The sequence below is a fragment of the Pseudochaenichthys georgianus genome, chromosome 16 (genome assembly GCF_902827115.2).
Source record: "Pseudochaenichthys georgianus chromosome 16, fPseGeo1.2, whole genome shotgun sequence".
Classification (NCBI taxonomy): Eukaryota; Metazoa; Chordata; class Actinopteri; order Perciformes; family Channichthyidae; genus Pseudochaenichthys; species Pseudochaenichthys georgianus.
This window is the reverse complement of record NC_047518.2, coordinates 10,613,154-10,682,005: the sequence shown is the minus strand read 5'-3', so window position 1 is coordinate 10,682,005 and position 68,852 is coordinate 10,613,154. Positions and strand designations below refer to the sequence as shown.

General features: G+C 43.1%; 1 protein-coding gene across 1 annotated transcript; it reads right to left on the bottom strand.

The window, feature by feature from the left end:
* Positions 1 to 8,342: 8,342 nt before the first annotated feature.
* gask1a (golgi associated kinase 1A) lies at positions 8,343 to 42,007 on the bottom strand. Its single transcript, XM_071206126.1, has 6 exons — positions 41,931 to 42,007; positions 24,927 to 25,889; positions 22,370 to 22,783; positions 14,824 to 14,946; positions 12,398 to 12,501; positions 8,343 to 11,167 (listed from the first exon to the last, which is right to left on the bottom strand). The coding sequence occupies exons 1-6, from the start codon at positions 41,931 to 41,933 to the stop codon at positions 10,963 to 10,965; spliced, it is 1,812 nt and encodes a 603-aa protein (XP_071062227.1). The 5' UTR covers positions 41,934 to 42,007; the 3' UTR covers positions 8,343 to 10,962.
* Positions 42,008 to 68,852: the final 26,845 nt, after the last annotated feature.

Genomic DNA, 68,852 nt, shown 5'->3' with positions numbered 1-68,852 from the left:
ATGTTTCATAAATGAGTTCAAGTCCTTTTTTCTGTCCCTTAGGAAAATACAATCTTGTAACATGTCTATAAAGATTTGCAATAACATTTCCAAATGGTTATTATTTTAAGTAAGCTTAATGCCTCTCAAATGTTTTTGTGCCTTTATGCTTTTTTCTCTCCCCCTGGCTCTTATTGGATGTATTATTTGGGTCTTATTGTGAATGAATGTCTTGCACTTATGTTGATAAGTTGATGATATCCTCACCGAGCTTTTGTATGTTTTAAAAATGTTCAATAAAACATTTATAAAAAATAAATAAAATAAAAAAGTTGTTGACAGGATGTAGATACAATGCCTTGATTGACAGCAAAAGAGCGGCACCTAGAGGATGCCCAGAATATGCCAGGGTGACTTGAACTGCCAGTCATCCTACCGCGATTCCCGGAAGTTGACTGAAGAAGGAGAGGCTGCAAATGAGCAGCGAGGCCCAGGTGAAGCTGAATTCAACGTTGGGTAATGTGGTGCCACATTCAAAATGGATGGGATTGTCCACTCTCCGAGAAATCTTATTTGCAAGAAAAACACCAATATTAGCACAAATGTGTAGGTAAATAGAACTGGATACAGTGTCGGAGGCGGGGCTCTTAAGAACAAAAATGGCCGGCAGTCTGGGAAATAATAGTAATTGTGAGATCATTCCGGGCATCAGTCTAATGTTTTTCAAGAGGGGCTGGAAAGCGCCTGATGTTTGCCTCTGAAAGAAACAGAAACAAACCAAAAACAAACTTTGCTTACTTGCTTGAATTAGCGCATTATATAGTTTGAGAACAAAATATTAGAATAGACAAACGTGCAGTTTTTCTCCTTCCTCCCACACCTCCCTCTTCTTCTGAGCAGCTCATCAGTACAAGTGAAGCCTAAACCTTTTTTGGTAGCAATGACCTACAGTATATACGTTTCAGGTGGGTTACTTCAGTGAGCTTTGTATTCAGCGTCACCCCTTCAGAAGAGAGCTTGGTCTGTCTCGTAGGTTTCTGGATGTTCACAGAAACACCGTGCTGCTGTGAGGAAGGCTGTGAGGTGTGTGTGTTTGAAGTCAGGGACTGCCTCATTGACTCTCTGCCTCTTCGTCTCATCAATCCCCTCGCCTCTCTCTGTCTCTGTTGCTTACACACGTACATCAGTGCTTTGAAAAGACTTGAGTCTCCCTGTAGTTTTTCTTTGCCCCTCTTTGATCCATGTTAAAAGGTTAAGTTGGCTGTGGGGGATCGGGGTGTGTAAAGTTCATGTTAGAGCTTCTGCCTCACACAGATAAAACCCTCATGATGAAACACCAATAGGACTCACATTACAGGCGATCACTTCACACAGAAACAAGGTCATAATAAGAACCATTTTCAAATGTAATTACTACTTTTATTACTTATATTTGTGGACAGAAAGATGAACCCCAAACAATAAAATGCAACCTATCAGTAGGGACAGGGGTTAAAGTTTCCCTATTATAGGTTTATTAAAGTAATTCCCTATACTGCTTCAATATGTTTACATCATTTTTTTTAAATACCTTTATTATTTATTATATTAGCATACAGTATAGCACATTACAACAGACATAATGATGTGCAACCAGGGTTGGGAGAAATGACTTTAAAAATGTATTCTGCTACAATAGTTACTTGTAATAACATGTATTCAGTAACCTAATCTGAGCATCAAAATATAAAAGTTATGCAACCTGATTACTTCCTGTTACTTTTGGATGGCCTCAATATCAAATGCAATGCAAATAAATACAAGAAAAAAATATATATCGATAAGATTACGGAACAATGTGACCTTATTAAAGGTAGGTAAGAATGGAGAAACCAGCTCGAGTGCGCTAGAATTTGAAAGTACGCAGTCGGAAAAAATCTGCCCCTTCCTTCAGACTTCCTACATAGCCCCTCCTCCAACACACATGGACGCGCACATGACCAATGAGGGCACGAGATAAGATTATGCACAGATGGAAGGCTGACAGGCAGGTAGGCCATCCAGTTATTTTAGCTGGGCCAGCTCAGATGATTGGTCGTACTTTTTACAGTACTACGGCTTCCACAGATTACATTTTTTTATGTATTTATTGTCAAAGCACTTCAGATATTCATTGCTATCGGGATGTTAAGAGCATTCCATGGAATATAACAAAAACTGTTTCTGAAGTGAATTACATACCCAAGATATAAAACTTAACCGGAAGCAGCGTGCCGCACAGAGCTACCACCTAATGTCACATAGAAAAATTATTAATATACATTTTTAAATCTGATGGATATAATTGTTTTAATATTTGAAGCCAGGTATAGACAGATGGAGACAGTTTGTCCTTATTTCCCCAGCAACCATTTACACAGCTCGATAGAAGTGACAGAAAACACAGACGCCCCTGCTCATCACTGCTGTGAGAGGGATCACTGTTATAGGAAAGCTACTACCTCCCTGCCAATGAATCTGCTCCTCTCTGTTTTGTTCCTCTTTTTTCGTTCTCATGGTTTCCCCTGACGTCATTTAGCCACTTGTGTATTTATTTTCTTGATTTCTTTCTTTTTCCCATACATCCATTAAACAATATAAAAAATGATCAATTCATCATATAAAATAATTACTTTGTTTGCAAAAATACTGCACCTTCAAAACATACATATTAATGATACATCTGTTGGTATTTAACTTAATCACCTTCCAATATGTTGTACATAACCTGACAAATCACAAATTAGACCCCGCCTACTTGAAAACCTCACATAAGTATTACTGAGGAGGCGTGTTCCCCCTTTAACAAAAGATGGCTTCCAGGACTAAAACAAAGATTGTTGTGCATACTGGTACATTCATGCAGCTTCTGCCTCGGCATGAATGTGTGATCACAGTCACTCACACACACACACACACACACACACACACACACACACACACACACACACACACACACACACACACACACACACACACACACACACACACACACACACACACACACACACACACACACACACACACACACACACACACACACACACACACGCACGCACGCGCACACACACACACACACACCATTGACATTGCCACACTCTCCCATCAGAAGGAACTCCTTAGGGACAATGTTCACATTTGTCTTGATGTAGGGGGGCACAAGAATCCCAGTCACACCGTTCAGAAGTATGTGAATGAATTGAGCTGGGTGGGGTTATCTATAAACACACTCTGGTATGGGTATATGTATTTTATTCAACCGCAAACTGATTTATAAGGAGGTATACTCATTTACAAGTGTGAAGAGATGTACAACTATGCATATGTTGCACCCCCGATCACGCATGTCGAGGCACAAAAAAGTAATATGAACCTGAAAATTAGCACAATAAGGCCCCTTGCTAAAAATAAGGAAATAACAAATACTAAAACAAGACTGGTACAAGTAATGAGTACAAATGTTTAAGACAACTAGCAGTATCAATATTTAAATGAATACACGCTTTACAACAGCGTACTAATCCAGCTGTCAGGCAGGTATTAATATTTCTCCTTTTTGAAAGCACCTCTGGAGGAGTAAAGCCTGTTTTGCTTTAATCATTTACTACCCAAATGTTAAAATTGCCCAGATGTAACAGTCTGATTTCTTAATTAGAGTGAATACTATCTCAAACCTCATGATGTGCAGGTTTGAAATCACCCTGAGAGGAAATAAAAAGTGATTAAGTGGCGTGTTCTCCCCCCCCCCCATCACACAACACACCACAGAGGAGCTGTCATATTCTAAATTACACTTTAGTGCTCCAATGGTAGAGCTCAAGATGGCTGAAAAGGCAATAAGAGAGGAGGAGAGCTACATAAATCAACGTGTAAAATATAAAAGATAACAGCTCAACATAGCTGTACAGGGTGGAAAGATGCTGCTCTCACCTTTATTTATAACTTGATGTCGCCTGCTGTGAAAGCAACATATAATCACTACAGCTGGAAGTAGGAGGCATGATGGAAGCATAATGAGGCAACTTCTTCCTTTACACTTTTGAAGGTGTAGTGATCATAACATACTGTGAACATACAGTGTAAAAGAACCAATACATTTTTAGATTTTAACCCCTTCAATTACTAAAGTCAAAGTTGCACTTCATTTTCACAATCAGATGGAACCTGGGGATTGTTCCTAAAATGAATTGAGAGTTATCAAAATAAGGAATGAGTCCTATAACCCTGACATTTTACCACCTTGTCTCAAAGTCAACTGATTTGTAAACGTGTTGTGGTTAGGAGCCTGAAATAAAATAAATGTGGTTAACACAAGCTTAACCTGTTAAGCCCCGAGCCTGTTTTTCAGGTCTCAGGCTCGAAAATGACATTCCCAGAACAAATGACCATATCTTCCCTTCTAAAAGGGATACATTAATAATCTTTTTTCCCAAAGCAAGGTTATACCTGTGAGTTGGATGTAGAAGTGTCAGAATCAATATGGATGTTTTTATTTAAAAGTAAATACAGATTGAACACAGTAAAAACATTTAAATGATTGTGTCCGTCCAAAAAAAAAAAAATTACTTATAGTGAAAACCACTCTTGAATGATGCGATGGTAGACTAAAAGCTTTAGAAATCCAAACTACAACATATAATAAGTACCCTGTATCAAGATTGATGCAAAACAAGTGAAATTTGACCTTTTTAGAGAGATTTAGCCAAAGAAAAAAACACTTCTGGGGTCATTTGGGTGGATTAGACCTATCTCTGGCCCCCCTTGCTCGATTTTGCTGATTGACATCTCTTTCTAACCGTCAGAGCCAATGGAATCGAGGGGAACTCCCACATACTCATTATTTGGTAATGTGTGTGTGTGAGACTGACGCATAGCCAAAACCGGAAGCTGCGATAACTCTGGTGGCTACCATTTTTACTCTCCGATTTTTACATAAAAATGGAACTATGGATTATAAATTAAAACAAATTATTCCACAGAAACATTATCAACCTATGGATTAACCGATTCAGCCGCGTTTTTTCTCGTTTTAATGCCATTGAACAAGTCTTTTGATCAGATTGACAGCTACGGTGAGACGATCTCCCGTAAAAGCTACGTAAAGGTACATGTTGTGATGTCTGTGTTTGCTTCCCCTGTTGCGGGTTCGGATCACTCAGTGATGATATATATACTTAAATAATCTGTGGAACCTCAGCTTTAATCGGATATATTGTATGTGCAGCTACGATAAGTAATAAGGGTATCTTTTATCTTGAGTTCTGTGCCAAAGTGCGTTAGCATTTTTCGCTCAGGGGTCATTTAGATGCTTCTTATGAGACTTGTGTTTTGTTTTGGTAAAAATTGTTTGTATCGTCAGTTAGCTGAGATTATTCCCGTTAATCTGGTATAACACATTATTAGGTTCTTAAATATTAAGATCCCCTGAGACACAGTGTCGTGAAAAAAACGGGTCCTTGGGGCTTAACAGGACAATGAAAGTGGTGAATGATATTGCTAATATCTTAGACAAAAAGCAGAGTTGTGCAGCTCTATTTGTTGACTTGTCCAAAGCGTTTGATACCATTGATCATCGCATCTTAAAACAGAGGCTACTCAGTATTGGCATATCCAGCCATGCAGTGGGGTGGTTTGTGAACTACCTCTCTGAAAGGTCCCAATGTGTTCACTTTGATGGGCTGTCTTCTGAGTGGTTAAACATTTCTAATGGTGTACCACAAGGTTCTGTTTTAGGTCCGCTATTATTCTCCATCTATATTAATTGTTTTGGTGAAAATGTGGATGAAGCTACTTTACATTTCTATGCGGACGATACCGTGATGTACTGTGCAGGTCCCTCCATTAAGTGTTTTTGAATTGCAGGCTGTTTTTAAACATTATTCAGACTCAGCTCTCTGAGCTTAAGCTTCTTTTAAATGTTGATAAAACCAAGGTAATGCTCTTTTCAAAAGCTAAAAAGACACCAGAGCCTGTTTTAGATATTGTAACTACGCAAGGAATAAAACTTGAAGTTGTTGCCTGTTACAAATACCTTGGTATCTGGTTTGATGATTGTCTCTCTTTTAAACTTCATGTCAATAACCTGCTTAAAAAACTGAGGGTTAGGCTAGGGTTCTTTTTCAGAAACAAGTCCTGTTTCTCGCTTGAGGCCAGGAAAAGGCTAGTCACTGTGACCTTTTTACCTGTGCTGGACTATGGTGATTTGATTAAATACATTTAATACAGCTCACACTGTCCGGTCCTCGAGCCCCACAGGGCGGAGCAGCGAGCCGCGCAACGTCCCGCCAACACGGCACCCAGACCCCACGCAGCATTCTTATCTGTTTGTCCTTACTGGTATCATTTTCTGGTTGCTAACAAATGCCATTGTAACACATAATCACTGATGTTCCACTGTAACGGTGGTGGACTCATCAGAACAGAGTGGGCGAGCTGACCAATCAGAACTCAGTGGGCTCATAGGGAGGGGGGGGGGGGGGGCAGGAGCTCCAACAAGCCGTTTAGGACAGCAAATCATTTGCTTTTACACGTGCATAAAATGAACCTGGCGTGCAGATTAAACCCCCTCGCTCGCGGGAGTTTCAGCCTCACTCGCTCGCGGAGTCTGTCTGTGCGCGCGTGAAAAGTTTCTGACACTTTGGGGCGGAGCCACTGGACTTTGATTGACAGCTGCTAGTAGCTACAATGAAGGTGTTTCCTACCTATTGTAGGTGCTTACAACAGAGAGTAGCTAGCCATTTTCGACAGATACAGCCCACTCAAAAAAACATTTTTTATTAATTGATATTAGCTGTACACTTTACGAATATAATAGTTTTCAACTTCACCAATAAATCTCGTCCAACTAATCTTGCTGCTGTCACTCCTCGGCTATTGGTAGTTCAGGCAATGATCAAATCTGGCAACTCGGGGCTTCCTGGCAGCTCAAAGTCCAGTGGCTCCGCCCCAAAGTGTCAGAAACTTTTCACGTATTATGGTTATAGAGTGATATTAATACAATAATACATTCACCTTTATTTAAAAAATAAATAAGTAATAGATCTGAACATTGCTGTTTATTTGGTCACTAAAAAACTAGTTTGGTTTTTGTTGAATCTTTCCAGATCTTCAAATACTTTGTAGTCAATGTACTGGGGAAAGTACCTCATTGACTCCAGTCGGCATGGGCTGTAGGGTCATCTTGACTAGTTTTATGGATGTGGTCTCCACTTGACCTGCTCATAGAAACATTCCTGTGGCAATTCTCATTTTTCATGGCTCCACTTAAAATTAAAACAACAATAAGACATACGTGCTACTCTTGGCCCACAGGGGGCCATGTTTTTCCAGCTCGTCCCTATCTGTCTCTATGTATGTATCTGTGCGCTCATGGAGCATCCTGCATCTTTCCCCCCCTTCTTCTTGACCCTCTTCTATCCCAGGTGGGAAATCCTCATCTCTCTCATCATCTGAGAGCTCAACATCTGAATCTCCCTTAACTATCTAGTACAGAAAATGTCTGCTTCAGTTCCGTCTCCTGCAACGATATTGAGTCATAAAGTCCATGAAGATAGTCCTGACGTCCACTAGGATGGACATTTATAAAAGAGCTGTTATTTGAAAACTTGAATTATTTAATTGCTTTCAGAACTAATTATATAGTTCCTCACATGTTAATAAACAAGAACATATATGATTTTCATGGTAAACATTACAATTATTCAACAATATTTGACTTCTCCTCCTGCTTCTATAACATTTTGTTTTTGGTAAGCCAGCCATTTTGGATGAAAAGAAAGAGGAACTTCCCAGCCTGCAATTTTAACCAATGATATATCACTGGAAAGCCCAGGATGTCCTCTGTACAGCACATTAGAGATTGATAGAGTAGCTCGAAAGAGTAAAAGGAGATGCATGTTAACAAAATGTCCACTACAGTGGACATTTTCAATGGGCTGGGTCCCAGGAGGATAAAAGACATTTTTAACAATCGTAAATACTTAATAGGTTTGTTTTGGACAAAGGAGTTTTCTTTTCTCTAACGCTTGGCCAATGCTCTGAAATGTCCTGAGTCTTACATCGTGTCTGAGGATCAAGGGTTAGTCTGTGTGTGACTTTTATGTGAATGTTTTCGTTTTTGAGGTTCAGCTTTATGTGTCATGTTAGCCGATCCATCTGTCTTTGTTATTTAGTATTGTCTCATCTTTTTCACAAACCTTTTTTCCCATTTTGTTGCATTCGTCTCTGAAGCACTTTTAGTGGTTTACCACATATACAAAGGGCATTTAATGTGAGACATATGGGGTGGAATAAAGACAGGAGCTCACATTTGAACCATTTATTCTCTGATCAAAGAGGGAGCCATGCAGTTTAACTGGAATTTTAATTCAGAGCGGGTAAAGCTTCAAGTGACATATTTTTAGAAGACTCAAATACCCCAAAAATATTAAGCTTAAGAAATGTGTCATTCAGACGGTAAACATCAGCTTTATTCAACTCCTTTATCTTTTGCTTCACTGCTGTGCTATTCAGCAATTTGCATGGACAGGTACTTACAATTAAAATATATGTTTACATACTTCAGTCCATTTACATCAAAAAGCTTCCTGAATCCAGTCCGGAAACTATTGGCTGGCAGATATTTGTAATCCCTCTAATAAAAACAGAAACACTTATCTCACAAAAACAGACACAACAAATCAATCACTTCTGCAGCAGGACGGTTGCTTTGTCATTTCACTCAAACTTTTTTTTAAAACTCCTCCAATGGAACAAAGAGATGTGTTCAACTTAATAAACTTTATCAGTTATTATAAAAACCCCTTTGACTATACTGTAATAATGACTGCGGATGATTGCAAGCTGTAGTGAAAATTGTTTTCCTTGATAATGACGTAGCTTATAGAAAATATGAATCTGATAAACATCTACATTATTCATGACTTAACTGTTAATGTGAGCAGCCAGATATCTTTTTCATAACCCAATATTACCAGCATAAGAAATAGAAAAACATAAACTCTACCCAAAATATGTCTTCTGTCTGTGCTTTAACCGGTCGTAAACTCACTGTCGACTGAGAATTCTTTGCAAATATTCAAAGAATTAATGTAATTTTAAACATATTTGCATAAACAGTAATTACCATAAGGGTCAAGGTGACATTAGCCTGACCAAAAAATAAAAGCCCAACAAATCCAACAATGTGGGAGCTGTAGCTTACAGCTAACTGGTAACGGCTAAAAGCTAACTGGTAACAGATTACAGTTTACAGGTAACAGCTAACTGGTAACGGCTAAAAGCTAACTGGTAACAGATTACAGTTTACAGGTAACAGCTAACTGGTAACGGCTAAAAGCTAATTGGTAACAGATTACAGTTTACAGACCACAGCTAACTGGTAACGGCTAAAAGCTAACTGGTAACAGATTACAGTTTACAGACCACAGCTAACTGGTAACGGCTAAAAGCTAACTGGTAACAGATTACAGTTTACAGACCACAGCTAACTGGTAACGGCTAAAAGCTAACTGGTAACAGATTACAGTTTACAGGTAACAGCTAACTGGTAACTTTAAACGGCTAACAGCTAACCCATAAGGGCAAACAGCTAACTCTTACATTGTGTCTTGGTGCCCCTGCTAGCTTTGCTGTCAATACATGTACACTGAATATCGTAGCTTTTTAGCAAATATTTAAATACCTCTGAAGGTCACATTTGACTGTTAACCGGATGACTCGTGATTTAAGTAGACTTTGATAGATTGGTCCATGCACCCTGAGGTTGTCATTGCGTTACATTTGCCCCTTTCACACCAGCGCCTTTTCAGCTCCGGCTCGGAGCTAGAGCCTGAAAAGCGCCGGGTTTTCCTGTTCACACCGCAGCGGCGCCGGCTCTTAGCTCCGGAATCCGCTTCATTTCCAGCTCCAAAAAATTGTCGGTCCAGAGGCAAGAGCTTTGGAGCTAAGAGGCGACGTCGCTTACGTCTCTCTTACGTCGAGGCGTGCAGGAAACTAAACCCACCTCCCCTGAACATGGGTCGACTGTCATGCCTGCCTACAAGCAGTGTGCTTATAAACACACTTTATAAAGTCAGGCAACACTAACCAGGCTTCGTGTGATTCTGTTTATTTGTGCCTTACTTTGACCATCCGTTCGCTGTTATCGATCATTGTGGAGAGAGGCAGACGTGTTGTTTTGTATTATTGCAGCTATCGGATGCAAGTAGTCAGTTTAGCTTCGGTTGCTATGCCAACATCACCCGTTTTATACCAGAGAAACTTTCATAACAGCGTTGTGATACCAAACAGTGTCAATTCAGACTGACACACATTCACTTAGGCTAAGGAGAACTGGGGATATGCATCAGCTGCTTGTGTGAGTCGGACAGTGAATACTTTAGAGCGGCCGCTGCAGTGTGAGCTAACCGGGAGCTAACGGGAGAATAAACTCCCGTGGAAGAGCAGCACTGCAGCGGTCGGTAAATGCTGCAGAAACACATTAATAAACAATGAACCACGGCACTCTGGAGAAAAGTATAAGGTTGGAGAAGTCGTTATTCAATTTATTCTGGCTTCGTGTGATTAAAAGCAACACGATCATCGACCCGACGCAGTTGTTGTTGTTGTGAGCGCCGTAATGGCTGCCGTTGGGGAGCAAATCAGCGATGTAAACGGTGACGTCATGACGCAGCAAGGGCAGCTCTGGGGCGCCAGTGGGCGGTGTGCACAGAGCGGGAGCTGAAAAGGGAAACCGGAGCTGAACCAGAAAAGCTCCCGCTCGGAGCTAGAAACTGAAAAGCGCTGGTGTGAAAGCCGCAATTGAGTGTCTGCTGAGCTCTTTGATTGGCTGACCCATTACCATTTTTTAGGCTTCTGTCACTCAAAACCTATTTTGCTGCAGTATGATCTTTATTTGATTAAAATGTCATCTTTAAAATCAGCTTATCAACCAGCATGGTGTGTTTCAGTTGTTGGCTCAGCCGGTCACAGATCTCTGTTGACGTGTAGCTTCTTGTCTCTGATGTGCTGGAGGAGGATCTTCCCTCTCTGCTCCACAGTGTGGATGAGAGTCCTGAGGCCGCTGGCACCACCCTGGCTGTCCCAGAACTCCCTGTCTGTGTACAGGGAGCGCAGCAGAAGACTCTCCAGACAGCCTGACTGCAACACCGACACGGCATTCTCTGGAAACCTGACAACAAACACAGCATTATGTTTGATGAGTTATAGATTCGAATCCTCGAGTCTAGAGGCTGTAAAATGGTATTGGAGCACATTTTTAGAAATTCCAGATACATCTTAAAACTAGCATTGGTTTGCTCACACACATTTCGGTGAATTTCATTGCCTCTCCAGGAACCGTGCCTGGATTGTGGGGGAAACTTCTGTGTAGCCGAAAGAGACACGGGAAGAGCAGGAGCTTCGATGTCAAACACTGAGGGTTTATTTGGAGTTTCGGCCGGAGGATTCACATCACAAGTCACAGCAGCCACGATCGGACTGCACGGTAGAGTTGCCACGTCAATTCTGGAGCGCCTCTCTCTCGTCAGCCCATTTAACTGGTTTCGCAGAGAGTAATCAACATATTTGAGAAGATAGCCCAAACAGTTGGGAACACTGAGTTACTTGCGTCTGACACTTATGGCCTCGAAGATTTCACACCTTGGAGTCCACAAACACCGAGAAGGAAGTGTCAGTGTACCCACAACAATAAACCATCTGTGACCTAGGGTTGCCCGGACATAGAATGGGAACAACAACATTATGGCTGAAGCAGCCTCTCTCCTTAAAGGAGAAACAGACGTCAGGATTGGTCATGCACGTCATATCTAGGAGTCTAGGACAATTATTTCCCTAACATGGATGACTGCCGCTTCAACTGTGTTTTAAGGAAGACCATGTGTCCAGTATAATATCATTAAAGTAAATTAATATTCACTGAATCATGGATCATGAATCAACGAATACCAAAGCCCTATGAACCCAATTTGAACAGATTTGTCTGTGATTTAAATGTAATAAACAGATTGAGAGGATAACAAAATAACTACATCATGATGGGGATATGCGAAAGGTCTACATTTCGTGCTTTGTCAGGAACCAACGTAAGGACGTCAGTGATGACAGGAGCCATTCCAACTCAAGCAGCGTCACACTCATTTCTCGCTCAAGTTGAAAAACGTCAACTCTCGCTGATACACAAATAAGTTACATAATTCGAGTCTTTGCAAGGACTTTAAATCTAATTACGGCGCAATCGTGAAACATTTCCTTACATCAGTGTTTCTCTGTGCCTGCGGTGAGCCCAGAAGAGTTTCTGACGTCTGTGTGGTGTAGCGTATTGAGCCTGCATGATTGAATTAAGCAATAAATGTCTCCCCCCCCCCTATTTTAAACATGATAGCCTATCATTTGTACTCACTCATCAATGCCCTCGACCAGCCTGAAGTTCAGGTTGTTGGCGGACTGCTGCGGTCTGCCTGCGTTGTCTATGAACACCAGTCTGGAGGGATCAGCCCTCCTCACCTGAACACACACGCACGGGCACACACCACACACACACACACACACACACACACACACACACACACACACACACACACACACACACACACACACACACACACACACACACACAGCACACCACACACACAGAGGAAACATAAGCGCTCCTCAAAAATGTGGATTAGGCTATGTTTTTGCAATTTTTGTAATAATTATTCATCTTTTATGTACTTGTTCTATCTTTATTACATCATGGGAGTTTAGTCATTTAATCGTTGCATCCCTAGTTTAGATGAATGAGGCCATTCATGCCTTTTCTAAGGAAGACCTTTTTACATAACATTTAACACTGAATAACATACAATAAAAATATGTATGTTGGCTGAATTCCATTTCGCTGCTTCAGTGTCAGGGTCAGGGCAAGGTCGGTACTGTTCTGTAGGCTGATACTCTAACGGTACGTCCACACAGCAGCTTCAGAAGAATCTTCCAACGCTTCCAACGCTTCTCTGCCCATTGACTTTGAATGGGGATGACGTCACTTTGCCTCGCTTTTCGCCGAACTGCATTGTGGGGGAGCGAAGTGAAGATTTCCAGGATGTCCAGGATTTCCAGGATTCAAAAGTTGAGCAATGTTCAACTTTTGAAGCTGAGCTGGAAGCGTCAGCCAATCAAACACGTTTATGCAAATCTGACAGTAGAAGCGCTAGCCAATCAAACCGCGTGTATGCAGGGAGAACCAGACCGCAGTTCATTTCCTCATATTCCAAACGAGAAATTACGGTAGCAAATCACCCGGTTCTTTACGACCAGACTATTAACGGGATACAAACCGGAGGAACCAGGCATGGAGCGAGGTGGCAGAGACAGTGGGGGAAACTGGTAGGTTTTCGCCTGTTTGGGGAGTTTATTTAAGCAATAGCTCACGACAGGCCGTGGTATCTGCTCATTATATCACAGCTAAGGGGCGTGGTTCGCGAAGCGGAGGGTCGACAAGCAAACTGCCTGCAGTTTGCTTTTCAGCCCAACGGTATACTGTTTTTCTCAGACGCGGAGGGATACTGACTTGTTGTGAAAAGTAACTTACAATTCTACCCGTGGTAAGAACCAATCAGATTGCTTGATTTGACTTGTCCGTTTTATAAATATATATATTGCTCGCAAAAAATCCCCAAGCTGTCAGACACGCCCAGCTCCAAGATTTTCAAGATTTTTGAAAAGCTGCTGTGTGGACGTACCGTAAGTGTGAATCTATACGCCTACTGCCTGAATCTGCTTTATGGTTTTCACTTTCTTTGCTTCATTTGTTCTGTTTTTGATTCAGTAGGTGAACCTATATGTTCATAAAATAGTGTGCTTAAAGGTAGGGTAGGTAATTCACTTCAGAAACACTTGTTGTTATATTCCATGGAATGCTCTTAACATCCCAATAGCAATGAATACATTAAATGTTTTGACAATAAATATATACAAATATTTCATCTGTGGAAGCCGTAGTACTGTAAAAACCCGGCCCGGCTAAAGTAACTGGATGGCCTACCTGCCTGTCAGCCTTCCATCTCGTGCACAAACGTATCTCGTGCCCTCATTGGTCATGTGTGCGTTCGTGTGTGTTGGAGGAGGGGCTCTGTAAGGAAGTCTGAAGGAAGGGGCAGATTTTTTTTTTAATTCTAGCGCACTCGAGCTGGTTTCTGCATTCTTACCTACCCCACCTTTAACTGTGTGTATTAAACTAAAACGGAGCATTTTCTGTCAGCTCAGATTTCATTTCTGATTCTTTAAACTGTGGTGTGTTTCATTGTTGGTGTATGTTTGGTCGTGCAGTGAAACTGTTCCTCCGATGGTTCCTCTCTCAGGTGTGGAACTTCTCAACCTGCTGCCACATTTCCACCCCACACTGGAATACTAAATACTCATTCTGACTCTGGCCTAGCCTTTTGGAAACTGAGCCAATATTGACTTACACCTGCATGCCTCATGCAGGACTTCTGCCTGAAATGAAAAAACACTGAGCAGAAAACTAATTTGATCCTAAATATCTTGGTTTCTTCTTTTCTATGGTCACATTGTTCTGTTGTCTTAGATAACACACATCGTATTTATATTTATTTTCTCTTGTATTTATTTGCATTGTATTTGATATTGAGGTATACTAAAAGAAATGGAAAGTAACCAGTTGACATTACTCTTATATTGTGACTTTTATAGTATGATTAAGTTACTGATTACATTTGTACAGGTAATTTGTAATTGGAACATAATACATTTGAACAGTTAGTGACACCAGTTCTCTCTCTCTTAATGTGGAGTTGAAATATGATCAGTATTGTGTGTAAGACATACCAGGATGTGAACCAGCAGCAGTTCCTTGGTGTTGCCACACTTGGTGTAGAGCAGGTTCTCCACACAGAGGTCTGTTGGGTCGGGTTTAAAGCCACAGCAGTACCTGTCCAGCCGGTCATTTACCTGCAGCAACACACAGAGCTCAGGGGTTAGCCGGGAGAGACTGAGGAACTGCTCGGGTTGCATTGCACTGTTTGTCTCTGGAAGGAGTCAGCGGCGCTGGGATTGTTCTCGGCTTGTTAGTGTGTCAGGGACAGATTGCGTCACCGTAATCTGTGCAAGATGCAGTCACAAGACTCAACACATACAGTATCTAGATGCTAGGCTCGGAAAAACTAAATGATCTTAATGTTGTTTGTTTTGGCCACCACTTTATATGGTGGTTGGGCATTATCTTCAAGATAGATAGATAGATATATATATATATATACTTTATTAATCCCAAATTGGGACATCTAAAGTGACTTTGACTGGTTAAACCATGATCACACTTTAAACTGATTTCAAACTGTAAACTGAGACATTTCAAACATGTTGACTGCTCTGAGCGTCCAGAAGAATCTGCCTGTTAGCAGTCTGCAGGAGTGTACATTTCAACTTCCACTCCAATCGTCACCTTATCCAGAGTGTGCCTATCCTCCCTAGGGTGTCCTCCCCTGCTCTGGTGTTTGTGAATGATTCCTTCACGCTGCTCCTCTGCCTTTGGTGTTCAGTGTCCTGCTGTCACAGCCCAGGGAGGTGTTAACAGAGCAGATAGGAACAAGTGTTTCGAGGCACTCATCGACTCAGCAGATCAATAGGAAGCTATTAGAGCTTGGCCCGGTAACAGGGAGCGACCTCTGGCAGCGAGGGGAAGAGAGCTGCCTCGTGGGTTATCATATTCAACCCCACACACATTGCAGAGGCGGTTTGGATACACATGCTGTCTTAGTGTGCAGGCGCATCTAAATAGGACAACATGACCAGGTGGACAAATCTGATTACAACAGACTCTCTTTTATTTGTTCATTATAAAATAAGTGTTGTTTTAATACGTGTAAGATTTGTGTCAGTGTTAAAGAGGTTGGAAGCTGATTAATTACACTTTCCGATGTATTTTCAGCATCTGGTCCCTAACAACAGGTATCTGGTCCCTAACAACAGGTTCAGAGCTCATCGTGTTGACACTTTCCCATTATATACTTGATATATGATTTATGAATTAAATATTTCTCTAGATAGTAAGGAAAGGAACTTCAATGCCTCTTTAAAATGTCTCTAAGCATAGGATACACTTGACCACCTTATATAAAAGGAAAAGAGATAAGGCCTGTTCCACAATCAATCCCTGCTGCAACATTTAAAGTGATGCACCATTCGGACATTTACGAAAACAAACAAGACTGACAAATGCAGATCATGTTTCAGTGTTTATTAAGCATTTTCAATCCTATGCTGTAACCTTAGGAAGTTAAGTCATAATGCTTTGATCTTCGAGCAATAGAGTTTGAGTGCCTAAAACTAAAATTATAAAAGTAGGGTAGACATGTGGATATTATCCGGCTGAACAAAACGTGATCTGTCTCTTCAATGTGTCTCAACCACAGACCTTATTTCCAGCTATTCTTCAAAATCCTATGGAGAAATTGATTGCTTTTTGTCGAAGGAACCGGAAGTGGTAAAATGCTAACTTACTTCCGGGTTTTAGGACGCGTCACTGCGGCACTCTATACGTTAACCCCATAGGAGAACGCTCATTACTGTAAATAATCACATCATAATAATGTTGCCCGACATGTCGGTAAGGCCAGTTAGATCCTCTTAACACTGCGGGCGTCCTGATGAGTTCTTCTTCACATCATGATATTTCACTGTTAAGGAAAAGTGGCTGAAAAAGACATACTGTACGGTAGTTCCCAATCTTTAGGGAAATTCAACCGCAACCCTGGTTTTGTTCTATAAATACTTCCCTCTGTTTTTGGGTTGGCGCTGATAGGGACTTCATCATTAGCTGCACAGCTGTTGAGTGTCATGATGTACAGTCTCAGTTTTGTGAACGTTTTTGCAATTTTGTAAAGTTACAGGTTTTTTAAGACACGACTGGCCGAGCTCAAGAAAGGGATCATGGTGTCTGAACTGTTTAAGGGGGCCGATGCAAACACACTGTTTTTGACATAAGATAAGAATATTGTTTGACATGAAATGAATAACCTTAGCTATGCATAGAAAATACAAATACCAATAAAATATCATCAATCAATAAATCATTACATCACATTGCATTTAGCTTTTATCCAAAGCGACTTACAATAAGTGCGTTCGACCAACAAAATACAAACTTGAAGAAAACAGAATCATATAAGTACATCAGGCTTCATAGAGCAAAAACATGTCAAGTGCTACTCAACTGGCTTTAGGTAAGCCAGTCCTTTATTAGTATATAAGTGCTTTGTTAGTAGTTCTATCCTCGAGGTGGAGTCGAAAGAGATGAGTTTTCAGTCTGGAAGGTGTGTAAGCTATCTGCTGTCCTGATGTCAATGGGGAGCTCATTCCACCATTTTGGAGCCAGGATAGCAAACCCACGTGTTTTTGCTGATGGGAACTTGGGTCCCCCTCGCAGCGAGGGTGCAGCGAGTCGTTTGGCTGATGCAGAGCGAAGTGCACGTGCTGGAGTGTACAGTTTAACCATGTCCTGGATGTAGGAAGGGCCAGATCCATTCGCAGCATGGTACGCTAGTGCCAGTGGATTCTAGCAGTTACTGGAAGCCAGTGAAGGGAGCGGAGGAGCGGCGTGGGAATATTTTGGAAGGTTGAAGACCAGACGAGCCGCTGCATTCTGGATGAGCTGCAGAGGTCGGATGGCACATCAATGTCACTGCTACGTACCATAGTGGGTGCTGGTGTGTGTGTCTCTCTCTCTCTCCCTCTGATTGTCTCCAGGTGCAGCCTCTCCCCCCAACACGTTCTCACTCCCAACCCGTTACATGTTGACGGTCGGTCAGGGCCCCTCCCCGTCACTCTATTACGGACAGGGTACCCCTTGAGAGTCAGTTTTCAACGGGCAGGGCGTCCCATTGACTTGCATAGAGCTCCCTGAACGTTGGTAATAGACGAGTTGGGATCGCGGCAAAATGCTCTCCGCAGATCCATTCACACAGCGTTTATCAACCTTTTTCTTACTCAATATCAATCCACACTTATTGTTTTTACTTCTTTATTTTAATTGAATAATGTAGGACTTTTGTTGCCGTCCCCAGAACTACCAGGCTATTGTGTGTTTCGCAACATGTTCTCTATGGCACGTCTCTACTTTGAATTGTAGTTTTAAAAGACGTTTTCGTATTTCCCATAATAAGAAGTTGCCAGTATTAAACTGTGTACATCCCTGGAGGTTTAGGGGATAGGAAACACTCACATTTAAAACATATAATTAATAAATGGGTGAAAATTGCTTGTGCCCATAATGGGCAGCATTAATATATATACCCACATGCCAGCTAAGGTCAGAAGAGCTTTATTTACCAGCTGGTCTTATGTGTGTGACCCCTCCTGTTGTTCATTGATGAGCCTGAAACATGCACTTGTCAAGGTTCAGAGGCACATTTTGCAAATATGGCAGTAGCCATCGATCAGCTTAAGATAAGATATACTTTATTGATCCCAAGTTGGAAACATTTGCGTTACATCAGCATGTGTAACAGTTAAATATGCAGTGATGTTTATTTGTAAATCATTTAGTATAATCACACAAATTCTGTGTTTTATATTCAACAATTCTGTGTTCTTTATTTATTGATTGTTCAATACCTTGGGTCGCAGGTTCCTCAACAGTGCATTACAAGACATCTATCAATATGTGTACCTCCACCATTAAACTGTCGTATTCTGCACATTTCTTATACTATCTACATACATCTTATAAGAGTATAATACATATGTATAATATCAGGTAAAATAAGTGCTTAAACATACAGTAGTTAACATGGCAGGAAAGCAATATATTAGTACTTTGTCAGGCTTAACCCTTTGGAGTCCAGGGCTAATTTGGCCGTTTTCGCATACTTTTGATTTGTCTTACTAAACCCCATTAAGAAATGTTTGGCATGTCAATGTTTGGTATCTTTTTTTTAAGGACAACCTCACCTATATAACCTGATAGTTATTTCTGTCATTTTGAGATACTATATGGACATTTTGGACCCAAAATCACAAAAAAACGTAAAAACAGATTTTGAAAATGATATTATTTTTCATATAGGTAACACAAACATACACAACGAAACCATTTGAAAGCTGAAAATATATACATGGGATGTCACTATGATAATGTGAACGTTTGATTTAGGTAGCATGAACCTATATACAAATTTTATGAACAAATAACAGGTGTATCCATAGGCTTTTTTTCCTCATTTCTCAAGTTCTGTCAACAGTGACACAGTAGGCACTGTCAACAAAACATTTAAAAGCTTAAATAATGTACATATGATTTCATTCTGATAAGGCAAAAGTGTTATTATAAATATAATACAAATATATATATATACACATTATGTAAAAAATCTGTTTTTTCTGTCTTTATCTGTGCCACGCTTCAAAGCAGTTTCTGTCAACTACGACACAGAGGGCAACATCACAGGCTCCTCCTCCTCCATGTCAAAAAACAAGCTTAAAGCTTGACTCACGTTCAGAGTTCTCTTCATCATAGTTGAGTCTTCAAAACTCTAAATCTATCTAACTATATCTAAATTCTCAATGTTTGTCTGTCACTTTACTTCAATCGCAATCTCCCGCCGTCTCTCTTCTCTCTCTTCGTCTCCCGCCGCCTGTCTTCGTATATCTTCGTCTCTCTCCATTTCCCGCCGTCTCTCTTCGGTTCCCGCCGTCCCTCTTCGTCTCGTTTCGTATCACTCTGTTTACCTGGTTACCTCACCCCCTCCCTGGTAAATGCATCCTGTTGAGCAGAATCTACAGTTTCCAGTATTTTCCGTTTCGTAAAATGATCAAATACGGCGAAGATATTAAAATATGTGCTTCCATTATTCATACTTTTGAAATAGTAGTATTAACTTTATATCATCGTATGTCCGTGTTTATTGGGTCTTTTTGCATGAAACAAAGACTGGCATATAGTTTCAAGCCAGTACTTTCGACAGAAATACATATATACATCCTGTTGAGCAGGATCTACAGTTTCCAGTATTTTCCGTTTCGTAAAATGATCAAATATGGCGAAGATATTCAAATATGTGCTTCCATTTTTCATAGTTTTGAAATGTATTAACTTTATATCATCGTATCTCCGTGTTTACTGGGTCTTTTTGCATGAATCAAAGACTGGGATATAGTTTCAAGCCAGTACTTTCGACAGAAACACACGGCAATGTTGTCCGGACTGTTGTTTTTATGCGGCACCGGCTTGAACAGGTCATGTGATCTGATCACCCCGGCGTGACGGTCGACTCCAAAGGGTTAATATGTATACCCCCAAACCTTTTTTCTTATTCAAAATAAGACCTTAACCTAAAGTATTATTTAATGTTTAAATAAAGCCTTATTAGTTTGTCTGTCTGTGTCTCCTATTAATATCTAAATAAAAATAATACATTTCAATAACGTGCTTTAACCACCAGGTGTCCCTTTCTATCAGCTTTGCACCGTTATGGTGTAAATATACCAATATACCAATCATTGGATCAAATATAAAAGTCAGCCGAATTAGTATTGATACTGCAAGGAGACTTATATTGTGAAGAGAAATTGAAGATGTTGTTTAATTGCTGATATATTTATGATCCACGTCACATATTCAGTTTCGGCGGCAGTTCTTCCAGTTTGTCGAGAAGTCTTCTCATCAGGGCTCTATAAATAGCAACCTACGGCAGATATGTTATGTTATGACCTCCAAAGAGAAAAGCAAGCAAACTCGGAATAAAGTATTATTTTATTTTGATTTTTTTTTTCCGGATTTCACATCAACAGGAAGTCCGGTTAACTAAAATGTCCGTGCGGAACAATACCCCAACCCATGTGGTGAATATTGTCAATCACCACATTACACACATCCCTTCACATTTACATTTACATTAAAGTATTTCGTGAGGCCTTCTAAAATGTTTTTAAATATAATTAGGGTTGTAGTTGAAGAGTTTGTAAATTATTGCGTTGCCTAGCAACGCATTCATTTACAACGGCACATCCATTAATTCCACAACCACACACATGGATTAACATCGATTTGATACATTAATGTAGCCTTTGTTTTTGCTAAAAGAGGTGTCGACCAGCTGGGGCAACAAGAAAATCGCCGAAATCGAGTGTGACTATTAAAAAATAAATAATTATTATATTAATATTTACAATAACAATCGACCGTCGGGGAGCGTTCTCATGGCGTCTATTATCAACGCTATGGGAGGTCTATGAAGGTCTATGGGACGCCCTGCCAGTTGAAAACTGACTCTCAAGGGGTACCCTGTCCATAATAGAGGGAGGGGCCCTGACCGACCGTCAACATGTGATGGGTTGAGAGTGAGAACGTGTTGCTCCCCCAGGTGCTCCCAATCCCCAATCAGGGCCTCCATAAAGGACCTGAGGAAGGCTGCAGTTGCTCTATCCTTCTCCTCTGGCTGCATGTGTGCAGCATGGTGTCTATGTCTCTGTGTTCTGTTAATTATTAGGAGATGTGCTTCAGTGTATATTTTTGTTCTTTATTTTAGTTTGCTTTGCAAGTTGGCTCGTGAGCCCTTTTTCTTTTGTCCATTAAAAGACTATCTTGTGGCTTCAGAGATCCGTTTCCTCTCCTTTTTCTCCCGCCCGGTCATTTTATATTTCGTTACTTCCCTTTGGTTCCCCTAGCCCAGTAGGGAACGTAACAATCAACATCAATGGATTTCCATTACATATCTCACTTGCTTTGGTAGCATACTGTAAACCTGAAATACCTGATGTTTTAGGCATATGATTCATTTTGTTTAACCTGTTTTAACATTTGAGTGTTTTTGGGGTATATCTTCTTTAAAACGTTTTACAGGCTGGCAGGAGTGGCTATCACAGCTGTAGCCAACTTGGTGATCAAGCCTGTGTCCTTATAAACCAGCATTTTCCTGAAGCACCAGCCATGCCAAAGCAAGACAAAGGAGTTTCGACAGCATTTTAACTAGAACTAAAAATGACCCATTATGCAGACATCCAGTTGAACTCTTCTGCTCCACTTCAATGTGCTAGGTGACGCCAGCATTAGCTGCTTACAGAAACCTAGCTACTTCAGCTTACTTTGAATCGACTGATTTGCTGGACTAAACTTCAGTCAAACATGCGTTTCTGTATAATCCAATTAAATTACAATACATTTACTTACCCAGTTCCAGCATGTCTGCCCTCCTCCATAGCTCTTGGTGATCTACTGTATGTAGACTCTGTCCTCTTTTCTCACTACCCCAAATCCCTTTAATTTGAACATGCCACTGTTCTGTGTAGTACTGCTGTCACTGTACGAGTCATGTTGTGTGTGTGGTCTTCTGTGCACACATGTGGGTACTGAGCGTAAGCGTGGTACAGAGCTTACCTGTAATAAGAAGTCGAAGAGAGCCAGTCTCCCCCACTCTGGGTGGTCTACTCCCACACAGGGCGCTGTCTTCAGGTTTGCTTCACTCCCACAGTGGGCCTGCAGCAGCTTCTGGTACCTGGCCCAGCTGAGCGGTACTGAGTTCTGGTCATTGTCTTTATCAGCCAGGTGTTTAATGTCTGGATCCCACCACACTACAGGTCTGGGTGTGCCGCTGATATATCGGTACGGTAAAATGTCACTGTGGAAAGTCCTCAGCACAGCAGGGAGACTCCTGTTGAGTCCCAGCACCCGGTCCAGATGGAAGGAGAACACTTCAAACCAGTCGTCAGTGCGTTTGACCAGGGAGCAAAGCCCCTGCTGGCAGCGCTCACTGTGGGTCTCTGCATGGCTTTGGGAAGGTGGATCACTCTTCTGTGAGGGACAAATACACTTTTACAACTCTTATTTATAAAACACCTTTTTGTTTTAGACACCTAGCAATACCTGGTGCCTCAGGTAAAAGCTACGAATATTTTCGTTGGAATGGCCTCACTTTGTAGATACAATTTGTATATGTAAGTAAAACAATCAAAAAAACCTTTTAGCCAGCAGTTAAAGGGAAATACTGTGTGCGTTATATTGACAATGATAGCTGATGATTCCAGGCAGTGAAGCTCCTCGCCCTCAACTGTAATACTCTGTCACGGTCCACAGACCCAATTCCAAACCGGAATTATATACCCAGGTCTAGTCTAGAAAACTGTAAAAGTGTTGATTTAATTGTTAAGTTTTGTATGTTTACAGGAACTGGTGCAAAAACCAGGCAGCTTCCAAACATCAGATTTTCAGATTCTTCAATCAGATGTGAGTGTGTCACAGTTCACTCCGTCACAAAGTGGAATTGGCCCTTAGTTTCCCCTTTTCCCTGCGTGTGCCGTGGGTTTGGCTTTCCTTGCAGGCAGCAGGCTGATTGCGGGCCCCTTTCAGACATGCTCAGCTGTCTATCATCATCATCATCATCGTCGTCGTCGTCGTCGTCGTCATCATCCTATCAACACAGCATATCTACAACAGTCCTCCAGCAACTGGAGCTTCCTTGCGTATTGAGTATTTTCCTGTGTTTTGATGCTAATATTTGTCCTTGTGCCACCAGTGGATCATCAGCTCACCTGCCAACGGACCCTCCCGACAGCCTGCTTGCTTCTCCCTTTGCCACACCATTAGGCTTCAAGCCTCACCTGCCTGCCTCCCCTTCCATACCTCCACTATCCTGCCATATCTAGCCCTTCCCTCATCTCTTGACTGAGTACAACCACTGTAAATCTGTAACACTTCATTCCCTCTCGAGTCTGTGTTCTGCGACTGGGTCCAGTTTTTAGAGTAACCTTAACACAGCTGCGGTGAAAACTGCACAGCGCATCACTAGCACATAGCTGCCAAAAAGAGCTACATATATAAAAACTAGGGCTGTCAAACGATTACAAATTTTAATCAATTAATCACAGCTTAAAAATTAATTAATCATGATTAATCACCATTCGAACTATGTCCAAAATATGCCATTTATTTATGTATATTGTTGTGGGAATGGAAAGATAAATGAAAGCAGGCGGATATATCCATTTAACATACAGTATCTATGTTTATTATAACATTTGTATGCGTGTCAAAATGAAAGACAACCCACACACCTATCAATCATCAACCGTGGGGTCTTAATTCATTACGTGTTGATTTCTATCAACGGGGGAGTACTTCAGGAAAGTCGACAGAGGGGGGGGGGGCTAGTGGAGTACTTTGTGACCACAGTGTGAACGTTGTGATCAGCTGTTTTAGCGCAGTTCTCCAGTGAAGGGGGGGGGGGGGGGGGGGGGAGTCTCCCTCCGCAGCCGGTTGGCGTAGTAGTTTTGGCACAATTCCGTTGTACAGACCGACGTTAACAGCAGCCCTGTCTGTGCACACGGAGACCGACTCTGTCGTCCGGGGATCGAACCGCCTTCTGGAAAAGCTTCACAAGTACGTCGGTATGCAAATGCACTTTGTGACACAAGTGACGGTGCGCATTTCAGATTACGCACATACCCTGCGTACCAGTTATGTGCACCCCTGTACTACAGCAAAAGTATTCTCCGTCGGGACTTCCGGCAACAACACCACGCCGTTATCTTGATTCTGATTGGCCAGAAGACTTTATCAAAGATGTTCTATTGAGAAGACGATCACTACGTGACAAAAGTTTTCAAAACCGTGGCTACTGAAATCAATCTTACTAACTGCTGTCTGTGCACTTTACTCCGTGCGAGTTGGCAGACTTTATTTTGCTTACTTTAACATCATTTCTCATGGTGGGGCTAAGCCATTTCTTGGTATGGCTGTAGCCTACCCCAGCCATACCCTGGCGCTGCCACTGGTGGCACGTATGGGGTGGGCCATTCTGCACATGCGTTAAATGCGTTAAATATTTTAACGCAATTAATTAAAAAAAAAATTACCGCCGTTAACGCGATAATTTTGACAGCACTAATAAAAACATATCATCTACAAACAGTTCATTCCAAACAGTGTATCTGTGTACCTGTTGGGGTGCAGGAGGATCCAGTGCCACTTGGAGCACCTGTCCATGTGCTGGCACCCTGGCCTTACTGACCACCTGGCCCCCTGCCAGGAGCTCCATCTTCTGGATGTCCTCCTTGCTGAGCCAGGGCTGGAGCTCTGGGCTGACCCTGATCCTCCTCCGGTCACTGCCTGGGAAGTCCTGCTCTCTGAAGCTCCGACACCAGGCGCCCTCCTTTTTCTTTTGGTTGAACAAAGCCGAGCCAGGATTCTTTTCCTTCTCTTCCGAGGGATTGTGTTGTTTTTTCAGATCCCGAGAGGACTTTTTCACAGCCCGCCAATCCTTAGCGACTTTGCCAGATTTCCCAGTTGCTGGTCTGTTGTTTTCCTTGTGATGTTGACCTAGCTTTGCACTTTGTATTGGTGTGTCTGCTTTCCTGTGCCATCTGGCTGCCTGTCTGTGTGCAGCCTGACTGCCATTTACCCGTGCAGAGTGCTTCACCACAGCACTGTGGTCGCTTGGCTTAATTCTATGTTTTGGCCCTGTGTTGTTAACTGTAAACCGAGAGAGATTGGTGCCTGCCAATTCTTTTCGTTTTGAAGCAATGCCATTGTTTTTATGCTTATTTCTGACAAAGTCTGGGTGACCTCTGTCTTTTATGTTGTTTTTGTCCTCACGAGCAACAGGTTTAGCTGGCACTGAATGTTTAAATGAGTCTTTTAGAGAGGGTTTCCAGGTCCTGCTCTGGATGTGAGTGAGTTGCTGCTGGTTAGAAGAAACAGGGGGTGAATTCATGTCTCTGGGCCTGGGTCTCAGCTCCCCGGTGGAGCTCAGGGCTCGGGACGACCTCCAGTCCATGTCAGAGCCCGGCAAAGGACGGGGCAGGGTCATAGCCATCACAAAGATTGCGAGGAAGAGGAAGAGGGGAAAGAGGAAGAGCAGCCTCTTTTGACCACAGCAAAGTTTTGACCACATGCGCCAGGCCTGTGAGACAAAAATAGACAAAAAGAACCATGATTATAACGGGGTGGTAGCATACATCTCAAAGATAGCTTTTGCACTAGACAGAATGTAGCGCTCAGATTCCAGAGGGGTTAACCAAAGGCTGCACTGAGAGCAACTGAGTCACACTGAACATGGGAAGGGAGCAAAACACGCTGTGCAGAGGAGTGAAAGCACAACAGACATGTGTAACCTTTGAGAATCTGCTGACAGAGGGAGCATAGCTTAAACATCTACACAATTCTGAATATACAAGTATCAGAATATAAAGCTTGTTGAGGCCTGCTCTGTGTTTCTTGTAATGTCCAGCTGAATAGGACTTATCCAGGTGAGACCAATATAATTGTGCTGTTCATACATGCAATGCACAACAACAAGAAAAAGCCTGCCCCTGACTGCTCCCCCTCACTTCCCCTATTTCTGTGGATGCAGAGTGAAGGAATGTTTCACACCATTGAGCTGTCTTCCACGTCTCAGTGCTGTTAACAACTTTCCCAAAAAAATCACTGGTCATAAATATACACTGTTTTCACAACCCATGTTAACTTGTCACTTTAACTTATTATGCACTTTATAACTTAGATGATGACGAAATATGTATATATGCTGACAGTTATTTTACTCTTATTTTTATGTATCTCCTATTTTTATAGTCTTTTATTATTATTATCATTATTTCCTTGATTTTATGTTATTTATTTTAGATTTTAGATTTTATTGATCTGTGTGAATCTTTGCTGTACTGTTTTTTTTTGTTTTTTTTTCACGCTTACCCTGTTGCTGCTTTTGTACAACTGAATTTCCCCTCGGGGATTAATAAAGGTTCATCTTATCTTATCTTATGTCCCTACACCTGTGAAAGCCGTGCCGACACCACCTGGCTGTTCAGCTAGCGAATCGGTGCATGAAAAGCGAAACGGAAGTGAGGGACCCAAACAAACTATTAAGAAGGCAAATCTGAGATTTCATTTAACTCCAGCTCTCGACACAGGTTCGGGAAAGCCCCATGCACTGATTCGCTAGCTAAACAGCCAATCGGAGTGATTTATTTGACCGACAGCCTTTGGCCGATTGCCTACCGATTCTATGTCGAATCGGTAGGTATTCGGCCAAAAAGGTGTCGGCACGGCCGAAAAGACACGACGGTGCGGGACACACCAATCTAAGTAGGGCGACAAGACGCTCATCGTCGGCCTGACATCCATCGACGGCCAAAATCGGCTTGGTGTGTCCGGGGCTTAAGAGGCTTAAAGCCTCTTTCACATCAAACTGACAACTTCCGTGGGGGGTGCGTGGACTGCAGCTCCAGAGACGCTCCTTCGTTAGCCGCGTTAGCAAATCCTGCTGCAAGACCTTACAGCAGTTTTGGGCAAGCTGAATATTTGTGTGTTGGAAAGTTACCAATTACATATAATCAAGTACTGTACTTATGTTGTTGTTATTATTATTATTATTATAACATAATAATTAGAGCCGGGACTCGATTAAAAAAATTAATCTAATTAATTAGAGGCTTTGTAATTAATTAATCGAAATTAATCGCATTTTTAATCGCATTTTTTAAAATCGCATTTTTAAGCACAGGGCCATCTAAGCTAATTTACAGATGGCCCTGAGCCCAATAGAGATTGCCCTGAAAAATGCATGCGGACGAAATGGCACGAAGGGTTTGGGGGGCCTCCCCCTAGACATTTTTTAATTTTTGCAGGTCTTAGATGCTGTCTGGTGCATTCTCTAGACTGAATTATAAGATGAACCACCACAATATTATATGTACAATTTCAATTGTATTCTTCATTTCACTTGTTTGTTTGTTCTTGTTTGTGTTTGCTCGCTTCCTGCATAGCTTTAAGAAATACTTAAGTTGTTGGTCAAAACACTTTCTATCTGATGAAGGCAAATGCCTTCCCAGATGGAAAAAAGTAGAAAACATTACATTCAGTTATAACTGCCAAAACAAACATTATTTACACTATTATGGCCCCTGTTAAAAATGTTTGTAATGTTAACTACTGTAAATTGGTCGAACGAATGCCTCCTCATCCGGAAGCTGACCGAGCAGACCCGAGCAGCAGTCGAGAGGAGCCGAGCGCATCCGCGAAGCACACGTCAGAGTTCCCGTTAGCCGGCAAATCTAAATATCTTCGTTCAAAATCATTTCCCTTTAGAGCAATACCGCTTCAGTTGCGCCACTTATGTGAGAGACAAGAAGAGTATGTGACAGACAAGAATAGTCAACTCTAATGTCTAACACTTAATGTGGAGAAAGAGATGTCCTGTATGGGTTGATTGTGCGTTGATCTGTTGGTAATGCCTCGGGGCTCCGGTGGGCATGTAAACAAATGCATAATGCTGTGCTATACTTTGTGGCATCCAGTTGCATAGCGACACTTATTGTGTAGTTGTCTTTTAATAAGCAGGTAGTCTATCATTAGCTAGAACTAGCTGGATCTGATCGATATGGACATAAACGCGAGTGAAGTCTAATCTGACGGGAGAGAGAGATCAGCTGCAGCGGTGAGCGGAACAAAAGTAACACACACTTCAGGTTAGAGCACTCATGGCCTCCATCCGCGACGACGCACGGGAGCTCGGAGCCGTCTCTTGGCCCCTCCTCGCACGGGAGACAGCAGCTGACGGATGCCTCGGCCACCTCCTCCAACTCATCCAGCAGGAGGGTGGGATTGACGTAAATGACCCTGCCCTGGCGAGTCTGTCATCGGTCTGTGAGTCCATCTACGCACGCCCCAGGGGATCGCTCAGCGGCCGGCTGTTGGACCCCGCGACTCGGCTATGGGCGCTTCCCCACCGGCACCTGCCGGTGAGGCGTCCTCTGACCTCACCGTTCCTACGGGTGCCTTCCTGGGCGCACCGGTGCCGCAGTCGCCGCCGATGCTGCCCCAGCCTACTCGGCCAGGCCGCGTGAGGAGGCCGCCTGCACGTTACGAGCCCGAGTCCGGCAGCTGGATTTAGACCGTTAACCTATTCCGTCCCATAGCTTTCCGGTCTGGGGGGGATGAAGAGTTTATCGCCGGCCACAAGAGGGCAGCGTCACTGCTGTCGCTGCCCGGATATGCCGTGCTTTGACCCGGTCGTGCTTAGCGGCCATTTTAGTTCACATGTTGTTCATTCACTCCGCCTCGAGTTGAGACGTTCATCCACTCACTCATGTAAGACTGTTTCCACTACTGTTTAGTGTGTCTTTAATATATGTAATTTAATATATGTGTATTGGTCATGACATGCATGTATGTAATACTTTGTCAGCTTATCGTCATCTTTGTCAATAAAGTACCAAGACTGACATTGAGGAGTGTGTTTCTTCAATCACACGTAGCTATTTTAATTACCTCTCAAACTACCTAAACTAGTTATACTGTAGATATGTTTAGTTTTACTGTCGGGTCACTCATTACTGGATCCGCGAGCTGCATGATACTGGCATAATAGGTTGCCCGATCGGGCAACCAGCAGGTGAGGCTTCATTGCCCGAGCTAAATACTAGATGGCCCCGGGCCATCGGGCAGTCCTTAATGTCGAGCCCTGTATTAGTGAGCTAGGGAGTTGGTTATTTTCTCAGACGTGGACTTACTTATCCTGGCCCTGAAACCAGTCATCTGGCTGAGTGTGGGTTGGGTCAGGGTGTGGTTCCTTGCACTCGGAGTCGGGCTAACGTCCACGCTAGCTGCTACATGCTTTGCATTTAGGTGATACTTTAGGCTTGATGTGCTGCGGTGATATGCACATTCTTTTTTGCAACAGCTTCGGTTCATGTTAATTTACAAACTCTTCAACTACAACCGTAGTTATATTAAAAACATGTTAGAAGGCCTCACAAAATACTTTAATGTACATTTAAATTAAAATGTGAAGGAATGTGTGCATAACAAAATACATCCGTCATAAACGAAACCGGAAACATATAGGCAAGATCCTCAGCTCGTTGATTGGATGGTTTAGCCGCAATGCGTGCTGGGATTTGGTGTTTATGCGATGTGAAATAAGAAATAATAAGAAATACTGTAAAGCCACATCATACAAACACCAGAAGAGTTGTGTGTTAATGCACACACACCTATTCCCCATATAACCATCCCTCCTCCTGATGGAGCAGGTGTCTAAAAGCTGTCTTTCCTCTCTCTTTTTATATCGCTGTTCTTGTCTTCCAGCTCAGGGCTGCAGGAAAGTATTCAGCATTATGTTGAGACATGCAACAAGTTCTGCAGAGCCAGCTCGCCCCAGGAGAGGAGGAGTGCAGGGGAATACAGGAGGAACTTATGAGTCACACAAACAACTATAAGAGGATTAACATAAGAAGCATGCCCCAAGGGGGAATCCTGTCCAACAACCGCTGGAACAAGCCATCCGGTCGGGAGTGATTACAAACGCTGAGTTATATTTCTGGAAGGACTCAAAGGGCACATAGTTGGCAGTCAGTTTATATTTTTCCAAATCATTTAGGTGCAAAAACAGGCTTTCCTAAAACCCATAAACAAATCTTCATGACAGAAAGCCTCACATTGACAACCCAGTTACATTTGAGTTGTTAAGTCTTCATTTCTTAAAGGCTCACTTCATCATATTCCATCTTTCTGTTTGACTGGCAGAAAGTCGGCAGGTGTTACCAATTTCCTCAGACACTTTGGGAAAAGGCAATCACTTACTCTAGTGCAAAAAAAAATGGAAAAGAATGTAGTCAAATAGGGATCACTTTATTACAGGGTATGGTTGTATTATTTCATTTGTTGCATCCTCATCTCAGACTTTGCACCACGCCTCCAGCACTTATCGTGAAAGACGCAATGCATTCACATGGATGAAAGCTACGGTAAAGAAGATAAGGCAGCAGTATTGTCTGGAGCAGGAGCAAACATGCCTGATGTAGATCTATGCATTATATAGTTGTGGAAAGGCTAGATGTTCTCAATCAAGAGGACTTCCTACGATATTCATTCTCTCTCTCACTTCCCCAGCAGCCTCTAAAATGCTACTCTTTTAATTGACCGACTACATTTTCCCATGATCCCCAACAGCCAATCACTGTGCAGCTGTCACATTTTAAATCTGTTTTCCCCTCACTGCAGTTAGTGGTTCTTTCAGGCTTCATGGCATTGAAGTCCACTCCAAAGACCCCTCCTTTAAATTACATCGTATAAAGATAGGGTCTAATTGCCAAAGACTATTCAAACTTCTATCAAAATAAGTCTCTCCTGATTAAATGATGATCAGATGTGATATTAGCCTTAACAGCATTTAACATTCACCCAGCTGGAATGTATGCATGTAGGCAGTTATACATGTGGACAAGCCAATAACTTAGTTAGCATAAAAAGTATACAGTACGGACTGTGTGTGCCTTCAGATAATTCCATTTATAGTGCACATGTATTGATGTATTTGAATGATGTCCTGTGGACAAGCGTATATCTAAAGATCTCGCAGAGAAACCTTGTGAAGAGGAAACCTTACACTGCTCTTCCTGCCCTGTGTCCCATCAGAAAGTCTCTCCTAAGAAGCAGTGGATGAAATTACCAAGGTGACATTTGGCACGGGTTAAATGACCTGCTCTTTGTGAGGAAAGTTAAATGTTTCTGTGGTGTCCAGGCATTTTTTCATCCTCCAAGTGAGCGTTTTGTGTTTCTTTCTATGGTTTATCAAGCCTTTGTACATTTGTACCCCTTCTTTGGTGTTGTGCATTTGGGTCTTGAGCCTTGTATCATACTGTAGTAACTAGGGATGTCTCGATCACCTTTTTTTGCTCCCGATCCGATTCCGATCATTTCATTTTGACAATCTGCCGATACCGATTTTTCCCGATCCGATCTTTATGCAATGCATTAAGAGAAAAAAAGGTAACAGATAACGGCTGGTCATCCAACGCGATGAATTCAGCTATCTTGGCTGTTATTGTGTTGGCCTTTTCACTGTTCTGGGGCAGTTTCTCTTTCCTTTTAAAAGTCTCTGAAAGTGTTGGTTGTTTCAGTGCCGTTACCCGAGTGGCCGCTGTGTACTCGTCGTGTTGTTGTTGATGTTTGTTTCTCAGGTGGCGTATTAGATTGGTCGTGTTGAACGTAGCTCTGTTCTTTCCACCACGCGGAACCTCCGCCTTGCAAACATTGCATCTGGCTGTTACACTGCCTTCGCTTTCAATTTTATAATACTTCCAAACTCCTGACATTTTCTCTGTCCCGACTCCCGAGTCACCAGCTGAACGTAGCCTCTCGTTAGCTTACTGCTACTATTAGACACTGCGCCCACTCTGCTGCCAGATTTCAGAGAAATAAGCAACCAGGTCTGAAAACAAGCCCAAAGAAAGCAACACATACATGATGTTGTGTCATTTTAAACCAAAACTAAGGCCTCGGGATGACTTTAAGACGTGAACATGGTCATTTTTGTTTTGTAACATTAAATAATAATAAAAAAATGTTTTTAAAAATCCCGATCCCCAATTTTTTTCTCCCGATTCCGATCTTTTGAAAATGATCACGTGATCGGATCGGGACATCTCTAGTAGTAACAGTTTATAATGAAGAGCAGTCTTTAGGGAGGGTTTAATCTATTACAATAAGTGAAATGTTTGAAAAGGCATCGCTGCTCTGCTGAACAAATCAATGCACTTTCTACTTCAGAATGTTTATCACCAAACACTGTACAGACCAGCCTTCCATTACAGCCTCACACCATCATTATACTGTATATCATCATCAGTGATCTTTTACTAGAACCATACTTAAGTTCTAACAGCCATCCTATCAGCTTTGTGAGGCAATTCTAACATGCTGATGTTTTTATACCCTGGGCAAAGGAATAAAGGTTGCAGTGCTTGATGTTCCTCATCTCTGTGTGTGGAGTGAAGCCAAGACATATGATCACATTTCTGAAGGTAATTACTCTCCATTTGTCGGCAATGGGCGTGCTCATGTGGCTGGATATATTCCCAAGTGCACATTCCACAGTTCTCCTAAGAGAAAGGTGGAGCATGATCTAGATTAGAAGATTTGCATGGCCAAAAATAACCAGGGCTGACATTTTAAAATAATTTGCTGACACACAAGAGACACACTTAATATGGGTGTTATTCAAATTACATTTATAAAAAAGATAAAATGACACTGTGGGTAAACATGAAGACTATCATAGCTTGCAGAACCACCACTTATTACGTTTACATTCCAACCCCTGATATCACACATTTAGGTAGGAATCTACCTCTATCTTTGTGAGACTATTAACCTTTCATGTCTGACTTCTCTGCAGTAGGCATTCATGTGGCTGTGTTTTGTTCATAGCCAAATACATCTTTAAAGTCTGTTTCCCATATCTCCACACTCAAAACATTGGTCCTGTGCTGGTATAACCGATGTATAACTTCACTTGTTTATATTTCAGTAATATCATTTTTGTCCATACTTTCTTTGTAAAACTTGTCACTGTCACTTTATTTTTTAGATGCTTTTATTTTGAAAAGTACGTTTCATTTTTGGTACTCTTGGCACCGGCACATTTCTGTAGACTTGCGCTACTTTCCTCAGTTAGCTTCAGGCCCGACTGCGGAGAAGTAAGTGGAACAAGTGGTGTCATAAATGTTGTATTTGATATGTTAATAGATTGTTTAATGTTACACTTCACACAAGCCAAAGTTGTTGCAGTTAATATCTATATTTTTCCGTGTGTAACTGTATGTGTTTATATAATGTGCAGCGCTTCAAACAGTGTGTGTGAGCTTTCTAAAGTTTAGCTATGCTAACCTAACATGTGGGTGTTTTCTTCCACTGAAAGTATTAAGGTAGAAAGCTGATTAAGTAATTTTCTGCTGTAATTATATGCTGCTTTGCACAGGTATGTGGGTATTCTTTTTGTGTTTTGTAACTGTAAATTGTATTGTTTGTTTTGCAAGTGTAAATTAATGGTTATATTTTTATATATTCATTTACAAAGAAAAACCGGTTTGCCACCATGGATAAATGTATATCTGTTAAAAGAATATGTTAATTGTATTATTTAGAACTCTGTGTATACTTTCCTGAGTTAGCTTCAGGCCCGACTGAGGAGAATATTAAGGTAGAAAGCTGATTATTATGATTATGATTAATTATGTGCTGTTTTGCACAGATAATAAATCCTGGTTGGCAAGAAAGAAGTCGTTTGCATCCGATAAACACAACACAACGCAGAGATCACATGTGGCGTCAAACCACACCGGTTACACTGGCATCGTTAGAGCCATCCCTGTGTTTAACTCTGAATTAATCGAAGACCGCCATAGAAAATTAATGGGTATGAGTGTATTATGTTCATCCTGCAGATGGAAAACATCTATATACACACACACACACACGTTACGGGAACCTCTCCCTTTCTCGCGCTGTATGATACAATGTATGATACCTTCTCACAGGTGCGAGGTCTGTGCCCCTCGAGAAACACAAACCTCTCACTTTCTCGCGCTAAATGCGCCTCCCTTACTGGCTCTCAAGCAGTTATATTTGTGCCTTGCTCACATTTGATTCATTGACACAATGAGCAGGCGACCGATTAGGCGATTTTCTGTACGAGGGGCTCTGGACAAATTTTTTAACCAGATGAAGAGGAGATTGAACCAGATGAAGAGGAGATAGAGGAAGATGTCTCAGAAATGGAAGACAACAGCGATCCAGACTATGAGCCTACAACAGACCAGGAAGAGGCACCTGAGGGAGAGGCACCTGAGGCCGGGAGAGGCCCCTGAGGCCGGGAGAGGCCCCTGAGGGAGAGGCCCCTGAGGGAGAGGCCCCTGAGGGAGAGGCACCTGAGGCCGGGAGAGGCCCCTGAGGGAGAGGCCCCTAAGATAGAAGCCCCTGAGGGAGAGGAGCCTGAGGTGACATTCCACAATTGTGCATTGCCAACCATGTGCGTGAACACACATGAGCACGCACACACACACACACACACACACACACACACACACACACACACACACACACACACACACACACACACACACACACGTTCTGTTATGGTATATTTCTCTTTCAATACATGTTCATTGAAGAAAGTATCAGTGTCTTATTTTATATTCATCACAGTGAATGCTGAACTTGATGGGCGCACCGGTGGGTCCGGTCCATGACATGAAACACTGGCTTGCTTCTATCAAATCAATACTGTCATAGTCTGCTCCATCATTCACCAGTAGTTTTCCATTCACCTGCCTGTTTCCTGATCCTGCCTGTCCCTCGACTATCCTGCCTGGCCTGTTATCCGACCCTGCCTGTATCCACGCTGACCGCCTCGCTTACTCCCTGACCCTCTGCCTGTCCCTGACTCACCTTCTGCCCGCTGTCCTCCGGTGCGTTATACTGCCCGGTTGGTATTCCTCCAATCCAGTGGAATCTCCAATAAAGTATATTACCAATTCTCCTTGGTTTCTCGAGTGCTGCATTTGGGTTCTCCTTAAGATTGTGACAAATACATCCCATACATCATTGGAACGGGAAGAATCCCAGCTACAACACTAACTAAATAATGTCCATCTCCAGTAAACACAGCCTACATGGCAAGCATTTTTATAATATACAGTAATGTAAAATAAGCACTATCTTTGAACTTACTACCAAAAATAATATGAAATTCACCCCTGGTGTCATTCTGTCTATCATCCCTTAATTCTACTTGCTTTGGCTGTTCAAATGAGATGTCAACCATCAAAATTGGATAAGGGGTTCCACGTTCAATTTTGACCGAAAATAGCATGGGAAGGAGGGTATGACCGAACGCAAGAGAAGGGTTAACCTTCTGAGACCCACATAGGACATTTCTGTTTTTGTATATTTTTGTGTTTTGCCTTATAAATTGTCATTTCTTTACAGTATAATCAAGTTTTGCACATCCCAGAAATCAGCACAACCTCAGCTAATGATATGTCATTCATTAGAGACTTATATACAATATAATAAGGGATATTTGCCCATAAAACATTTTTTTCTTTTAAAACGGAGCTTGAATTTTTTACATATTTCATTAAAAATAACTGCTAACCATAACATTGAAAAAACATCCAACACAGACAATTGCACACATTTATTATCATTGTATCAGAACTGATTAGAAGATTCTAACTTATTCTGTTAATTTGTTATGCCCATTCTTTTGGGCAGTTTTTTTGCAAGGAATTGTAAAAGAAATTGTCAAGACTACTCATGATATATATGACCCCCTCTCTATCCAGGGCTCAACGCTAACTTTTAAAAGTTTAAAACAAACACACGGCGCACCGCGCATGCGATTTAACGTGCATCGCTTTCTGGCTCCGTAATCACACCAATGCACGTGCAACTTAAGTATCAGGTTCCGACTGGTCACAACAATAATTAAATATCACTCTTAATTAGACCCTCCAGAAAAACGCGATTCTGCGATCGCAGAATTTACCGCATAATCAGCAAAATGGCGCAGATTTTTAAAAGGCCGCATAATAATCCCCGCATTTTTCCACACAAAGTTGAGAAAAAAAAAGTTAACTCATCTCATTTTTGGATCTCTGCTGGGTTTTCTTTTAACACCTTAAACCCCCCCTTGGGCTTGGTCCCTCCCCTCTCCCTCTGCGGATCTAAGGTCCGGTAGAGGGGGATGGGGCACAGAGTCGCTTATCCAGGCGGGGGAGTGCATCTGACGAAGAGATAGGTTGTTGTGCTCTCTATCTCTGTTTCTTATCCTACATTTTCACCCTGGACTAGAGGGAAAGCGTTCTTGGACGCCTTTTCAGCTCTGTTTCTTACTATATTCTTCCTACCCCGTTTACCTTGAACTATTCTAGGAGAGTGTGTTGACGTTGACTCGTTGGGCCTTTCCTCCTGTACTTGTTTGTTCCCCAGTTCTTTCCTTTAACTGAATCTAGGAGAGGGCATTTAGGCCTCTCTACTTCCTTCTTTTGATTAGTTTAGTTTTCACCCCCTTTCCCTTGAACTAATTTATACGGGAGAGTGCATTTACGTAGTCACGTTGTGCCTCTCGGCGTATACTTTGACTTTCTGTCTTTTTGGAGTATGCTAGTTCGTTGGATACGTTGGGCTTTTCTACTGTTGCCGCTCTTCACTAGTATCCCATGTCCCCTCTTCATAATTTGGGTCTTCATAATTTCCACCCTATTCTAAGGGGAAGCATGATGGTGCCTTTTCTTTTCAATTTGTGTTTCTTCACCTCTTACTCGTTTAATATTTAGGAGTGCATTTACGTAGTCACGTTCTGCCTCTCTCCTTGTTTCTGGCTATTCTTTTCATACCCTTGTTTCTCTGAGAAGAGAAGAAATACTATTCTAAAAAGGAGCTGACACATGGTGTCTCTTCACTTGTACACTTGAGGGGTCAGAGTTCATATGGTGAGGGATTCCATGAGCGATATGCGCCGGCCTGTGCCTTTACCTTGGACTTCTAATAGAACTGCTCGGGTCTTGATAGATTGAGTGGGGAAGTTCATGAGATCTTTCTAGAGGGTTATCAAGAATAACTTTTATCCAATGACCTTTCCCCTCTCTGTCTGTGTCTGTGTATTCTCTTGTTCCGATTAACCCAGCCAAATCTTTTTTCTTGTTTTGTATCTATATCTACGCCGGGATCCGGAGTCGAGGCTGATCCTCTTGCTGTAGTCCTGTGTCTTGGATCCTCTATCCCGAGTTCTGGATTAAGTCGTGGACTTCGGGTCGTGGCTGAACCTGTCTCTGCGGTCCTGCCTTGGGTCTCGCCATGCTGCTTCCCTGATGGCTTCCACAGGATTGTAGCTGACATCCTCGTGGATTCATCTTCTTATTACAGACACATGCATTTCCTAACATTCGGTCTATATGCTGTAAAATGTATTATCTCTTCGATTTACACACGGCATCTATTGCACGTCTGTCCGTCCTGGGAGAGGGATCCCTCCTCTGTTGCTCTCCCTGAGGTTTCTCCCATTTTTTCCCCTTAAACTGGGTTTTCTCTGGAAGTTTTTCCTTGTACGATGTGAGGGTCTAAGGACAGAGGGTGTCGTTTTTCTCATACTGATATTCTGAACAATCTGTGTTGTTGTATTTGCTGTAAAGTGTCTCGACTGTAGGCTAATTTTATTATATGTACAGCACTTTGGCTCGACCAAAAATCATTTATAAATGTGCTCTATAAATAAAACTTGATTGGATTTGATTTGATTTACTGACGAACATTTCTGCTAAAGACCGGGCAAAGCAGTACCCCGATGTCTTGCACGAAAGTGGGGGTAAACTATTCTGCACCCCGTGCAACTGTGTGTTGGAGCCAGAGGTCACGTTAACCGAATATTTTCCGTCTATGACGGACAAATCTGAAAGCAGTCCGTCATTTTGACAGATTAGAACAAACTCGGAACAGCGCCAAAGTTTCCCCGCAGCGAGGCTCCGGTGTTATGCCGTGTTATGCATGCCCTCCAAAAAGGAAATCATACCGTTTCCAAACCTAACTGTGCCGTACAAATCATTGAAATGTCTGTGAGTGTTGGCTTTACGCTGTGCACGCTCCCGCGAGGTGCAGCAGCCATGCATAACACGGCGCATGTGAACTGTTCCCCCCCCCCCCCCCCGTTGACAGTTCACGAGCATGCTCCCCGCCTCGTCAGAGTTGTGTAAAGGCCGACGGGTAATTCTGGATTTTGACAGAAGTTTTACGATCCTGTCCGTCAAAATGACGGGCAGTGAAAAAGTCTAGCGCAACCTCTGGTTGGAGCATACGAGAACATCGATGGTGACGACCCACTTTGATTCATTCAAAGATTCGAAAATGCTTTCTGCTGCTGCGGACAAGAAAGCCAAACAACTCACGTTCACCGAGGCATCAACCTTCAAAACCCTTTCGAGGGTTACAAGAAACGAGGTGAGTAGCCTACAAGATTGAAGCTGGTCAGAAAACGAGGCGGAGAAGTGTGTGTGTGTGTGTGTGTGTGTGTGTGTGTGTGTGTGTGTGTGTGTGTGTGAGAGAGAGTGTGATTAAAATAGCCCAATTTCTTTCACAATAAATAAACATTGCATGTGTTTAATTGAATAGTAAAGGGGTTTAACGTTAGTGGCAGGTTGTGTATGAGAGAGAATAAATAAATAAGACAGCCCAATATTTATTTTTCCCGCATATTTTGCAATTTCACCGCATAAAATCACATAAAACCCTGCATGTTTGATCGCATAATCAAGGATTTTAGCCCGCATAATCAAGGATTTGTGCACGCGTTTTTCTGGAGCGTCTACTTAATACAACAAATAATGAACATTTATCTATTTTGGGGTGCACATTTTGCTGTTCTTATTTCTTTATGTTAGAAACTGGTTGCCACTGATGGCAACCAAAGGCCACGAAGTGGTTGACATTTTTTATGAATGGTTGCCAATGGCAACCTGGCAACCGTTACTGTCGAGCCCTACTATCCAAATCTACTTCCAAGAGCAAAGCTGTGTCACCAACTTCTGCACACCCAACGCCCCGATCGGACCCAGCCTCAGGCACCACAACCACCAGTGTGCACCAGTCGTGGCCACACCAGCAGCCGACGCCCCCTGCCTGCGGTTTATGCAGACATCTGAAACATTTGTGTCCCACATTTCAAAACATTTCATCTGTCCTGCACTTGCATAATATACCGTAAGAGCCATCCCGTGTTCAACTTCGAAAGACACGTCTGTATGAGTAAGTGGGTCTATAGTATAAACATGAACACCTGCTGCCTCAAAGACTGAACATACTTCAGGTTGGGATCCCAAACTCACAGTTTTTGAACCCTCTGACAAATGTACCAAATCGTTGGAGCTCATTTGCTAACAGCTCATTGGGTATGAACAGCAAAACACCAGAGATGGTAAACTGTGTGGATGGCACTGACAGCGGGGAAACTTGGATATTTAAGTCCCTGATAAACACACCGCCTCGATCAGCTGATAACCATGCAGCTCATCTTTCATGAACACCACCACTTTGGTCAATCTAGAGGCAAACAACATACTGTCAAGTCCTACCGGCTCACTGACAGCCAGTAGCGGCTCCAGGGTATGGCTGGGGTAGGCTACAGCCATACCAAGAAATGGCTTAGCCCCACCTTGAAAAATGATGTTAAAGTAAGCAAAAAGAAGTCCGTCAACTCGTGCAGAGTAAATTGCACAGACAGCAGTTAGTAAGATTGATTTCAGCCACTTGTCTGGAAACGGATTTGAAAACTTTTGTCACGTAGTGATCGTCTTCTCAATAAAAGATCTTTGCTAATGTCTTCTGGCCAATCAGAATCAAGATAACGGCGTGGTGTTGTTGCAGGAAGTCCCGACGGAGAATAATTTTGCGGTAGAACCACTCTTTATACATCCATGGATACAACATTATGTGTTGATAGAAATCAACACGTAATGAAATAAGACCCCACGGTTTGATGATTGATAGGTGTGTGGGCTGTCTTTCATTTTGACACACAGAACAATTGGGGCTATCCACAGTTATCCACAATGTAAAGTAATTCACACAGCCTTTCCTCTTCTCTCTGTGAGGTGCAGCAGGCTCAGCAATATGTTGTGTAGTAATAGATGTATTTATTTTTCTTCTCAGGAGAGTACCAGAATGTGTATTTTATGTTAGTATTTCAAAAAATCTCCTGCAGGGGTTGGGTTTTCAGCATGTCAACTCTTTCACCTGTGGGGAAGTTGCAGGATTGGCTCCAGGTCGCCCTTTTTCTTACTACCAAGACAAATGTGCCTTTTTATTTCATACAGTTCAATTTGGATTGAGACAGGGAAATAATCTAAACCTCACGCGTGGCGTTTCACTGTCAAGGGGCATGATATAGCGTGTATGTAATTACATTGCAAATACTGACTTGAGCCCCACCACTGTATGGGTTAGCCCTACCATAGAATACCCAACACAAATACTCTGGAGTCGCCACTGCTGACAGCCAGCAGAATCTCCTCCACAGCAACACTGTTATCCTGCTGGACTACGGGAAAAGAGAGAAGAATAAAACAGGAGAGCAGAGAAGAAAAGGGGAGGGAGGATAAGAGAAAAGAAAAAGAAGAAAGAGGAGAGGAGAAAAGTAAAGAAAAGACAAAGAGAAGAATGGGCAGAGCGTTCTCTTGGTTGCCATGTGGCGGTGGAAAGCAAGAGTCTGTCTACTCTGCGTCTGGAACTCATTTGAAATGTGAGACTATAGGGACCGCTCCAAAGACAGATGATAGTCAGGAGATAGGAAATCACTGTTTTGACTTGCCACCAAGCTATGTTCAGGCCTCTTTGCAAAAACTGTGCAGATTGCAAATGTCAAGCAACAGAGGTATTTGTTCTATAAATATTAACATTGGATTACCATTTGCATAGGATCACAGAGCTTGTGCATTTTCTTTCCTTTTTATTTACTGAAATGAAAGGAAACAAGTAGTGATGACTGTCCACAACTACTTTTAAATTACATATTTTGCATAAACAGCTTCATAATAAAATGGTTAATATCACATGGCTATTCTGCAGAACTCTTGCTTAATATTTTTGCTTATCGTGATTTGAACGAATACGTGTTAATTGCAGGTGGGCACATTAACCTTAAAGCCTAAAGGTAATTGAATCATAGTAAAGGATTTTTGAACTTCTTCAACCGAATATAGACATTCGTATAATCCTGTACAGCAAAACTGTATCACATATATTTGTATACTCTTTTTTGACTTGGGTATTAGTTCTCAGAAAGTAAAACAAATGAAAAAACGTGTTGCTTTATTGGGAACTTAATTTCTCTTGCACACAAAATTATACCCTTAATTTGTAAAATGCATAGGTCTGGTATGATCTTTTCAAATTAGCTAAACACATACAGATGTGTTGTCCATGGTTATATTATATAGGCTTCAATAACACTGAGGGAAAACATGCACGTTTCACTGCTTTGCTGCTTAGTGGGATACGGGTTAGCAGAGCCATATCTGAGCTCTGCTTACTCAGCACTTCGCTCAGTGTCTCGGCTTGTTTCATGCTGCACGGCTGAAGGGGAAACGTTAGTCTGAAACAGGCTTACCATGGTTCCTAAGCCTGGCCGAGGGCATTCCACTTCAGCCTCTGCAGGTAGGTTTAACGCCAACACATCCCGTGGAGCGGAGCCCGGGGACCCCCGAAAGTCACTGGTCCTGACGTTGTAGCCGGGCGTAAGTCACTCAACTACTTTATTTTGGAAAATATTTCCACAGGTGACTATGCAAAAAGGTCCTCAGCTGCACAGGTAACACCAGCGTACTGTCATTATCTTTGCTGCAGATTTAAGTTTGATGAGCAGGCTGTCGCGAGCCCAGCCTCCCTCACGCGGGTACCCGCTCCTCCACGAGACCGTCTGGGAAAGTGGTTTCAAAATAAAAGCCACTGTGTTTACGGAGGGACGTAGTGAAATATGAGAAGTCTTCCCCCTCCACAACATAGCGTCCTCACAGCTGCAAGAAAACTTAAGGAAGACCTGACAAAGGAAAGACTCTCTCGAAACGTTGAGGGAAAAATAGATGGACAGATAAAAAGAGATATTGTTGGAAAGACGAATGGACAGTGGTGGACTGTAACTAAGTACATTTACTGTACTTAAGTACAATTTTGAGGTATAGCCTACTTTTACTTCACTTGAGTCTTTTCATATTATGGTAGGCTACTTTATAATTTTACTTTACTAGATTTTGGAGGCATGTTTTTACTTCACTCCACTACATTTATTTACAAATGTATTTACTAGCTACTTTGCAGGTATGGATTTATAATAGAGAATATAAATCAACTAATAAATCATAATGTATTAACAAAGGTTTAAAAGCTACCCAACAGTAGGATCTGTCAGTGGCGGCTGGTGCATTTTTCTCCAGGGGGGGCTCTACCAAAATATAAGCAAACGTATACACAAACTCAAAACATATGTCATAGTATGTCAAATACATTTGCAACCTATGTTGCAAATGTATTATCTTATCTATTATCAATTTACACACGGCATCTATTGCACGTCTGTCCGTCCTGGGAGAGGGATCCCTCCTCTGTTGCTCTCCCTGAGGTTTCTCCCATTTTTCCCTTTAAACTGGGTTTTCTTCGGAAGTTTTTCCTTGTACGATGTGAGGGTCTAAGGACAGAGGGTGTCGTATTGTCATACTGATATTCTGTACACACTGTGAAGACCACTGAGACAAATGTAACATTTGTGATATTGGGCTATATAAATAAACATTGATTGATTGATATTACAATGCGCTAGCTCAAAGGCACACAGCACTTGATACAGTATATTCTTTTAGTGCCTGTTTTGGTCAACCTCCTTATTATGCTTACTGATCCCTATTCTGTAGCCCTCATTGGCAGGGTCGACTCTAGAACAAATCGAATGGGGGGGGCAATCATTTACAAAGGGGGGGCACACACTGCCGTCAACAACCAACACACAAACACCAACGCAACTTCAAAAAACATGCTGTAAAGTCTGTTGTCTTTCACACACATTGCAGGGTGTAGTGCTATTGTATAGCGCACCTATGACTTGTGCATACATGAACAGTTGTGGCACGACCACCAAAACAGAAACATATAAGGAAATAGGCCACCATATGAAAAGGGTGCAAATGTATTTAGTATCCTATCCATGTGGGTGGGTGTGGACCTAACCTCCTCTAGGAGGGTCTGGGGGCTTGCTCCCCCGGGAAGATTATTAAAAAAAATATTGAAGTTAAATGCATCAATCTGGTGCACTTTGAGAGCAACATTAGGAGATCTATGGATAGTCTACATCTCTCAGCATCTATATGAAACAGAACTGTACACAGATTTACTTTTTCTTTATGGATATTTTATTAATCACTCCCCTTTTAAACTGTATTCTTGTGTTACTGTCCTATAGTATTTCATACCCGTTTTTTTTATTTATTCTCTTATTCTTTAATAACTATAATGATCATATAAAGGTATTCCTCGCAAATACTTGTTTACATAAATGGTGACCAAACCGTTTGAGACCCACTGAGATAACCTACACTAAAGTGAACTATCTAAACACTGAGAGAGTCCTTTACCTCACTGAGCTGAGGTTATAAGAGCCTCTCAGTCTGACAGGAGAGGACTCTCCTCCACCTTGGTGTAGAAACAGCTCTTTATATCCGTTAGCATAGCTAGCTAACCAGATGCTAACATCAACATTCACGTTACCGCTTGCGCACTCACAAAATGCGCTCGTGCCACACACACACACAGAGCCGAGCTTGAATGAAACACAGAGACCCAGAAGTAGGCTACTTGTACTGTACTGCATATCATATTATTTTCGATGGCTTTACTGTATAATCAGTGTAACAGATGAACAGATCGCCACCGAGCTTTCATCTAAACACACAGCCACGTAATGATAACAAAACAAAGGTCGGGGGTCATTGGTCAAGCAACACACCAATCAGAGAGCAGCAGTGAGCACACCTCAGGCTGTGTTTTATATATTTGTATTCTTTATTTCTGACGTATTTCACACCAAAAAACCTTTAGTGGAAACGTTTTCAATTATATGATTTTTTTTTTAAAACGGCAACGTGGCAAGGCTTGCCCACCCTGCGTTGGGGGGGCACAGTGCCTCATTTCGGGGGGCATGGCCCGCGAATGACCCCCCATGACGCCGACCCTGCTCATTGGACAGCAGTGTTTACTTTCCTAAACATGGCTAGTCGCATAGCATCATCCATGTGGACTCTAGTTTGTTCATGCCTTTTAGTGTTTCCTGATATGTGCTTTAAGTCACTCACATCTGTCTGGATCCATGCTGGGTCTGGTCCATATGGTCTGATCCTGACTTTTGAAAAGGGAGGCAGGGGAAGCAAAATATAGCACTGGTGTTGCTACATGTAGTTAGCCCTTCTTGCTAAACCAGCTCTTTGAAAGAGCACAAAGGACTTCCTCTGTCCTTAACTCCTGCCTATGTCAGGCTGATCAGGTCCGAGCTCTTTTACTTTCAGCTTTCCCTCCAGTGTCCTCCTCTCAAAGGGTGTTTCTTTAAGTGATGAAACCTCATTTTCCTTCTCCATATTCGCTATCTAGTTTTGTTTACACTCCGTCTCCGTCTAGACTCTCATTCAAACGTCAATCACTCACTTTGGCGTTCCTGCTGCTCCCTAGTTGTTGGCGGTGACAACAGCTGCTTTGGGCGCAGTTTGGTGCGCCCCGAGCTGCTCCTATCACTTGCATTGAAGAGGTGCAGACTGCGCATGCACCACTTATAACGAGAGTCAATGGAGTGGTGCAGCGATGACGTATTTACCTGGAAGTAAGCTGAGCATGGGTTCCCTCGACAAAAAAGCAATGGGATTTCTCCATAGGATTTTGGAAAATACTTCGAAATAAGGTCTGTGGAAAACGAACCTGTTTGATAAATGCACGTTTTGTTCAGCCGGATAATATCCACATGTATACCCTACTTTTATAATTTTCGAATCATAAATCTAATCGCCAGAAGCAAAATGCTAACGTTATGCTATAAAGTAACGAACTACAGCCGAGTACAGCAGGGTCGCACAACTTCAACGTCACGCCAACTTAAGATCGATATTCAAACATACAGATTCAAAATTGTACAAGTTGAAGCGTTTGTTTTAACAGTTTGCAAGAGCGCAGGTATGTTACGGGTGAGCGAAGCAAGCAGGACCCAAATGCAGATAACACTGAAAATACCTTTATTTCAAGGATACACGGACAAACAGAACACTCCCCAGTGAACACAATCACAGACAAACGACGAACCAACAATGACAGACAGAAAAAAACTAGGGCCACCAGGGTGAGGGGGTCAGGAGGACGGGTTTGGGCTGACAACCCAGGAGCACAGCGGAGGACCTGGAAGAGATCTCGGGCGGACGGCCCGGGGGCAAGGCAGAGACCAGGGAGGGGGACTCGGGCAGACGGCCCGGGGGCAAGGCAGAGACCACGGAGGGGGTCTCGGGCGGACGGCCCGGGGGCAAGGCAAAGTCAACGGAGGGGGTCTCGGGCGGACGGCCCGGGGGCAAGGCAGAGTCCATGGAGGGGCGATGGCGGGCGAACTCAGGGGGCCGAGCATGAGGGCGAAGACCGCGGCACTCAGGGGGCCGGGCTCGAGGGCGAAGACCGCGGCTCTCAGGGGGCCGGGCTCGAGGGCGAAGCAGGTGGCGACGGAACAACTCCGGAGGACGGGCAGGAAGGCGCTGACGGGACAGCTCTGGAGGCCAGGCAGGACCCGGTGTCGGCCGGACAGGAACCGGAGCCGGTGGGACAGGCATCGGCAGGATCCCCCATGGAAGAGGACCAGGAGTTGGCAGGACCCCCGGCAGAAGAGTAGTCGGCGGGACCCCCAACGGGACAGGACATAGGGTTGGCAGGACCCCCGGCAGAAGAGTAGTTGGCGGGACCCCCAACTGGACAGGACATGGAGCCGGCAGGACCCCCAGCGGAAAAGTAGTTGGCGGGACCCCCAACGGGTCAGGACATGGAGCTGGCAGGACCCCCAGCGGAACCTCAAACGGCACAAGACATAGGGTTGGCAGGACCCCCAGCAGAAGAGTTGTCGGCGGGACCCCCAACGGGGCAGGACACAGGGTTGGAAGGACCCCTGGCAGAAGAGTAGTCAGCGGGACTCCCAACGGGACAGGACATAGGGTTGGCAGGACCCCCGGCAGGAGAGCAGTCGGCGGGACCCCCAACGGGACAGGACATAGGGTTGGCAGGACTCCCGGCAGAGGTGTAGTCGGCGGGACCTCCAACGGCACAGGACACAGGGCTGGCAGGACCCCCGGCAGAAGAGCAGTTGGCGGGATCCCCAACGGGACAGGACACAGGGTTGGCAGGACCCCCGGCAGAAGAGTTGTCGGTGGGACCCCCAACGGGAGAGGACATAAGGTTGGCAGGACCCCCAGCGGAACCTCCAACGGCACTTCAGTAGGGACTTGAGTAGGGACTTGAGTAGGGACTGGAGAGGGAACTGGAGAGGGGACTGGAGAGGGGACTCAAGAGGGAACTGGAGAGGGGACTCGAGAGGGGACTTGAGAGGGAACTCGAGAGGTGACTATAAAGGTGACTCGAGAGGTGACTCGAGAGCTGACTTGAGAGGGGACTCGAGAGGGAACTCGAGAGGGGACTCGAGAAAGGACTAGAGAAGGGACTAGAGGAGGGACTAGAGGAGGGACTAGAGGAGGGACTTGAGAAGGAACTTGAGAAGGAACTTGAGAAGGGAATTGAGAAGGGAATTGAGTAGGTACTAGAGAAGGGACTAGAGAAGGGACTTGAGTTGGGACTAGAGGAGGGACCATGGCTGCTGGGGCCGGAACCAGGGCCGGAACCATGGCCGCTGGGGCCAGAACTGGGGCCGGGACCATGGCTGCTGGGGCCAGAACTGGGTCTGGAACCAGAACTGGGGCTGGAACCATGGCTGCTGGGGCCCGGGCTGGAATCCTGGCCCTGCGTCTCCTAGAGGCCCTTTGGAGACACCGTGGACCTCTACCAGGATAGTAGTCAGATCCCAGGAAAGAGTTAGAGGCTTGAGAAAAGTTTCCAGGACTACTGGTAAAAAGTTGTAGCCACTCAGGCAACAAACTCCTGAGCCAGGGCTTGCGAGCAACCTCCTGGCGTGCCTCCTTCAAAGCAGCCACTCTACCCCGTATATACTTGCCAACCCTCCCGATTTTCGCGGGAGACTCCCGATTTCACTGCCCTCTCCCGGTTTTCTCCCGGGGTCATATTTCTCACGATTTCTGACAAAATCAGATTTACTCAGGACTGTTTCCACTCAGACTTTAATACAGCTACACCATTGTTTGGTTTCCATGGTAGCGCGTCTCTTTAGCAGCGCGCGCAACTGAAAGTCTGAGAGGGTGGGGAAAATAGTCACAGAAAACAGAACAAGAATTGACAACTCTGCTCACTCCTGTCCTTCACATATGCTCCATAAAGGATGGTGCTACAGGCCACAAGGCAGTTCCCTTACAACTACAATAAGCATGTTAATGTTAATCCAGCTCCGGCGATCCACTAGCACCCCTCCCCCCCTCCCCGCGGTGGTTTTGAAATGCTCCCGATTTCTGAGGTCTCAAGGTTGGCAAGTATGACCCCATATAGATGAGGCGTCATACCACGTATACAAAAATTACTCCTGAGAGTACCCAAGACGTTCCGCCTGTAGCATAAAAAAAGCTGAATCTGCTGAGTCCATTTGTGGTTAGTTCGTTCTGTTACGGGTGAGCGAAGCAAGCAGGACCCAAATGCAGATAACACTGAAAATACCTTTATTTCAAGGATACACGGACAAACAGAACACTCCCCGGTGAACACAGTCACAGACAAACGACGAACTAACAATGACAGACAGAAAAAACAGAACTTAAATACACACAGGACTAATCAAGGAAACAAGAGACAGGTGAGGAGGGAGGAGACAACACACCAGGTGAACACAATCAAGAAAACAGGTAGGAGGGAACACACACAGATCTAAACAAGACAAAACACAACACAGACAGATCGTGACAAGGTGCTTGCTTTCAAGCAGAACAGGGGCAAACAAACTTAGAGGAGTGTTTACGTGTTCGGCGTAATGACGTACAACGTCCTCGACAATTTCCGTAGTCCTATTCAGCCACTGAACACACACACACACACACACACACACACACACACACACACACACACACACACACACACACACACACACACACACACACACACACACACACACACACACACACACACACACACACACACACACACAAACACACACACATACTGTACAACACACACCTAGCTCCTAAAGCATATCATATATATCAGGATACAGCCGTTGTGTATTGTATTATGTGAATGGTTTTAGAAAAATATCGACTCTTTGTTTAGATATCAACCATCGTTTTTCAGACACGTAAACTCTTCAAAAATCACCAGTGGGGTCACTGCTGATGTATTTAATGTCGTAGAACACAACGTGATCCGTCTCTTAAATGTGTGTCAACCACAGACCTTATTTGAAGCTATTTTCCAAAATCCTATAGAGAAATCCCATTGACTCTGAGACGAGGGAACCGGTAGTGGTAAAATGCTAACTCACTTCCGGGTTTTAGGACTCGTCACTGCACCACTCTATTGGCAAAGATTTCTGCGCCCTAAGAAGGAAAAACACATGACTTATCGATAACTTTAGACATCGTAAAACAATTTGTATCTATATTTGATTGTAGATTATACATTTAACTGACACCAACTATATAATATGTACCTTGATCATTAAAAAAATATGTTTTAATGACAATCTAGAATGTGGGAAGGCCGCCACATATGTTATTTAAGTAATCCCCACCCTTACCAAGTGCATACATGACATTAATGAATTAATAATTACAATAGAAAAGTAATATTTGTAATTACAATATGGACCATACTGGTAAATGAGTACTTTTTTTACTTGAAGTATATTTTTTACTATTAGGCCTACTTTGAGTACTATTTTGAATGCAATAATTGAACTTGTAAAAATACTATGTTTTTTTTTAGTTAAGTTAACATCTGAGTACCTCTCCCACCTCTGCCAATGGATGGATAGTAGTCTGTTACCCGAGGGAATCAGTCCATGGGTCCTTCTCACTTCGGTTAAATGGATTCCTTGCGTCCCTCACTTGCTTCGTTTCCCTGCGACTAGTCCCTCCCACCAGGGAAGCATGGAGAGACGCAAGGAAACCACGAGAAGCAGGGAAATTAGTTTTAGGGTGCATTCACACCTAATAGTCCGCTCTCTGGTGCACACCAGACGACAGTTTGTTACATTGTTTCATTTTTCAGAAGGTTCGGTTTGCGTTCACACGGCAAAACTCAAACGGACTATAAACTTTAAACACAAGTCATGTGCTCGGAAATGCTGTTCAACCATTGGTCAGACATTAAGGGGGTACAAACGCAAATCCCGGCAATTTCTAGCGGAGCCTCCGCCATGGAGCATCGGCACTTTCGGCAGGTTATTCTCATGCTGCTGTTAGTCTGGAGATCAATAGACATATGATTATATAATCAGACAACGTCCGTTAAAAAACATTATTACATGGCTTTGTTGAATACTCGATTCTGATTGGTCAATTCAAAACACGTGACACGTTTTTAATCCAGAACAGACAGACCGCTGTCAAGGATTTATTGACCGTTGTTAAGGACGCTCACATCTGCACAAAGAAGTCCGTTCGATTTAACTGTATACAGTTTGGCTGAAACTAACTGACAAGAAAACAGCGGAGAAGTAACGGGCAGAAACCCTCCTTTTTACGCAGCGGTCCAGACATAGGTCAGACGGCGACACATATTCAGTTGCCAGTTACTTTGGCATTAGGGCAGGGATATCTAGATACTTCCCAAGGTTTGACATAATGAATTGTGCTACTTTTAAAGCAAGCAACGATTTTTTCAAATCTGTAATCAAAAAGCTCCTCAAAAACTCTATCGAAGCAGTTCCTGCCGTTGCTACGTTAGTTCAAACAGTAACAACGGACTATTTTTCTTAGCGGATGCATGTCAATTTAAATAAATACAACTATTTTTTAAATCAATAAAATCATTTTCTAAATCCACAAAATCATTTCAATTAATATTGGGAGTCATGTCGTTACTTTGTTGAGAATGTGGCCATGTAATAAGCGGGATAATGTGCAGCATTATCCATGAGAGACGTTCTGCAGAGGAGGGGCGTTTCACCGACGACAGGTGTTCTTACTTTATGTAGCTGACGGAGAATTTTACTTTACACGACACTGTTCAACACTTAATTCTGCTTTACTCTTTAACTAAACAACCGCGGATGTCTTGAAAGACTCTTTCGCTAAAGATTTTTGAAGATATCCGCGTTCTTGTGACACGTAAATACTGCGCTTCCTATGTTTTGGTGCGGACTGCGTTCACACCAGCAATGAACCGCTCCAGAGTTCGCAAGCAAGCGCTCCGAGACCACCTATTTTAGCGGACCAGAGTCCGGTTGTTTAGTTCACTTAAGAGGTCTCGGACTGCGTTCACACCGACCCAAATGAACCGCACCAAGTGGCTAAACGCACCAGGGTTCGATTCAACCGGACTATACAAGGCAGGTGTGAACGCACCCTTAACGGCCCGTCCACACAGCGGCGTGCGTTGACGCTTGCCGGCGGGCGTGTCTGAAACTCGACCAACAACCAATCACATGAATCTCCCGCCCTTGACACACAAGCAGCGGTTTGATTGGCTAGAGCTTGTACTGGCATATGATTCGATTGGCTGACGCCTCGCCGAGGCGTCAAAAGTTGAACATTGCTCAACTTTTGCATCGAGCCACGCCAGCTACGCTCCACGTCGCTTCCCACGATGCATTTCGGCTAAAAGTGACGTCACCCCATTCAAAGTGAATGGGGAAGCGTCAACGCACGCTGCTGTGTGGACGGGCCGTAAGAGCAATGGACGTCCTTTCCTCCGGAGCGTCAGTGAAGCGACGTCCGTTTGTGATGACGCTGCACAGCTGGTCGTCTGTGTATTTCCACACACACCCCCGCCTCTGTTAGCACACATTTACTGACACTAACATTTGTATCATCTGTTGTAGACCCCAATAAATAAAATAAAATAAGAACTCATTCCCAAAAAAGATAATTCTTAAAATGTATAAGCGAACAATAGTTTGATTAATATTGATTAGAGTGCACAATAGAAATAAAATAATTGAGAGAAGAAAAAGAGATGTGTTATCTATCAAAACCCAGTTAGATTAACATTCATTGGATTGCACACTTTGTGTGTTTGTGTGGATATGTTGCACATTAACATTTTAATAGCACTTAATGACTGACTGAATGGAAATGACAATAAATGAAAATGTAAAACGAAAAAAGTGATCATGAAAATGTTTCCAAAAAATGAATAAAAGGATTTGTGACCACTTTGTTGTTCAGATATATCACATATTTGTAACTAAATTAAACATGAATTGAAACAAAACACGGAATAAACTGAGGAGTGACTCCCGTGAGGTTCATGTGTTTTCTTCACTCCGCTGGGAAACTGCTCTCATGTCAAGAAGCATCAGATCAGTGCATGCGCTGCATCGTCCAATCAGTGAGCGATACACAGTAAGGGGGCGGGGCGAGTGTCTGAGGATTTCATCGAAGGATGGTCTGGTGGTTCCTCGCTTATAGCTCCTCCATTGTCGCTCCTCGCTCCTCGATCCTCTGGCAGAAATAAGGCCATTGGGATGCTACTCAAGATGGCGCAGACAAATCAACTTCCGGTGAGACCGAAACCGAGGAGCGAGGAAATGAAAAATAAGAGAAGTGAGAAGGGGCCCATGACTCTGCAGAACAAACCGCAAGGTGGAAGAGCAGCTCTGGACCCTGACCCCCAGCTGATTAACTGATCTGTCCTCCTGGGGGGCTTCCAGGGGCCTTTCTCATTTATCTAATTCCCCTCCTCGACTCCCCTCCTCGACTACTATCCTCATGTCTTAGTCCCGCCCCCAGGAGATGCGAGCGGAGGAACCGAGGAGAGAGGAGGGGAAGCAGCAGGGGGTTAGAGAAATGAGAAATCCTCTACTCTGAGCGGTCATTTTAAAGACACGTCCGTTACTCCGTTAATGATGACAGGAGGCACAGCACTCTGTCTGATGGACAGAACTGAGTTCATGATGACTTATTTAATTTTAATTAATTTTAATTTAAAAAAAGTTGTATTTGCAAGTATTAAAAGTAAGCAACTGAGACCTGTCTGTCCGCTGCATCCTCGCACGCACGCAAACACACACACACACACACACACACACACACACACACACACACACACACACACACACACACACACACACACACACACACACACACACACACACACACACACATATACTGTACAACACACACCAACAGCTCCTAAAGCATATCATATCAGGATACAGCCGTTGTGTATTTTATTAGATAAGCACTAAATGGTTTTAGAAAAATATCGACTCTTTGTTTAGATATCAACTAAACTAAAGCATACAAATAAAGACAGTAATGTAGGCCTGTTATACTGAGTTATATATATTATTCACACTGTTCTGCTTTCTGCACGGACCTCTCAGCTGTTCTCACTTTAAACATCTTGTCGCCATTCAAGCAGTTAATAAAATAATATTCAGGGGATGCATGCAGAGCAGTCATTGGCTAAGAAAAGTCCGGCTGTGCGGCACGACTCTTTAAACATCACTGTTGCCGGATATACATCTGCGGAGAAGCCGCGGAGGACCCATCAGTGTATCCTCGATTATAGCTCTTCCAGAGAGCCTCCTCGATGCTCGATCCTCGAAGTGCATTTAGAGAAATTAGGGTTGCGGTCGAATAGTCAATTTTGCTTAGGAACCTTCCTAACGGAGTAAAATGACCCGGAAGTACGTCAGTGGCAGCCATGATAAGTGCCGTTCGAAATCTCTAAGGGCCCTTCTCACTTCTCTTATTTTTAATTTCTTCGCTCCTCGGTCTCGGTATCACCGGAAGTTGATTTGTCTGCGCCATCTTGAGTAGCGTCCCAATGGCCTTATTTCTGCCAGAGGAGCGAGGAACGAGGAGCGAGGAGCGATAATGGAGGAGTTATAATCGAGGAACCACATATCATTTAGTTACAAATATGTGATATATCTGAACAACAAAGTGGTCAAAAATCATTTTATTCATTTTTTGGAAACATTTTCATGATCGCTTTTTTTGTTTTACATTTTCATTTAGGCTATTGTCATTTCCATTCAGTTAGTCATTAAGTGCTATTAAAATGTTAATGTGCTACATATCCAAACAAACAAACAAAGTGTGCAATCCAATGAATGTTAATCTAACTGGGTTTTGATAGATAATATATCTCTTTTTCTTCTCTCAATTATTTATTTCTATTGTGCACTCTAATCAATATTAATCTAACTATTGTTCGTTTATACATTTTAAGAATGGCGTTTATCTTTTTTGAGAATGAGTTCTTATTTGATTTAATGTATTTGGGTCTACAACAGATGATACAAATGTTTGTGTCAGTAAATGTGTGCTAACAGAGGCGGGGGTGTTTGTGAACACAACGGGGACAGAGCTGCTGTCAGACGATCAGCTGTACGGCGTCATCACAAACGGACGTCGCTTCACGTGACGCCCCGGAGGAAAGGACGTCCCATTGCTCTTAGAACTCATTTCCCTGCTTCTCGTGGTTTCCTTAGAGGCTTCTCAATACTCACATTTCCCCTCCTCGACTCCTCGACTCCTCGGTCCTCCGGTAGTGACCCGGAAATGAATTTCAGCGCGCCATTTTGAAGGACGTCTCATTTCTCTAAATGCACACCGAGGACCGAGGATCGAGCGTCGAGGAGGCTCTCTGGAGGAGCTATAACCGAGGATACACTGATGGTTCCTCCACGGCTCCTCCGCGGATGCATTTCCGGGAACGGTGGAGGCGTGACGCACGGCCGGACTTATCTCAGCCAATGACAGCTCTGCATGCATCCCCTCGATATTATTTTAGAAACTGCTTTCATCGCGACGCGACAAACAAAGAGTCGATATTTTTCTAAAACCATTTAGTGCTTCACATAATAAAATACACAACGGCTGTAGCCTGATTATGCTTTAGGAGCTGTAGGTGTGTGTGTGGTACAGTGTGTAGGTGTGTGTGTGGTAGGTTACAGTGTGTAGGTGCGTGTTGTACAATGTGTCGGTGTGTGTTGTACAGTGCGCAGATGCGGCGGACAGACGGGTCTCAGTTGGTTTGGTGTCCTCTGCCTACTTTTAATACTTGCAAATACAACTTTTGGCCTGTAATTTCAATTCCCCATTTCAGCGACCAGAGAGGGGGGGGGGGGGGGATATATCCAGTCTCTGATTGTGTTACGTTATTATGAGAGTGCTCTCATACTTTAAATTGCATATATTTATATAAATATATTTGTGTGTGTGTGTGTCCGCATCTGTAGCCTGGTATTGCCTCATTATACCGCACTCTCAATTAATTCAAAGTAAATATGTGGGGGAACAATGTTCAGCTGATCTAACAGAGATTATAAAATATGACAAAACACTCGACAGCTGATGCAGCTGTTGCCACGTAATAATGAACGGACGTCGCTTTAATATGACCGCTCAGAGGAGAGGAGTTCTCATTTCTTTAAACTTCTGCTGCTTCCCCTCCTCTCTCCTCGGTTCCCCTCCTCGGTCCTCCGCTCGCATCTCCTGTGGGCGGGTCTAAGTATCGAGGAGGGGAGTCGAGGAGGGGAGTCGAGGAGGGGAATTTGAGTATTGAGAAGCCTCTCTTGCGTCCCTCCATGCTTCCCTGGTGGGAGGGACTAGTCGCAGGGAAACTACGCAAGTCAGGGAAGCAAGGAATTTATTTAACCGAAGTGAGAAGGACCGTAAGGCCCAATCCCAAACCACGCCCTACACCCTACCCCTACACACTCCCCCTCCGTGACGGAGTGAACTCCGTGGAGTGACACATGAGGCTCCCTCCTGTCAGATGGAGGGAGTAAATACAGCGGCAAGCTTTGGGACGGCCTCCCCTCTCTCCGGCAGAAACAGGAAATGCCGTAACTGTATGTAACAACGGTTTCAAATCAGCATCTCTTTAACAAAAAATGTAAATTAATAACTCAAATAAAACTCCAAACATCTTTAATTGTGTTACTTTTTTGTAAAGCTCTTTTAGTTTTAAACCTGATGTTTATAAGCTTCTTAGTTTTTGCAACAGTCTGTAAATATACACAACTTTATAATAAAATGCACACATTTACCTTTTTCTAGACTAAACACAGGTATGATCCTAAGTTAAAAAAAAAACGAGGTTATCATGAGGTTGTTAACAATTTATCAGTGGATGTTTTCTGGAACTACTTGTAAACAGCGTGTTTTCTGACGGACACACACAGCGTCGAGACCGGTCTCAAGTCAGCACCGCTGCAGACTCGCTGTTTGAGGGCTTGATAGCCTACTCCCCCTCCACACCGCTCCACACTCGTTGGTTTGGAACAGCACTTAATGTGGCGGACCCTCCGCGCGAACGCGCAAACGGAGGGATAGTGTGTAGGGGGCGGTTTGGGATTGGGCCTAAATGATAGGAAAGGAGGTTTCAAACTTCCTTTATAACCTCCTTTAGCTTAGGAACCGCTGGACTTTCCTTTACGAAAGGAGAGGAGAAACTGCTGCCCCACAATGCCTTGCGGCCGCAGCATTTGCCATCACTCAACAGTCGGCCGTTCACGGAAACAACCGATTATGATCGAGATATTTTATCATGAAAGTTATGGTGCTTATTAAGCATTTTATAACATATGTGGTAACTTGCAAAAGTGCTTTGTTTTGAACGTTCATCAGCATTATAAAAATCATTACTGAAATGATCAAATAAGTCAACATTTCACAGTCTTTACTGAGCTGTGTGGGGTTTGTTCAACTTTTAAAAGATGTTTGAATGGTGATATACCAGTGTTGTAGTCAAGTCACCAATTCACAAGTCCAAGTCACTCTCGAGTCACCACTCTTCGAGTCCGAGTCCAAGTCTGAGTCACCAAGGGAGAGTCGTAGTCGAGTCCGAGTCCAAGTCCGAGTCACCCAAGGAGTGTCCGAGTCGAGTCCGAGTCATCATTACCTGTGTTCGAGTCCGAGTCCAAGTCCGAGTCACCCAAGGAGTGTCCGAGTCGAGTCCGAGTCATCATTACCTGTGTTCGAGTCCGAGTCCAAGTCTGAGTCACCTAAGAAGAGTCCAAGTCAAGTCCGAGTCACAAGTCTTCATGTATTAATCTTCGTGGATATATGTGTTGAAATGTAGCTGCTCCTCTACATTGCTTTTATATCTGTCATGTTATACTAATCTGTCTATTGAACTGCTGTGAAGCGAGTTTGGCTACAATTCTTGTATTAGGTCCTATACAAATATAAAGCTTATTACTAATATTAATATTATTATTATATATAAATAAACTATATTTAAAATGAGTCACCTTTTAGAGAAGTGATTATATTTGTATGCCAATACTTTTCCTATGGTAAAGTTTTCGTTTTGCACTTTTATTTTGATAGTAATAAGATCGGGACTCTTATTGTGAAGGAACTTTTACCGGTTAAATCTGTTTACTGATAAAGATTTAGCCCCAGAAAGCACAAAATGAGTCAGAGTCCGAGTCCAAGTCATCGTACGCGATAATTCACGAGTCTGAGTCGAGTCACGAGTCCCGAAAATCGGCACTCGAGTCCAAGTCCAGGACTTGAGTACTCCATCTCTGTGATATAGGCCTACACAGTGATAGATGTTAAGGACTAACGTTTATAACTATGTATCCTGTAAATATAATGTATAATGTCCTTTATTGTTTTATGTTTCATGTGGAACCTATATGCTGCAGGTCTCCCTTGAAAAAGAGATCTATGATCTCAATGGGACCAATCTGGTTAAATAAAGGTTTGAAATGAAATGAAATAATAAATACATTTGTATTGATTTTAAGATATTTTCATTCAATCATACTTATTGGGATCATGTGTATTAATGTGGACCGGAGGGAGAGGGTGACGAGCATAAGTTTCACTTTCGTTTTTTATTTCAATTCCAACTTTGGTCCTGAAGAATATGTTTCTCTGTTGTCCAAGTTCATAAAGCAAAGCAGCAGCATCAGAGCACGGTGCAGAGTCTCTAGATGAGTTTACAATAGTCCGTCGTTCTTATTCAACCCAGTCTCACGGCATTTCGTGTTATAGTCACAACATTTAATCTATTGATTCGTGTTCACCAACACGATTTTCCCCTTTTTTTCGTGTCGCGTATAGAACAATTTTAAAAGCAATGTATTTCTATTGGTAGCATGTTTCGTGCCTGTAACACGTCTTTTTGTCCGGTCGGGTCTTGGAATACCAGAAGCTGTGTGGTTCATAAAAACATGTTCTTACTCAATATCAAGCCACGATTATTGTTTTTATTTTAAATCGTATAATGTCGGACTTTTTTTTGCCGTCCGCGAGGAAAATAAATGAGGCTCAGAGCCTCAGAATACTGAAATCTACGGAGCCCTGGAGGGTTCACAGAGAGAAAAAATAAATAAAACGTGGCCACGCTTTAGTAACTCGTGCACGCTTTAGTAACTCGTGAGTTACTAAAGCACGCTTTAGTAACTCGTGAGTTACTAAAGCGTGCGCACGAGTTAATAAAGCGTGGCCTCGTTTTATTTAAATTGAGGGATTCCTGTCCGTGACTCACAGAATCTGCTGCTGCCCACAGCTGTTTTATAGAAGGAAAACATCCTTCACTTTATGAAATCTCTGTGGCACCAGTGGCCTGTACTACGACGCAGGATTTGCTATTTACACTATTCATTCATGAAGTATGACGCTGCGCTGTCAGCATGCGTCTCCATGTTTGTGATTGGTCAAATGTTGGTAACCCCATCCCTTTCACGTGAACGCACTCTCAGCCGGACAGAGAAACCCTGGTTGATTTGCTGAGTTAATAACCAGCTTCGTAGGACTGCTTAGCGACATCGCGTTTGTTAGGGTTAGTTAAGCCGGGTAAATCAAACATATCCAGGGTCTGTTGAACTGGCTTCGTCGTACAGGGCACTGGAGGCAGTAACGTGTAATTCAGCAGAATCTGAAAGAGCGGTGCCTTTTACTGTTTACTTCACTGCGTTGCCCTTCATTAGAACCGCTGGATAGAGATCGAGGCTGCTACGTTTAACCCAACCTGATCTCACCAGAATGCGTGACTCCACCACGACTCCTTAACACCACAATGCGTGGTGGAGTCACGAACTTTGTTACATTTGCGTGTTGGCACCACGCAAACAACCCCAATGTAAAGTGAATGAGGCTCCTTTGTCGTGGTGCACACACGCATTTCTACAACGTGCATTGTGTGTAATGCAACTGTTATTTTTATTAAATTAGTTAGTTTTTAAGGAAGGCCAGAGCTTCAGCTGTGTCAAATATATTGTTCCCTTCAGTTAACGTTATTTAAAAGATAATGATCATGTCCCCTGTATTGTATTACGAGCGTCCATTCCCATTGGATAACGGAGAATTTTACACCCGGAAGTAAGTAGCCTATTCTCCTTACTGTCGATTGATTTTACAGTGATATCTGCACTACTCATCGACTAAAAAACACCAAATTGACCTTGTTAATTACACAACATTGATTGGTTTGAATTGTGTACAATGCTTTTGTATTTTCCCCCTTCGATTCGGAGAAACAAATATATTTTCGGAGTTTTTGGACGGCAGAAGACACTACCCAGAATCCTCAGCTATCGTTTGGGACTACACCATGTGCTTAGCTTGACAAACCCCGTGATCAGTCCTCAACCTCTGTGATTGGATGCGCGACGTTTACACAGAGCGTCCAAAAGGACTTTGAAATGGAATGAAACCCATCGACGGCACACTATTCAAAACAGGAATCGAACGTGTCCTACCCCCCTCCCCCCCTTAGGTCACAGGCTCCTCCAACAGTGCTACGCAATAAAACAGATGCACAGAAAAAATAGTGAAATAGTGCAATAAGAGTCTATATACAAGTGATTGGAATATGATATATTAGATAAATAATTTCTAAGTAGCAGCCAGATGAATGTTATTTCTAAGTTCAGGTGTTTAATAGTCTTCTGGCCTGTGGGATGAAGCTGTCTCTGTGTCTGGTGGTTTTAGTCCGGATGCTGTGGTACCGCCTGCCAGACTGCAGCAGACAGAACCGTTTGTGGCTGGGGTGATGGTGGTCTTTTATAATCCTGAGGGCTTTCTTTAAGGTTAACCTGGTATTTTTAATCCACTACATTTATTTTAGTTACTTTACAGATTTGGATTAATGATGTGAAATATAAACAACCCTTAAATCAGACTTTAGTTACACCTGAATGAAATTCAGTGAAGGTGATTGTCAAGTGCCAACAATCAGGCGAGATATTTGATAGTTGGTACTTGAGAAGACTAAATATTTATCTGCAGATCCGTTTAAAGCATATTCATTACTCGTTATTCTCTAATAGTTCATTAAAGACTGTATATAATTGCTATTTTGCACATCCCTTTCAAGATTTCAAGATTTTCTAAGGTTTATTGACATATCATATACACAACAGTGTAGTTATGCAATGAATGAATAACTTGGGTCACAGGTTCATCAACAGTGCATTACAAGACATGTGTGTATACTTCCACCATTACACTGTCGTATTCTGCACATTTCTTTAATTAAAGCCTTATTAGTTAGCACATCCTCCTATCAGGCACTAAACTGTTTTACTCTAGATATCATTTGAGTATCTTCTTGATATTTTCTATTCTATATTTATATAATTGACCTTCTACTTTCCCACTATTTTGTATGTACTCTTAATATTTGAATGTTTTCATAAAATATAACACATTCAAAAGTGCGTTACAAAAATGAAAGACATTAAGAAAAAGGCATTTTAAACAGTCATTAAAAAGCAACACAATCTTCCTGCATTGCAATTACTCTAAACGTGTAATAACGTGCTTTAACCAGTAGGTGGTTTGGGTTAAAAGCATAGGTTAAAAGGCTGTCAAGTTTACAGTGTTAACAAAATAAAATATACTGCTGTTTCCGGTTTAGTTTACGACGAATATTATTTTGTTATTGTTTTGATATTTGTAACACAAAAGCGATGGAAAAAACCCATAGCAACCAAAAAAAGATGGTCTTAACATGACCCAGTCGTCTAGTAGTTAATAAAAACAATAATATCAAAACAAAATATTACTACTAACTTTATTGTGAAATTAAAACAGAACGGTAAAAGAATAGTTTCCGGTGTATTCTGATGCCCGATCTCTGTAGATAAATAAAGAACTAAGACAGATGTGTAATATTTAATGCAGCCAAACCATTTATTACAATGCATTCATGTGATGACTATCAAAGAGTAAAGCAAGCACTGCTGAATAAAGTATGATTTTCTCTTTTACGAAACCTTTTTTTTATATGGAATGCAGTTGGAGGTCAACCAATCAAAGAACTTGAGGACTGATCACGGGGTTCATGGTGTAGTCCCAAACGATAGCTGAGGATTCTGGGTAGTGTAGTGTCTTCTGCCGTCCAAAAACTCCGAAAAAATATTTGTTTCTCCGAATCGAAGGGGGAAAATACAAAAGCATTGCACACAATTCAAACCAATCAATGTTGTGTAATTAAAAAGGACAATTTGGTGTTTTTTAGTCGATGAGTAGTGCAGATATCACTGTAAAATCAATCGACAGTAAGGAGAATAGGCTACTTACTTCCGGGTGTAAAATTCTCCGTTATCCAATGGGAATGGACGCTCGTAATGCAAGACATGATCATTATCTTTTAAATAACGTTAACTAAAGGGAACAATCTATTTGACACAGCTGAAGCTCTGGCCTTCCTTAAAAACAAACTACTTTAATAAAATTAACAGTTGCATTACACACAATGCACGTTGTAGAAATGCGTGTGTGCACCACGACAAAGGAGCCTCATTCACTTTACATTGGGGTTGTTTGCGTGGTGCCGACACGCAAATGTAACAAAGTTCGTGACTCCACCACGCATTGTGGTGTTAAGGAGTCGTGGTGGAGTCACGCATTCTGGTGAGATCAGGTTGGTTTAACCACACACACCTCTACACACATCGAACTACCAGAGTATTCCCCCTCGTTTTATGAAGGATATGTCCTGTCACCGGGGCGCATGTTGTGTGTGTGTGTGTGTGTGTGTGTGTGTGTGTGTGTGTGTGTGTGTGTGTGTGTGTGTGTGTGTGTGTGTGTGTGTGTGTGTGTGTGTGTGTGTGTGTGTGTGTGTGTGTGTGTGTGCTCAGCTCCGCTCTGTGTGTGTTTGTGTGTGTCCGACACCCCCGGCATTTGTTTTCAAATGACAACGAACAGTAATTTACACAAATCTGGTTCTCCATAGTTATATGTGTATTCCCAAGTGAAAGAAATTCGTTTAATCTTAATCTCGATGTGCTATAGTCCTGCCGGAGTGCACCGGAACGAACGATACTATCATAAACAAATGCCCACACACACACAAAACGAGGCCACGCTTTAGTAACTCGTGCGCACGAGTTACTAAAGCGTGCGCACGAGTTACTAAAGCGTGCGCACGTTTTATTTATTTTTCTCTCTGTGAACCCTCCAGCACGGAGCCCTGGAGGGTTCATTGAGAGAAAAATAAATAAAGCGTGGGCACGAGTTAATAAAGCGTGCGCACGAGTTAATAAAGCATGGCCTCGTTTTATTTAAATTGAGGGACTCCTGTCCGTGACTTACAGTATCTGCTGCCCACAGCTGTTTTATAGAAGGAAAACATCCCTCACTTTATGAAATCTCTGTGGCACCAGTGTCCTGTACTACGATGCAGGATTTGCTATTTACACTACTCATTCATGAAGTATGACGCTGCGCTGTCAGCACGCATCTCCATGTTTGTGATTGGTCAAATGTTGGTAACCTCGTCCCTTTCACGTGAACGCACTCTCAGCCGGACAGAGAAACCCTGGTTGATTTGCTGAGTTAATAACCAGCTTCGTAGGACCGCTTAGCGACATCGCGTTTGTTAGGGTTAGTTACGCCGGGTAAATCAAACATATCCAGGGTCTGTTGAACTGGCTTCGTCGTACAGGGCACTGGAGGCAGTAACGTGTAATTCAGCAGAATCTGAGAAGAGCAGCACCAGCTGCAAAGAGCGGTGCATTTTACTGTTTACTTCACTGCCTTGCCCTTCATTAGAACCGCTGAATAGAGATCGAGGCTGCTACGTTTAACCACACACACCTCTACACACATCGAACTAGAGTATTCCATTCCCCTTCGTTTTATGAAGGAGATGTCCTGTCACCGGGGCGCATGATGTGTGTGTGTGTGTGTGTGTGTGTGTGTGTGTGTGTGTGTGTGTGTGTGTGTGTGTGTGTGTGTGTGTGTGTGTGTGTGTGTGTGTGTGTGTGTGTGTGTGTGTGTGTGTGTGTGCTCCGCGCTCCGCTCCGCTCTGTGTGTGCGTGTTCGGTGTGTTTGTGTGTCCCCGACACTCCCGGCATTTGTTTTCAAATTACCACGAACAGTAATTTACACAAATCTGGTTCTCCATAGTTACATGTGTATTCCCAAGTGAAAGAAATTCGTGTAATCTTAATCTCGATGTGCTATAGTCCTGCCAGAATGCACCGGAACGGATACTATCATAAACAAATGCCCACACACACACAAAACGAGGCCACGCTTTAGTAACTCGTGCGCACGTTTTAGTAACTCGTGCGCACGCTTTAGTAACTCGTGCGCACGCTTTAGTAACTCGTGCGCACGCTTTAGTAACTCGTGCGCACGAGTTACTAAAGCGTGCGCACGAGTTACTAAAGCGTGGCCACGTTTTATTTATTTTTCTCTCTATGAACCCTCCAGGGCTCCGTACTCCAGGGCTCCGTAGAAATCTGTATTTTTAAAATCTTTTTTTCCTTCTAATTTGTTATTTTTTCTAAATAACAGACTGTTATTTACTCAACAATAACACACAATTATCCTTGTTTTTATTTATTTGTTTAATTCCATAATCTCTGGCTTTTTTGGCGTCTGTCACTGAATTTCAAAATAAAAATAACCGGAAACAGACGTAGGCCTATATGGGAAATTTCGAGCATCATTGCGATACACAGCCACTGAACTGATTACCCAAGATCTTCAGCTATGGTTTAAGCTCAGTGATTGCATGTTTTAGCCGCAATGCACGTTGGGATATGGTGTTAATGCGATATGAAATTTGAAAAACATTTCAGAGTTTAGGATGGCCGAAGGCAGTCCCCGTGATTAATCTTCAAGCTTTGGGATTGGATGTTGGAGTGGCAGTGCGCCAAGGTCAAACAGCGTCAAACAGCTCTTTGAAATGGAACGAAACCAGACTATCCAAAACTGGATTCGAACTGGACCTCTCAAAGTCATGTATTATATTATTGAGTCAATAATGGCTGTTATACACACAGCCATAATAACTTTTAATTAGGACATTTATGTATGTGTAACATCAGAAGATGTGTTGTTTTATTCATGTTTTCATAACATTTTACAGCATATTGCTATATTATTTCACATGTTTTACTTCTACACATTAATATCTGATTTGTAAAACAGACAGAAAGGTATATCCCAGGCCCGGTTCCAGAACAAAATGACTCAGGGTGCATCTGAGATTAGAGAGGGTACAGTGGTAAAGTGCTATTTTTACAAGTGGGGAGTGGACCTAACACCCTCTAGGGGGGTCCTCACCAGAGATGGGGTCGTTACTAAAAAAAAGTAATATATTACATATTACTTTTTAAAAAAGTAATATATTACACTACTTCGTTACTCTCTACATAAAGTAACTCGTTACTTTACTCGCAGGGCCGGCCCGCCCCTCCCTGCAGGCAGATCACGTAGACTGCTAAAGTTTCAAATGTTCTCTTTCGTTCAGTTTCCATTGTCGCATAAGACTGATCCAGATCCTGAATGTTTTCCTATCTGACCGTGGCTGTCCTCTGTCTCCTGCTATCTGTATATTTTGCGCAGTCTATCTCTGCTCACGCTGTTGCGTCGGCGTGTTCTCCTGCGTGTTGGCCATGTGTTGCACTGGAACCAGACACCGCAAAGACTTCAGCCGAGCACGTACGAACTACGCATGCGTGAGTGGCAATAACTCTCCTTACCAGCAGGCGGCGGTAGTGTGTATTCGTCATTCAAAACAGACAACAACCGGAAAACAGAGAAGAAGAACAGACAACGTGATATAAACAAACAACAAATAGCTGTGCGTTAGCTTCACATTAGCATGTGTTATTTGCAGGTGTTTGTTGAGGTTTGATTATGACTGATTTTTAGTAAGTAACGAAGTAACGCGTGTCGGGACAATGTTAGTATCTGTAGTGTGATTACTGAATTATAAAAGTAGCGCGTTACACTACTCCGTTACCGACAAAAGTAATATTACAGTAACGCTTTACTTTGTTACTTTGTAACTTTGTAACGCATTACACCTAACTCTGGTCCTCACCTCCTCTAGGGGGGTCCGCGGGCATGCTCCCCCGGGAAGATTTAAACATTTAAAAAAAAATTAAATATGTTTTTAAATATTGAAGTTAAAAGCATCAATCTGGTGCACTTTGAGAGAAAAATGAAGAGATCTATGGATACATCTCTCAACACCCATATGAAACAGAACTGTAAACAGATTTACTTTTTCTTTATGGATATTTTACAAATCACTCCCCTTTTAAGACCGAAATGTCTACATGCATAGGAGAAGATGGCATCTTTTTTTACATGAATATTCCAGCCAATCTCTGTTTTGAAACAATGAGATACAAAATGAGCGCTGTACCCCACTGTACAGGCGAGTTGGGTACTTTTTTAAATATACCTGGGCAGGCTCTGTTTTGCCGAGGTCCTCTGGCACTTGCGGGCCGCCGAGGGGTGGCGGTGTTTGGGGTAACGAAGACGGCTGCGGCTGCAAAGACGGCTGCGGCTGCAAAGACGGCTGCGGCTGCAAAGCCGGCGAGTCGGGCGGGAGGACTGTCCACGACAGTGGCAGCAGGTAACGTAATGTCCCCATGATCTGAACTGTTATTACCAGATGCAGTGTTACTGCTTGCGATAAGGGCTGGTTGTTTTAACCATTTTATGATGTCCATCATTGACTGCTGTGTAAGCACTTTGCAGATGACGAACGCACAGCACAGGTCACGCGCACCTGACAATAACGTTACTTACCGTTTAAATTGACCAAATAAATGCAGCAGACAATGTTATTTAACCACAATTACAATTTATTTTATTTCAACTATATTCTTCTTCTTGTTATTATAGTGCATATTGTTTATATTATGTAATTTTATGTGTTAAAATGTTATGTACATTATTTTTGTGAGAGTGCATAACGACTCAACTGAGTGTGCAATGCACCCCCGTAGAACTGGGCCTGGTATATGCGTCATTTAATAAGCTATTGAAATTCTGAATCCATGTGCCTCCCATCACCCAAAGCCCCTGACTAATCTTTCAACTCAGTATTTACATTCTTATATTCAAAGAAAATCAGTAATATCTTTAACAACTACAAGGCAAGGCAAGGCAAGTTTATTTAGCACCTTTCAGCACCAGGCAATTCAAGGTGTCAAGATCACAGGTACAGATCAGAACCCAATAGCACGACTCAGATACAACCAGTATATAGTAATGTTCAGTTTATTTCAGGTCAAGGACAGGCAGGGTCAAAACCAGTAAATCCGTCAGACAGGCAGGCAGGAATCGAAAACTGGACAGGACAAAACTTGGGACTAGAGCACAACACTCACTGGAGAGCTTGGCGGAAACGACAAGACAATCTGGCAAAGGACAACTGATAATGAGGTGGTATAAATACTGTGGGGTGATGAGGGAATGAGTAACAGGTGAGGGGAAGGGCTGAGGAGACCAGGTGAGGGAAATGAGCTGATTACAAGGGCCTGGAGGAAAGCGGGATCTGAAATGACAGGAGAGTTTAGATGAGCCATCAAACAAACAATAATAGAAGTGTCTAACTTGTGGCAGAACCCCCCCCTCTATGGACGGCTCCTGACGTCCTACGAGGTTGATCGGGATGGGCCTGGTGAAAGTCAGTAATGAGAGATGGGTCATAGATACTGCGAGCGGGCACCCATGACCGCTCTTCAGGACCATAACCCTCCCAGTGTACCAGGTACTGCAACCCTCTACCACGTCGCCGGGACTTGATGAGGCGACGGACAGTGTAAACAGTCTCCCCGTTGATAGTGAAGGGTGGTGGTGGGGGTGTAGAGGGGGGCTGAAGAGGGCTCACATTAACTGGTTTGAGCTTGGACATGTGGAAGGTAGGATGAATCCTCATAGAAGGGGGCAGACGCAGGCGGACAGCTGCAGGATTGATAATCCTAGCTATGGGAAATGGGCCTACAAAACGGGGAGACAACTTCTTTGACTCAACTCTGAGAGGGAGATCCCGTGTGGAGAGCCAGACACGTTGCCCTGGGGAGTACTGTGGAGCTGGCTTGCGACGGCAATTGGTGGTCCGTTGATAACGGTCGGAAGAGCGCAGGAGCGGGCCTTTAACCACATGCGTCGACATCGGCTTACAAACGCCTGTGCAGATGGGATGCTGGCCTCCCGTTCCTGTGCCGGGAAAAGGGGCGGCTGGTATCCAGGGGAGCATTGGAATGGAGAAAGACCAGTAGCAGAACTAGGAAGGGTGTTGTGGGCATACTCAACCCATAGAAGCTGCCTCGACCAGGAGGAGGGAGTGGAGGAAGCTAGACAGCGTAAGGCAGTCTCCATCTCCTGGTTCCATCGCTCTGCTTGACCATTGGACTGGGGATGAAATCCGGACGAGAGACTGACACTGGCTCCCAGCAGCCTGCAAAACTCGGACCAAAAACGAGAAATAAATTGTGGTCCCCGATCAGACACAACGTAACTGGGGAGACCATGCAGCCTGAACACATGTTGTAGCATGATTTCAGCCGTTTCCTTGGCAGTAGGTAATTTGGTTAATGGAATAAGCCGGGCAGACTTGGAAAACCGGTCTATGACTGAGTATGACTGTGTTACCGTCTGAGGGTGGTAGTCCGGTGACAAAATCCAAGGCGATGTGGGACCAGGGACGATGAGGGATAGGCAAGGGATGAAGAAGACCGGAGGGAGCTTGGCACGAGGTCTTATTTTGGGAGCAGACTAGGCAAGCAGCAATGAATTCCTTGGCATCCTTCTCCATGGAAGACCACCAAAATCGCTGTCGAATCAGGGATAGGGACCGTCTCACTCCTGAGTGACAAGCCAGGCGGGAGTTATGACCCCACTGGAGAACCTGGGTACGGAGAGTGGCAGGAACAAACAGACGGTTAACAGGACAGGCACTTGGGGCTGGGTGTTCAGCGAGAGCGCTTGACCTTATCCTCCACCTCCCAGGTCACCAGACCAATGACACATGTAGAAGCGATGATATTCTCAGAATGAGATGGAGAGCTCTCTGGCTGGAACTGGCGAGACAGGGCGTCAGGTTTGATGTTCTTAGAACCAGGTCTGTATGAAAGAGAAAAATCAAAGCGTGTGAAAAACAGAGCCCACCTGGCTTGACGAGAGTTCAGCCGCTTAGCTGAACGGATGTACTCCAAATTTTTGTGATCCGTCCAGACCACAAAAGGCTGCTCTGCTCCCTCCAACCAGTGTCTCCATTCTTCCAGGGCAAGTTTCACTGCCAACAGTTCTCGATTTCCAATGTCGTAATTTCTTTCTGCTGGAGACAGCTTCCGAGAGAAGAAGGCACACGGGTGCATCTTCTGATCCTCGGCCGACCGTTGAGAAAGAACTGCCCCAACTCCAGTGTCCGACGCATCTACCTCTACAGTAAACTGCCGAGTAGAGTCTGGAAAAATCAAAATGGGAGCAGAGGTGAAGCGTGACTTTAACTCACCAAAAGCCCCTTCGGCCACCGAGGACCACCGGAAGGGAATGTTCTGAGAGGTGAGCTGTGAGAGGGGTTGCCACCAAACTGTAGTTTCGAATAAACCTCCGGTAGAAGTTGGCAAAACCCAGAAAGCGTTGGAGCTCCTTGCGTGTTGAAGGGCGTGGCCAGTCAGTGACCGCCTTGGTCTTTTCAGGATCCATCTTGATGTTTCCGGTGGAGACCACAAATCCCAGGAAAGGGACTTCTGTGGTGTGGAACACACACTTCTCGGCCTTGACAAAGAGGTGGTTCTCCAAGAGCCTCTGGAGGACTAGGTGAACATGGACCACATGCTCCTGTTTAGACTTGGAAAAAATCGAAATGTCATCCAGGTATACAAAAACACAGATATTGAGAATATCCCGCAGAACATCATTCACCAACCCCTGGAAAACTGCAGGTGCATTGGTGAGTCCAAAAGGCATGACTAAATACTCATAATGTCCACTAGGAGTGTTAAATCCCGTCTTCC

Coding starts and splice junctions, on each gene's coding strand:
- gask1a (XM_071206126.1), bottom strand. Junction 22,784..24,926: donor ATCCTCCTGCACCCCAACAG/GTACACAGATAC, acceptor TGTCCCTCACAG/AAGAGTGATCCACCTTCCCA. Junction 12,502..14,823: donor TGCTGCTGGTTCACATCCTG/GTATGTCTTACA, acceptor GTGTGTGTTCAG/GTGAGGAGGGCTGATCCCTC.